A 72,089-nucleotide genomic window follows, 5' to 3' on the forward strand; every position below is an offset into this window, starting at 1 on the left:
TGAAGCCTACTTAATCACTTTTTATAGCTACTGTTTACATACAGGCCTCCTGGGCCATTTACAGCGTTCCTCACTGAGTTCCCTGAATTCTTATCGGACCTTGTAGTCATTTAATAAAGTCACAAAAAAGTCCACAGACCCACTCCAAAAGCCTTCGGAGCAGTCATTGACTCAGTGGGTTTTGTCCAACATGCCTTCGGACCTACTCACTGCCACAGTCATACTCTGGACCTAGTTTGTCCCGTGGAATAAATGTTGTGGACCTTATCGTTTTTCCTCATAATCCTGGACTATCAGGCAACCACTATATTACGCTTGCAATCGCAACAAATAATCTGCTCAGACCCCAATCAAGGATCATCAAAAGTCATGCAATAAATACTCGGACAACCCAAAGATTCCTAGATGCCCTTCCAGACTCCCTCCGCCTACCCAAGGATGTCAGAGTACAACAATCAGTTAACCACCTAACTGAGGAACTCAATATAACCTTGCGCAATACCCTAGATGCAGTCGCACCCCTATAAACAAAAAACTTCTCATAAGAACCTAGTTCCCTGGTCTACAGAAAATACCCGAGCTCTGAAGCAAGCTTCCAGAAAATTGGAATGGAAATGGCGCTACACCAAACTGGAAGTCTTCCGACTAGCTTGGAAAGACAGTACTGTGCAGTATCGAAGAGCCCTCACTGCCGCTCGACCATCGTATTTTTCCAACTTAATTGAGGAAAATAAGAACAATCCCAAATGTAATTTTGATACTGTCGCAAAGCTAACTAAAAAGCAGCATTCCCCAAGAGAGGATGGCTTTCACATCAGCAGTGATAAATTCATGAACTTCTTTGAGGAAAAGATCATGATCATTAAAGCAAATTACAGACTCCTCTTTAAATCTGCCTATTCCTCCAAAGTTCAGTTGTCCTGCGTCTGCACAACTCTGCCATGACTTAGGATCAAGGAAGACACTCAGGTTTTTTAATACTATACATCTTGACACATTGACGAAAATAGTCATGTTCTCTAAACCTTCAAGCTGCATACTGGACCCTAATCTATCTAAATTACTGAAAGAGCTGCTTCCTGTGCTTGGCCCTCCTATGTTGAATATAATAAACGGTTCTCTATCCACCGGATGTGTAACAAACTCACTAAAAGTGGCAGTAATAAAGCCTCTTTTGAAAAAGCCAAAACTTGACCCAGAACATAAAAAAACTATCGGCCTATAAAGAATCTCCCATTCCTCTCAATTAAAAAAAAAGCTGTTGCGTAGCAACTCACTGCCTTCCTGAAGACAAACAATGTATACGAAACGGTTCAGTCTGGTTTTAGACCCCATCATAGCACTGAGACGGCATTTCTGATAAATGACCTTTTAATGGCGTCAGACCGAGGCTCTGAATCTGTCCTCGTGCTCCAAGACCTTAGTGCTGCTTTTGATACCATCGATCACCACATTCGTTTGGAGAGATTGGAAACCCAAATTGGTCTACACGGACAAATTCTGCCCTGATTTATATATTTTCTGTCGGAAAGACATCAGTTTGTCTCTGTGGATGGTTTGTCCTCTGACAAATCAACTGTACATTTTGGTGTTCACCAAGGCTCCATTTTAGGACCACTATTGTTTTCACTATATATTGATGATGTCATTCGGTAACATAATGTTAACTTTCACTCCTATGTGGATGACACACAGCTGTACATTTCGATGGAACATGGTGAAGCCCCAAAATTGCTCTCCCTGGAAGCCTGTGTTTCAGACATAAGGAAGTGGATGGCTGAACTTAATATAATAATAAATATATGCCATTTAGCAGACGCTTTTATCCAAAGCGACTTACAGTCTTGTTCTAGTTCCCAAGAAACAAAGAGATCTTCTGTTGAATCTGACAATTAATCTTGACCTCGGAATTACTCTGGACCCCGATCTCTCTTTTGAAGAACATATCAAGACCATTTCAAGGACAGCTTTTTTCCATCTACATAACATTGCAAAAATCAGAAACTGTCCAAAAATGGACGCAGAAAAATTAATCCATGCTTTTGTCACTTCTAGGTTAAACTACTGCAATGCTCTACTTTCTGGCTACCCGGATAAAGCACTAAATAAACTTCCGTTCGTGCTAAACACAGCTGCTAGAATCTTGACTAGAACCAAAAAATGTGATCATATTACTCCAGTGCTAGCCTCTACACTGGCTTCCTGTTAAGGAAAGGGCCTCCAGTATTTATGCTGCAGTAGTTTATGTGTCAGGGGGCTAGGGTCAGTCTTATATCTGGAGTATTTCTCCTGTCTTATCCGGTGTCCTGTGTGAATTTAAGTATGCTCTCTAATTCTCACTCTCTCGGATGACCTGAGCACAAGGACCATGCCTCAGCACTCCCTGGCCTGATGACTCCTTGCTGTCCCCAGTCCACCTGGCCGTGCTGCTGCTCCAGCTTATGTCAACTGTTCTGCCTGCGGCTATATAACCCTGACCTGTTCACCGGACGTGCTACCCGTCCCAGACCTGCTGTTTTCAACTCTAGACACAGCAGGAGCAGTAGAGATACTCTGAATGAAAAGCCAATGAAAAGCTATGAAAAGCCAACTAACATTTACTCCTAAAGGTGCTGACCTGTTGTACCTTTGACAACCACTGTGATTATTATTATTTAACCCTGCTGGTAATCTATGAACATTTTAACATCTTGGCCATGTTCTGTTAGAATCTCCATTCGGCACAGCCAGAAAAGGACTGGCCACCCCTCACAGCCTGGTTCCTCTCGAGGTTTCTTCCTAGGTTCTGGCCTTTCTATGCCGTTTTTCCAAGCCACTGTGCTTCTACACCTGCATTTCTTGCTGTTTGGGGTTTTAGGCTGGGTTTCTGTACAGCACTGTGTGACATCAGCTGATGTAAGAAGGGCTTTATAAATCAATTGTATTGATTGATTCTCAGGGAATTTAACAGGAAAACAAGGAGAGGAGAGGAAAATAGAGAGAATTTGACAGACAAGGAGAGGAGACCTTGCCTCCTACCTGGGATAGCGCACCTCCTCTGTCACCTCCTTGGCTCCTATGGGTTATAGAGCAGGTTGGGGAGAAATGACCACTTTCCCCACAATAGAAGCAGAGGCCCAGATTCCTCCTCCTCCTATGCTCTACCTCTGGCAAACGTGCCGAGCCCACCTACGTCGGCTCTGACCACGGAGCAGGAAAACAGTGACCAGAGCCAACTCGTTCCAACCGGTGGAAGCTGAGATGGTCTGGAACTCCAGGGAGAACTCCAAGGCGGTCCTAGCTCCCTGGCGTAGTCAGAGTAGACGCTCACCCTCCTCTCGTCCCTCCACAGGATGATCAAACAGAGTGGAAGAGGGTGAAGCACTTGTAGGCCTCGACCTCGGGTCCACCCATCTCCCAGACTGCGGCACCCCAATCCAGAGCCCATCCAGTCAGTGCCGAGATGACGGTGGCAACCATGTCTCTAGGAACCCCTTGTACCTTGCTGGCGCGCGGTCGAAGCGCTCCAGGAGGGAATACCAGACCCACTCCGATAGAACGCAGCTGGTCCCAGAATGGTTTTGGAGACTGGAGGGACTGCACATTCCGCTCCAATGCACAGGATGGTTGCCAGCACACTGTCCATTGTGACCCAGATTCTGGAGAGACAGTCCTCACGGTGCTGTACTGTCCCTACAATGGTCGCAAGCTCGACCTTCCCTGCTGTCGATTATTCTGTCACACTGTTATAAAGGACAGGCACAGGAATACGTCACCTGGGTTTCTAATACACCCAAAACAAACACGTATACAAAAACACTGGGCTGTACCCAAATAAAAGAGCGATGGTAAACCTGGTAGATCGACATGGGAGAAGACCGTAATACACAAAGCACATGCTGCGCCACTGCATCGGTACTTACACGACCAATGGACATGGGAACAGTAATTCGACAGCCCAATGGGGAAATGAAGGGCACATTTATACAAACACAATCAGTGAGGAATTGGAACCAGGTGTGCGTAATGACACAGTTCAGTGCAGCCTAGAAGGCCGGTGACGTCGACTTCTGGAACTGGTGAACAGAATGAGCAGCAGTATTGGGGATCTGTGACAAATACACTGAAAAGATCACATTTTTCAATTATATGAAAACTTGGTGGTAAAACAAAAAGGTCCTGGGAATGGCTAGACAGACACCAAGGTAAAGGACAACAAGGACAGGGAAGGGAGCTCAAGTTCAAAAGGTGAGAGAGACTACAGAAGGCCAGGGCATGGAACAAGGTGAGAAACTGGTGTAAGATAGGCAATAGAAGACTGCCTGAAGAAAATAATATTGAAGGATAAAAGATTAAGCTAAGAATTCTGATGGACAGAAATCTAGTAGGGGAAGATTTATGCTTGTGTCACAATGTTAAGCACTTTTTTTGTATTTTAGTTGCTTAATTTGATCCACATCATTATAGTCCTATAGATTTTCCAATTTGAACTTAATTATTACTTCTATGTGGTATAGGAAGTGTAGTAAGCTCAGTGTAGTTCCACACTGAGGAAGAGGTGAATAGATACGTTTTACTCTGCCCAAACAGCTCACGAAGTGAGAAATTTTGATATGGAGGTCGGTAGCTAGGTTTCCATCCAATTGGCAACAGATTTTCATGTGAATCTAATAAAATCTGCATAAAGAAAATATGCACATTTTCCCACAAGTGGTTTGTTTCCACCAAACTGACTTGTTGCTGATAAAAATGTGTGTGTGGTGATGTAGTACACACAAAATGTACATTTTCGCTTAAATAAAACCTAAATATTTTATGCACATTTACTAAATGAAAACCTGTTATGCATGTATATAATTGTCTTTAAAAAAAGTATTTGAACACAAAAGTCATGCATCTGTTACTTTCTGAAGGAGCACTAAATGGTATCATTTTATACATATATTTATAAGATAGTCGAAGGGACCGCTCTAACGATGGAAATACAAGTCCTCAAAGATGGAAAGCAGGCGAGAGGAGGCGAGATCTGCTGTGACAATTCTAGCCAATGAGAGGACACATACACCATTTAACAGCAGGCCACAGAGAAAGATGGGACTCAACCGTGGCAGGTAGCCTAGTGGTTAGAGTGTTAGACGAGTAACCGAAAGGTTGCAAAATCAAATCCCTGAGCTAACAAGGTAAAATCCACAGTTCTTATGCAAGTAAAGAAATAAGGAAAGAAAAAAATCACTACAGCTGTGATGGAAGTTTCAGTGCATTTTTGTAAATGCCGACAGATCATTTGTTTGTTCGACATGGTGGGATTTTTCTTCGGTTGAATGGCGGTGGAAACTCAAAATGCTCAATTATTGATATAAAAACCATAGTATCGAAGTAAAATGTGAGTCACGCGATGATATGGTGTGTGGCCCTCCCACTACAACTCGGGAAACTATGCAGTTTAGTAGGCTAAAGATTGCATTACTTATGATGAACATTACAGAATGGTGAAAGTGCACGGTGATCTAGATGCTCCCTTCCAAGAAATATCAAGGGTCTGATTCTGGTGACATGATGATGCTTGACTGCCATTTGACAAATACAAATATTCTCCGTCTTATTCATAATATTCTCATTATGTAGACAGGCGCTGTCTCTGCCAGCTGTTGGCTAGAGCACACGTGCCAAGACGAGTAGGCACATTTGCTATTTAACGCAACAGTTTTCGTGACAAAACTATCGGTAGAGTTAAAAATGTGATGGAAACACATTGAACTTTAGATTTTTATTCGGTATATGAATTTAAGGAGGTCAAATGTAGTTTGTCATGAGATTTCATTGTTACAATAAATGACAATAGGCCTCCAGGTGTCCGACAGAGACAAAACTAGTTATTTTAGAATCTGACGAAAGTAGGGGTTGCAACAATGAAACAGGTGGGCAATCTCATGCAACAGGGTTGAAGTGGGATAGCCAGGCTGGGAAGTCCCGACAAAATATAGCTCACTGCAAGCACGTTAATGTAAGGCTGGTTGAAGTTGCCTCCCCTCCCGTACATAATGTGCACATGCAAGCATCTTATCATCCGTGAAGGAAGGGTCTGTATCCATTACCTACCACTTTCACCTGCGCGCGTCAATCATGCCGTTTTCCTGACACAACACTTCACCCTGGTTGGCTGTTCTGTTTGAGGGAGGTGACGCAAACGGCCATATTGACATCCCATTGGAAAAGACAGTGTGAGGCATTGGAGTGACGCAGCTTGGAATTCCCACATTTTCCGATGTTCACGACAGGAAAGCTGTCTAATAGAATACCAGGACGTATTCGAGCTAAAACGGTGAAATTGAATTGAAGTCCGCAGGGTAAGAACATGTCTAATATTACCTTTGGAACATGTATTTTGTGTGGTCAACGCTATTGGAAGCGGAAGAGAGAGAGAGAGAGAGAGAAACGTTAACTGTGGGAGGGATTGCATTCTGCCTTTGTTTACCATGGTAAACTGATCAAAATATGCTGCATGTGTCTACAAACATTTATTTCCTTTGAGTTTGGTGTCATGACTTCTACTCTTTCACCGCTCGCTGGAGCAAACGGGGACAATTCACACAGCTGAAATGTAAGCCTCTGGCTAAAAAGAGAACACGTCGTCCTGGTTTTGTCGAAGACTAATCCAAAACTCAGGTTTTGTTTAGCTAACCAAGCTAACAACTAGCCTCCATCCTAAATTCCAACTGGATCTGACTTTTTGCTCATCTGAACGGCGCAGATACGGTAGATGCCATTTAGGCTAGAGCGTAGGGCCCTAATCAAGCAAGAATGAGATTAGTTTATTAGAAGCCCCATTAGCTACTGCACATGCAGCGGCTACTCTACCTGGGGTCCGCATAAAAAGTAGAAATATTTATGTTAACCTTTTAAAATAGGTAAATCGGTTAACACATTATTATTTACAATGACAGCCTAGGAACAGTGGATTAACTGCTTGTTCAGGGGCAGAATAACAAATTTTTACCTTGTCAGCTCAGGGATTCGATCTAGCAACCTTTTGGTTACTGGCCCAACATATGTATGTAAAATTAAGAGACCACTGCAAAACTCAGTTTTACCAATTGTTAGGTATGTGTTTGGGTAGCATGAGCATTTTGGCTTTATTCTATAAACTACTGACAACACCCCCCCCCCCCCCCCAAATATTGTAATTTAGAGCATTTATTTGCAGAAAATGACAACTGGTCAAAATAACAGAAGATGCCATTTTGCCAGACCTCGAATAAAGCTTTTTTTAAAAACGGTTTCAAGGGTCTTGATCTGGTCTTGATCCAAATTTCACAGTGGGTGTGAGACACTGGCTTGTAGGCCTCTCCAGGTCTCGCACCCACTGTGAAATTCTGTGGAGGATCGGAGATGATCTGGGGGTGCTTCAGCAAGGCTGGAATCTTTGCCGGACGCATGATTCAAGCCATCTACAAGGTTGTCCTGGAAGAACTTGCTTCCTTTCGGCTCTGGCAATGTTCCCCAACTCTGAGGATTGGTTTTTCCAGCAGGACAATGCTCCATGCCACACAGCCAGGGCAATCAAAGTGTAGATGGAGGATCACCAGATCAAGACCCTGTCATTGCCAGCCCAAACTCCAGACCTGAAATCATTGAAAACCTCTGGAATGTGATCAAGAGAATGATGGATGGTCACAAGCTATCAAACAAAGCTGAGCTGCTTGAACTTTTGCACCAGCAATGGCATAAAGTCACCCAACATCAATGTGAAAGACTGGTGGAGAGCATGCCAAGACTCATGAAAGCTGTGATTTTGAAAATCAGGGTTATTCCACCAAATATTGATTTCTGAACTCTTCCTAAATTAAAACATTTATCATTTTAAAATGAATATGAACTTATTTCCTTTGCATTATTCGAGGTCTGTCAACACTGCATCTTTATTTTGACCAATTGTCATTTTCTGCAAAAAAATGTCAGTTTGTAGAATAAAACAAAGCGCATACCTATAGATAGTAAAAGAGTAACTGGTGTGTGTGTAAAAATACTGTTTACACTTCATATGTACATTTAAATACAATGCAGTTTAAATTGGACCATTAGAAATAGGAGAGGCGCTGTGATACAATGTTTTTAAAGCTAAACTTGCTTTTAGCCTGAGTAACCTCGTGCCAGACCATTCTGATGACATGGCTCTACACATAACTAAGCGATGCATTAAATCTGTTTTTGGCGTGGGTACTGTAAAGAAACCCATGGTGGCGTGTCTGAAGTATATGCAAATAGATTATACAAGTGAGAATACAAAAAAAGATCCGTCTGTTTTTAAAATGGCCACTCCCTCTATCGCGATTCGCTAACTGTTTGCCAATGTTATCAATGTCTCAGGCTACATTTTTGCTATTTCTTACTTTTTGTAGGGCCTATAAGCTTTTGTGTATGCTATACAATTATTGCAACTGGAGTTTAAGGTAGGCTATGCAGTCTATTTCTCAGATGGTTTTCTTAATGTTAAATTCTTCACTGTAGCCCAAACAATTGACAATTTGGTGTAATTCAATTTCTGATGGTGGTTTGAAAAATAATAAAAAAACGTTTTCAATACCGTGGTAATATACTGTCGTGATATTTCTTGATTATTTAAGCCTATATGACTAGTTTGTTCAATTGCATAATGGGAACACAGTGCAAGTAGGCCACAGTTCTAGTGGCCTATATGTAGAAACTGCAGATTTTAAATACTACGTAATGAGTTATTATTGGGTGATTCATAATGACATTTGTTACATGAGTCAGTGAATCTCTTTCCTCTGCAGAATAAGTTGTAGTTGCTGTGCTGAGCATCAAGGGGGCAATGTCTGACAGCAGCAGCACAGGCAGCAGCCGCAGTGGATCCTCAACCAACAGTTGGACCATGCTGTCCCCAGAGGTATGATGTACACCAGGGTTTCCCAACTGGTGGCCCGCGGGCCAAATTGTTTTATTTGCCCCCCCAAAATACAAATATAATACTTTTTTGTTTCATAGTAGGACATAAGACTGCAATAACACCAGGAAATCAGCGCCAAGTGATTTTAATTTAGGAAATCTGTTCCCAAGTATTCCCACGCATAAGTGATTGTATACAAATAAGCAAGGTTTGAAATTGTTTAATACAAACATTATACTGTATCTGTTTGGCCTTCTTGCAGTCAATTTGCAGTCTACAAATTATTTGTAATTGTGTTCCGGCCCCCCGACCATCCACTCTAGTTGTACCCTGATATACACCCCCTACCAACCTATGGTGTGCCAGCCAGACCTGGGTTTCAAATACTTAAATCTATTAAATACTTTACCTGTTTGAGCTTGCCTTATTTAATAAATCAATAGTAAAGTCCCCAAACTGCAAACCTCACCTGACATTCCATGCCAGGTCTAGCTAAAATCTCTAGCCCTATGACCACTTAAACCTGCACAAAAGGCCTGAAAACTAGAACATTTCTTTACACTGAGAGAGAGGTGTTGCAGCATTTCTCCAATAAACCCTTTTTCCATAGCATTCGAGCCAATTAGGAAAGAATATCAACGGAACTTGTAAGGACTTCAGAAGCCAGTTTTGGTGAATAATTTGAAATAAATCCCTTTTCTGCATGTGCATAACTACAGTGCATTTGGAAAGTATTCAGACCCCCTTCACTTTCACATTTTGTTACTTTACAGCCTTATTCTAAAATTGACTTAAATCTGGGTTGTCTCCTCAACCCCATTATGACAAAGTAAAAACAGGTTTAGAACTTTTTACAAATATATATATTAAAAATAACACTGAAATATCCCAAGTATTCAGATCCTTTACTCAGTACTTTGTTGAAGCACCTTCAGCAGCGATTACAGCCCCGAGTCTACTTGGGTATGACACTACAAGCCTGGCACACCTGTATTTGGGGGAGTTTCTCCCATTCTTCTCTGCAGATCCTATCAAGCTCTGTCAGGTTGGATGGGAAGGGTTGCTGCACAGCTATTTTCAGGTCTCTCCAGAGAATTTCAATCGGGCTCAGGTTGGGCCACTCCAGGAAGTGAGTGTCTCTAAGACTCTCCTACGTTGTCTTGGCTGTGTGCTTAGGGTAGTTGTCCTGTTGGAAGGTGAACCTTTGCCCCCAGCCTGTCCTGAGCAGTTTTTCATCAAGGATCTCTCTGTACTTTGCTCTGTTCATCTTTCCCTCTACTGACTGGTGTCCCTGTTGCTGAAAAACATCCTCACAGCATGATACTGCCACCACGCTTCACTGTAGGGATGGTGCCAAGTTTCTTCCAGATGTGATGCTTGGCATTCAGGCCAAAGAGTTACATATTGGTTTCATCAGACCAGAGAATCTCTTGTTTCTCATGGGCTGAGTCTTTAGGTGCCTTTTGGCAAACTCCAAGCGGGCTGTCGTGTGGCTTTTTACTGAGGAGTGGCTTCCGTCTGGCCACTCTACCATAAAGGCCTGATTGGTAGAATGCTACAAATGTTTGGCCTTCTGGAAGGTTCTCCACAGAGGAGCTCTGGAGCGCTTTGAGTGACCATTGGGTTTTGTCACCTCCCTAATGAAAATAACATTAACGCTAAATTGTCGCCCATATTGAAAATCTTAGCTAGGCAAGCAAATATTAACGTAACTAAGATTGTAGACAAATTATCGACTTGTCAGTCATTATCTTTGCCGTCTTTGGCGCCTGTTCTATTTAATTTCTATTGTCAACAGAAAGGACGCCAAAGACGGTGACGCTAAATAATCAACTGTCAGTCATTGGGGCACATTTACACCTTAACACTGAGGATAATAATCATAGTAACAGCATGACCTTGAGTGTGATGTTGCTTTTATACAACAGTTCTACAAGCGGCATTTATTAGTTGACAGTAATAAGCACCAAAAGATTTTTTGGCTCCGCCAACAAGTTCCACAACTGGACTGGAGCCAAGCACCAAACATTTTCCTGCACACTAGCTTGCTACTTTCTGTAGGTCTACATGTTACCGTCCTCTGATGATCCTTCATAATTTAACTCAAATGTTTTTTGTGGGAATATGTTCATCTTTGCGGTGCGAAGTTTGTTACAATCTAAGATAACGATCGTTAATGTAATTAATGGTTATTAGAACACCTGTAAAGTGGAGTGATACATGTATAGTTAAAAGTCTGCTGTATACTCTACTCCAATCAAATTACTTGGTCGTATTATAAATACTGGTGAACATTCAGTTATTTACGCTCTTTTCATCAAAATCAGTGGGACCGTTTTACTTGCTTTTAGTAACGTTCAAGATGCTTTGGCGGTGCGTTATCTGCTCCGTTTTTATTACTTTTTCATTGAAACCGAGCCATATCAATATATTGCACAGTCTCAGCCCTGATTTCCAGTTGCGCTGTGGCATTGACGGATGCACTGAGGAATATAGTGTACAATTCCTTCTATCATGTAAAGAGAAGACACCTTCAACACCTACTTGAAGGCACCGGACCAGGTGAACAGCCATCGGCAGAAAGCCCACTACCACCGGAACAAGTAGGTAGCTAGTTAAAAAATAATAATAATTTAAATCCAGGAGGGAAAAAATCCTATGAACTATTTGATAATTTCAGCTATAATTGCTAAAGCTGGATTAATGTGAAAAGAATCAATGATAAATGGGTGCAAAACACTTAAAGCTCTTGGTGAAACTAAATACAATTTCAAATAATAATCTCTTTGATATGTGGTACACAGGACAACATTCATCCCGATCAGCTTCTAGCTAACTCCAAACACCTGACTTGAATGAAGGGCAAAGGGGCATTGACCAACATTGAGCTGTCAGTGCAACAAGTAAGTTACATTCATAGTCTTTACAATCACTTCTGTCACCAACATTATATTTGTCATGAACTAGTAATGTCCAGCCTGCACATGCCAGGGTTGAACATTCAATGTCAACTCTATTTTTTGGATCTGACAGCACATGCCACTGCTTTTGTGATAAATGCCAGAGCCAAACATTGTCTCACAGGTAAGATGTTTTTTCTGAACAGAGCACAGTATTTGGTTAGTTGCATTATGCAGAACAATCACCACCTTCCGGAGACACCTGAAACCCCACCTCTTTAAGGAATACCTAGGATAGGATAAAGTAATCCTTCTCACCCCCCCCCCCCCCTTAAAATATTTAGATGCACTATTGTAAAGTGGTTGTTCCACTGGATGTCATAAGGTGAATGCACCAATTTGTAAGTCGCTCTGGATAAGAGCGTCTGCTAAATGACTTAAATGTAATGTAAATGTAATTTTGTAGTGGTTCAGTGATGGTTAAGTTTATTCTTAGTGCTAGGTTGTCCACCTTACAATTGTTGATCCCTTATGTTAATGTCATAAGCAAAATCTGTATACATGGTGTTCCAACCTCCATGATTGATCTTTCTCTCTCACTCAGAAAGGCGTGAATGACATTGTTGCTGGGGTACAGCAGTATCAATCATCACTATTGGACAACTTCAGGAAGCAGGTGGAGGGAGTGCTAAAGTAGAGGTCGACCGATTTAATTGGGGCCGATTTCAAGTTTTCATAACAATCGGTATTTGAGCGCCGATTTTAAACATTTTTTATATATATATACACACACACCTTATTTAATTAAGCAAGTCAGTTAACACATTCTTATTTTCAATGACTGCCTAGGAACGGTGGGTTAACTGCCACGTTCAGGGGCAGAACAACGGATTTTCACCTTGTCAGCTCGGGGGATCCAATCTTGCAACCTTACAGTTAACTAGTCCAACGCAATAACGACCTGCCTCTCTCGTTGCACTCCACAAGGAGACTGCCTGTTACGCGAATGCAGTAAGCCAAGGTAAGTTGCTAGCTAGCATTAAACTTATCTTATAAAAATATTAAAAAAAAAAAAATCACTAGTTAACTACACATGGTTGATATTACTAGATATTATCTAGCGTGTCCTGCTTTGCATGTAATCTGACTGAGCATACAAGTATCTGACAGAGCGGTGCTAGGCAGAAGCAGGCACATAAACATTCATTCAAACGGCACTCTCGTGCGTTTTGCCAGCAGCACTTTGTTGTGCGTCAAGCATTGCGCTGTTTATGACTTCAAGCCTATCAATTCCCGAGATGAGGCTGGTGTAACCGAAGTGAACTGGCTGGCTAGTTAGCGCGCGCTAATAGTGTTTCAAACTTCACTCGCTCTAAGCCTTCTAGTAGTTATTCCCCTTGCTCTGCATCGGTAACGCTGATCCGATGGTGGCTGTTGTCGTTGTTGCTGGTTCGAGCCCAGGGAGCGAGGACAAGGACGGAAGCTATAATGTTACACTGGCAATACTAAAGTGCCTATAAGAACATCTAATAGTCAAAGGTTAATGAAATACAAATGGTATAGAGGGAAATAGTCCTATAACTACAACCTAAAGTCTTACCTGGGAATATTGGAGACTCATGTTAAAAGGAACCACCAGCTTTCATATGTTCTCATGTTCTGAGCAAGGAACTGAAACGTTAGCTTTCTTACATTGCACTTTTACTTTCTTCTCCTATCACTTTGTTTTTGCATTATTTAAACCAAATTGAACACGTTTAATTATTTACTTGAGGCTAAATTGATTTTGATGTATTATATTATGTTTTACAAAATTAGACCACGGCAGACTTCAAACCTGGCCAGAGAAAATGTTGAAGGGCTCTGTTTAAAGTCTTTGTGATCCCCAAATGTCCAGACCACGACCTGGTCATGGGCGAGTGACAGCACCAGCTGTCGGAAACAACCACTTGACACACTTCACTCCAGTCACTGTTATGAGCTTCCCATTTACACCTCAAAACTCCTGCTTCCATGAAGTAGGCGGTCTCCCTAGTTTTAGCTTCCTCAGTGGAAATTACTGAAGCAAAACCCTTGAAGACTTGAAGACCCTTCTGACATTCAATCAACTTCTTGGGGGTGACAGATGATGTCATGTAATTGGTGCACAAATTTCACTTTCCCTTGCCATAGTTTTTACGGGGGTAAAAACCATCAGCATTGCAGAAGGAATACTCAGTGCAGTGTCTTTACCTCAACATTCTCAAAAATGGAACTAGACAAATCCACCACATCTCCCAGCTTGTGAGATTGTGCCCTTGTTAACACACAAGCAGGAAAAACATAGGGAAATGCTTGAACCAATTTATCGTCTACTACCTAACACAGGAGTGACGTTACCACCAGCGATATCGTTCCCTAGTAGCAATGTGGGAACGCAACACCCTGCTACACTTAGCTCCCTGTGGAGTGAAAGTAGTATGGGATTGCAGGTGCGGGTAAGGATGGCAAAGAACTTTACTGTTACTAGGGAATGTATTTCCTTCACACGGTAATTTGGGAAAAGGGGCTGGATGGAACCAAAGAAAGTAAATGTTAGTCCTCTACCTTACCTTCCTAGCCACTACTTACCTAACCTTAACGCCACCTGGCGCGCTAACCAAAATACAGGGGGTGGTCTGCCCAGGTCTTACCTAGTGTGCATAGACAGAGTACACACTACGGGTATATGTATGCCCGCAGGCTTCTTGCCTAAGAACCCCCAAGGTGCCTTCCCCTTCCCCCCTGGGAACAATTTTCAATAATCACAAACACAGTCCTTTTGGCATACACATACCTCAGTAGGACCGGCTACAAAATCCTTTACAGATCAACAACGAAACAAAGGACATACAAAGAAGCGCTCTCCTTCCTAACAAAGGAACACAGGCTTTTATCCAGCTGCAGAAGGAGTTTGTAATTTCCAACAGCTGGATCCCCTACCGAAAGGGTGGGATTAGACCTCCACTCTGCAATGGGGCCAATCAATCAGCTGCTTGGGGGAATTTCCTGAAATACATACATGCATACATACTGGGGAACATAAAATATACACACATCCACAACTGATAATTGAGCTAATGGAGATTGTAGAGATAGTATTTGCACCTGTTCTTTCCATTGCGACTGTGTCTAGGTTGAAGTTACTCATTGAAAATCATTTGAAGCATTGGAAGGAGCTTTTTCCAGACTGCAATGTTACACCTAAACAGCATTATATGATACATTTGCCACCAAAGATAGTCATTGGGTCCAATGGTAAGACGTGTATGCGGTTCGGGTCTAAACATTGTTTCTTTAAACAATGCAACTCCAAGCTCAATTTAAAAAATATTTTCAAGTCTTTGATCAATCAGAACCAAATATATGAAGCTGCCAAAATGTTGACAGTTCAATGCAACCAATTTTTTTTCAAATGAAAGAGAGGTGGGACCTGTATCAAAGGTTGAAGATCTTTGGTTGAAGATCTATTCATCTGGAACATTGAGGGACTTCCTAGATTTCAATGGAGTAAACCATGCTGTATCTGTCAAATGGCTTGTAATAAATACATAACTCAGAAGTCCATGATCTCTGCTAAAGTTCTGAATTCCACATTTTGGACTGGTCAAAAACATATTTCTTGTTGATTCTAGGCTTTATTGTTTGGAATATCAACCATTTCAAATTATATGCTTTGATAGAAACATCATGGCTTGTCAAGTTGAGGTCCCACACCTTGCACAGGCCACTGAGTTAGCGGATGCTGAAAAGCTGGTTGAGTTTACCTCATATTACACAATTAACAACAAGCGCCAAACTTTTTCAAATACCATCTTGGGGATGTAATAGAATTGTACAACAGTTCAAATGACTCAGTGTGTTCCCCAGATATGAAAAGTGTACTGTCTTTGTTCTGTACTGTATTTTGCCTACATGATTGCTGTGTGTAAGCTTGACAATAAAACAGTGAATTCTACTTGGTCATTATCTGTTCTTAATATGTGAAGAGATGAAAAGGATAAGATGCTTGAAATTCTGACTTTGACAAAGCAGTTTTGTACTTGTCAGTGTTGATCAAACAGCTTTATAATTCTGGTAATTCTAGTTTCAAGCATTTTAAGTTACTCAGAACCAGTAATACAATCTCAGTAACAAGTTATATCTTATTAAAATAATGAAGGACAAAAAAGCTTGAAACAAGTGAAATGCTCTAACATAACTGCCTGGTAAGAAGATGTATCTTGTCAGACAAAATCAAGCATATATTGTCTTGATTTAAGATATTTGATCTTACTTAGGTTTACATTTTTGCGGTGTATACAAACTGTTATAAATGGCTTGTTTGCCGACCCTACAGACCCCGATAGGCCAATATGTAAGCTGAATGATTTAGCAGCTTGCTTAGTTCAAATTGACAGATTCATTTATTCAACATGAATAGCAAGGCGGTTTTGAGGTAAGTGCGTGTCGCACAGTAACCTGCTCGTATAGGCTACTGAGGATGGTGTAATTGTAATCAAATATAAATAATATGGCTAGGAACTGAATTTGCTTGTCAACACCAGCCAGTGTTTTATCATTAAAAAAAAACTGTAACCTAATTTGACTGTTACGTTAATCTAATTGTTTTCTAACAACTGATCGGCAAATGCGATAGAGCTTTGATGACTTCCAATTTAATTAACTAAACATGGCCATCAATAATTGCAATAATTTGCGGTGTATACAAACTGTTATAAATGTTATAAGCTTTGATGACTTCCAATTTAATTAACTAAACATGGCCATCAATAATTGCATAATAAAGAAGGGCTACAACAACAATAAACTGAAGTTATAGACTATTTAAATCTGTTTGCCATGTCCAAGTAGGCTACACATGAGGCACACATTGATTTGAGATGGCTCGGGTAATGGCTTCATTTGTACATTTATTGGATCAAATGATAGGCTCAAATAGCCAACAATGGCATATAAATTAATAGGCTACAGATGCAAATGTACAGTGGGGCAAAAAAGTATTTAGTCAGCCACCAATTGTGCAAGTTCTCCCACTTAAAAAGATGAGAGAGGCCTGTAATTTTCATCATAGGTACACTTCAACTGTGACAGACAAAATGAGAAAAAAATCCAGAAAATCACATTGTAGGATTATTAATGAATTTATTTGCAAATTATGGTGAAAAATAAGTATTTGGTCAATAACAAAAGTTTATCTCAATACTTTGTTATATACCCTTTGTTGGCAATGACAGAGGTCTAATTTTTTCTGTAAGTCTTCACACACTGTTGCTGGTATTTTGGCCCATTCCTCCATGCAGATCTCCTCTATAGCAGTGATGTTTTGGGGCTGTTGCTGGGCAACACGGACTTTCAACTCCCTCCAAAGATGTTCTATGGGGTTGAGATCTGGAGACTGGCAAGGCCACTCCAGGACCTTGAAATGCTTCTTGCGAAGCCACTCCTTCGTTGCCTGGGCGGTGTGTTTGGGATCATTGTCATGCTGAAAGACCCAGCCACATTTCATCTTCAATGCCCTTGCTGATGGAAGGAGGTTTTCACTCAAAATCTCACGATACATGGCCCCATTCATTCTTTCCTTTACACGGATCAGTCGTCCTGATCCCTTTTCAGAAAAACAGCCCCAAAGCATGATGTTTCCACCCCCATGCTTCACAGTAGGTATGGTGTTCTTTGGATGCAACTCAGCATTCTTTGTCCTCCAAACACGACGAGTTGAGTTTTTACCAAAAACTTATATTTTGGTTAGATCTGACCATATGACATTCTCCCAATCTCCTTCTGGATCATTCAAATGCTCTCTAGCAAACTTCAGACGGGCCTGGACAAGTACTGGCTTAAGCAGGGGGACACGTCTGGCACTGCAGGATTTGAGTCACTGGCGGCGTAGTGTGTTACTGATGGTAGGCTTTGTTACTTTGGTCCCAGCTCTCTGCAGGTCATTCACTAGCCCCCCCCCCCCGTGTGGTTCTGGGATTTTTGCAGTTTGACCCCACAGGGTGAGATCTTGCGTGGAGCCCCAGATCGAGGGAGGTTATCAGTGGTCTTGTATGTCTTCCATTTCCTAATAATTGCTCCCACAGTTGATTTCTTCAAACCAAGCTGCTTACCTATTGCAGATTCAGTCTTCCCAGCCTGGTGCAGGTCTACAATTTTGTTTCTGGTGTCCTTCGACAGCTCTTTGGTCTTGGCCATAGTGGAGTTTGGAGTGTGACTGTTTGAGGTTGTGGACAGGTGTCTTTTATACTGATAACAAGTTCAAACAGGTGCCATTAATACAGGTAACGAGTGGAGGACAGAGGAGCCTCTTAAAGAAGAAGTTACAGGTCTGTGAGAGCCAGAAATCTTGCTTGTTTGTAGGTGACCAAATACTTATTTTCCACCATAATTTGCAAATAAATTCATAAAAAAATCCTACAATGTGATTTTCTGGATGTTTCTTTCTCATTTTGTCTGTCATAGTTGAAGTGTACCTATGATGAAAATTAGCTCGAAAATTGCCTCTCTCATCTTTTTAAGTGGGAGAACTTGCACAATTGGTGGCTGACTAAATACTTTTTTGCCCCACTGTATAATTCTCCACATTTTAATGTCAGTTTTATTGAGGAATTTTTCCTCCCATAACAGAAGCACGCAAGGGAGGTTCATAACTTCCATTTCAAATTTCCAGCCCTCGAGACCCTAGAACTGAATATGGGTTAAACACTTTGCTTGTAACGGTTTATAAGCAAAGTTGACATTGGAATGGAATTTAAACCACCTCCGAGCAAATATATCTAATGCGCCTATAGTTGTTTTCCAGTGCTTTTTCACTGTTATTTCTTGATGCGCATCAGTTCTAGCTTGTTAATGTTTTATGGAAAAGGGATTGGTAAAAAAGAGGTCTCCATAAGGATAATCTAAATGTCCTACAACTGGTAAAAATTGCACGCGTTCTGCTCTGTCTTCACTCACTCGACTAGTGCACTCGGCTGCCTGCTGCCGCGCTCTCAACACACTCTCAGACACCCCTCCAGCCCTCCCCATCAGGCCCACACAGACACCGCAACAGCCTGCTTCACTGCCTGATAGTCAACAGCATCAGGTCACAGTGAAATAAAATAAAAAAAATAAGAGAAATGTCATAGCGGCTGCAGTGCAACTTAGAAGTAGCCCAAAAACCCGCAACCAATACAATTTCACCTACGACATTGTTTTTCAAAGTAGCCCAATTTGTGGAAAACCATGAACTCTGCTCCAGGCATACTCAAGCAAATGCTCAGTATTTGAAATTGAGGTCTGGTGCTGACACCTTGCCAAATGTTATGATGAAAGAATAGGCTGATCACCCCATCACAGCATTTGATTATAGATTGGTATTCAATGCTGTGAGTTTTAAATTACATTTCCACATTCTGTGGCAGTGTGAATGAATGAATGGTGAGGTGAATAGACAAAGGTTGAGTTGACCGTGAGAACCCTATGCCCTTAGGAAGCTGCTGAGAGCGTGGGTCCAGTGGATGATGGGACTGAGAGTCTTTGTGATGTCCCTAGTCTGTCAGAGGAAGTCACAGGTACCTGATCTCAATCTTACAATGATACGGTTTCCCTATGCTTTCTGTGGTGTATTCTGTTGTCCAAATGTATAAATGTTGCATAATGAACTTGTGTGGATGTTGTTCATGTTATGTTATTAATGTTTTGTTGGATGCTGTTCCAGGGGCCACTGTGGAGTCTAAGCCAAGTGACCCGGAGACTCCAATACAAACAGTTCTGTCAGAGGAGGGCCAACAGGTCTGTACTGTGAGTCCCTGATGAACACAATGCTTTCTGAGGGTATCGTTCTCACAGCATAATCTTTCATAATACAACGTTCAAAATGGTGTCTTATGCTATATGGCATATGATGTCTATGGTTATAACTCATTATTACCAATTACTATAAAGGTTTGTGCTTTTATTCTCTTCTGATTCCCAGGTTTGCCAGGAAACAACTCCTGATATCTGCGAGGGCCCTGTCCCCTCCATCCCTACCCTGTTAAGCCCATCCCCGTCTAGCCATGCGCCCCTTGACCCTGACCTGGCGAGTCAACCTGAACCCCCCATTATCCATGATATGTTAACCAGCTCCCCCACTGACAATGAGCAACTCGCTGCCATGCCCTTTGTCACTCATGTCGACATGGTTGTACCACTGAATGTTCCCTTCACAGAACCACCCCCCTCAGAGGTTGAGCCTGAGTTAAGCCCTGTCCCTGAGAGCTCCACCCTTGATACCCACACTGTTCCAGGCCCTGTATTTGAGAGTCTTGCCCTAGAAACTAGTGCCGAATCTGACATAAGCATTCACACAGACTCTCTCACCCCAACGGGCTCCCAATCTGACACTGTCACTGATATTGGCCCCCTCCCAGAGAGCTCTGAGGAGCCTCTAAGCCCTGCCCCAGAACCCCATGCTGTTCCAGAAAGCCCAGACCCTGATGGTCCTCCTCCAGAGACCATTGGTTCAGAGGAGGCAGCAGAAGATCCAGCAGTGGAAAAGGAGGAGTCTGAATTGCCTGAAAAAGTGACTGATATACCAGAGGAAGACGGTATGGATTTGTACACTAGGTTGGAAATCAGTAAACATTTTCTGAGATATGGCATACAATTAACCCTAGAACAACATGGTTTCTCATCTTACAAGTACCTGATAAAGAATGTTGTCTGGTGTCTCCTTTAGTCTACGCATCAGATTCACCTACTGGGTTGTAAATCAAACTAAATAAATATCATTGTACAAAATAATAATTTGATTGACTGTAGTTGTTTTAAGAATATTTAGTTTATATTGAATATTTGTATATTTTTAAGTACCAAACATGCACCTACAAATGTGTTCTTTATTATTCTACAAAGGTCTACTGCAACACATTTTATTTGTACATTTGATGAGTAATAGAATACAATCCAGTTAAAATGTTGCCATAAACACCAATGGTTGATAAATAATGCAAAACAGAAATGTGAAAGAAAATCAACATCAGAATCAGATGAAGACCTCACATTGTCGTCGCCATAGTTGATTTCAGGATCAGTATCCGGTCCTCCATCCGACTCCGGCTCATCCAAATTCAAAAAACACATGGGTGTTAACACACCCCGAATCATTGAACAGTTACGAAAACAACGTTTGCGCTAGAATTACACACAAGATATATCTACATTCAGAGCATTCTACCATCTAACACTTTTGTATAAAATGTTCAATAGCTTTAGTGCATGATTTTATTTCATTTAGCTTATCATCGATCTTTCTGTTATTCTTGTCTGTTGCTCTGCTAGAATCTCCCAGTAGCTTTGACTTTGGAAGAGCTGACACGAGTTCTGAGGAAGGAGTTGCTCTGAGGAGGAGATATGTGGCACCAGAAATGACATCGGAAGATGAAGAGGTGGAGTTCAAAATGGCAGAGAGGAAAGAGAAGGGCTTCTCTATGAACACATGCATTGTGTGTGCCCTTGTCCTGCTCTGTTTAGGGTCCCTCTTCCTCTCTGGTGAGTTCAACCTAAACCAGATTTTGCTAGTGTAACCTTTTTCCATTTCTTTTCTTATGGAATGGACATTTTTTAATACACACACACACAGACTGAACAATGTGTCAATTTCATTCTTATGATAAAATGTATGACTTAATGCATTCAGAAGTATTCAGACCCCTTGACTTTTTCCACATTTTGTTACAGCCTTATTCTAAAACTGATTCAAGATTTTTTTTTCTTATCAGTCTACACATCAATACCCTATAATGACAAAGTGAAAACAGGTTTTTAGAAATGTTTGCAAATGTATTAAATATAAAAAACAGATACCTTATTTACACAAGTATTCAGACCCTTTGCTATGAGACTTGTAATCGAGCTCAGGTGCATGTTTCCATTGATCATCCTTGAGATGTTTCTACAACTTGATTGGTGTCCATCTGTGGTCAATTCAATTGATTGGACATAATTTGGAAAGGCACACCTGTCTATGTAAGGACCCACAGTTGACAGTGCAAGTCAGCAAAAACCAAGCCATGAGGTCGAAGGAATTGTCCGTAGAGCTCCGAGACGACAGGATTGTGTCGAGTCATAGATCTGGGGAAGGGTACCAAAAGCTTTCTTCAGCATTGAAGGTCCCCAAGAACACAGTGGCCCACATCATTCTTAAATGGAAGAAGTTTGAAACCACCAAGACTCTTCCTAGAGCTGGCCGCCCGGCCAAACTGAGCAATTGAGGGAGAACGGCCTTGGTCAGGGATGTGACCAAGAACCCGAAGGTCACTCTGAAAGCGCTCCAGAGTTCCTCTATGGAGATGGAAGAACCTTTCAAATAGTCAGAGATTGTGCCAATGACCAAATAACTTCCCAACAATGTTATGCTCTGGTAGAGTAGTTAAAAATGGGCTTTGCCTTTTGGATGATCAAATATATGCAGGTGTGTTGATATACGTTACATAAGTTTGGAAAAGTGGTTTGATGTACTGTTTTCTTTTTTGACAGATGACTCGGATGAGCTGAGTGGGAAAGAACAAAACCAGGTCTGTTGCTCTATCCTACCTTCTCGGTCATCGTCACTTTCAACGATGTTGTATTGGGATGGAAGTTAAAGGAACTGGACAAACTTAGAGATAAGAATGTGTAATGGAATGATATAAAAAGGGGCATGCCCCGGGATGCTGCCTAGACATCAACAATGTCTACACTGTATTTCTGATCAATTTGTTATTTTAATGGACAAAAAATTTGCTTTTCATTTAAAAACAAGGACATTTCTAAGTGACCCTAAACTTTTGAACGGTAGTGTATATAATGCTGTGTTGATTGTCTGTGGTTTGTATTCTGCTGGACAGGACTGGCTAAACGATCCTCAGGAGATGAAGGAGCTTTTGGATAAACTGGCACAAGAAAATCTGCAAATCTCCCAGTTAGAAACACAACTCCAGGTCAGCCCATGAACCATATCATTTTTTTCGGAATGGCTGTGAAACCCGACTTTTTCAGGATCTCCAGTCCGCTGGACTAGAAGATCCGGAGCTTCCGACATCTCTGCGCATGTGTATATTCTCTACTTTACGGGCAGAGAACAGGCTACTCGGGCGAATGGTACTCGTTTTAATAAAGTTGGATCAAAGCTGAATTAATGTCTGCAAGATCACGTTCTGATGACAGTATTCCACATAACAGAATAAATCATTACTATTATATTTGTTTCTGTTTTGTAGAATACTGTAATCATTATGTGATCTTGCAGACATTGATTCAGTATTTAACAAGCACCATTCACCTGAGCAGCCTGTTCTCTGAGCGTAGAGAATATACACATGCGCAAAACATGATCCACACATCAAATCAAATTTTATTGGTCACATACACATGGTTAGCAGATGTTAATGCGAATGTAGAGAAATGCTTGTCACACACAGAAGCTTAGGGAAGCTCTGGATCTTTGGACTAAAAGATCCTACCTTACTAAGAATAAAGCAATGTTTTCCCCTCTCTGTTACAGGCCCATAAAGAGGAACTTGACAAATTACAATTCAATCTATTTCAATCCCACTTCATAATGCAACATTTTTCAAAAGTATAAGCTCTGTATCTAGTAATCATCTGCAGATGTCATTGCAACAGGGAGTTCTGTTTCGTCCTGCAGCGCAGAGGACCTGAGGTGTAACACAACTGTAAATGTGTTAATAATTTGAAAACTGAGATGAGACCAGTTGAGAGCTGACACATGACCATTCAAGATCAGGAATGCAATACAGGCCGCAATGCCTTCAGTCTTTTTATATTGGGAATCAACTCTTTAGTCAAGTGCCTCGGCGCCTGTCGGGCCTATACAAAGACTTCGAGGCTCTATGGCTAAGATGTGCTGTACCAACAGGTTGTTTCTCTGATCTGGATGACTAGGTCAGGAGAAAAATAAGAAATGGCAGTGTTAGCTTTTATGATTGCTAATTCACACTCGCCAAAGGGCAAATCCTGTCTCACCCTTGAATACTGTGACCATTATGTGATCTTGCAGACATTGATTCAGTTTTGATCTAACTTTATGAAACAAGCACCATTCGCCTGAGTAGCCTGTTCTCTGCGCATAAAGTAGAGAATATACACATGCGCCGGAGCTTCGTAAAGCTCAGGATCTTTGGACTAAAACATCCTGAAAAAGTCTGATCCACAGTCTAATTATTTTACATTTAAATCCTTTTAGAATCTTTATTATTATGTCCTACCTTCCTAGAAATAAAGCAACATTTTCCCCTCTCTGTTACAGGCCCATAAAGAGGAACTTGACTCCGTCCTAAATGCAGGATCCGCAAAGGGTAAAGAAAACGGAAAAGGAGATCTGGAGCAAGAAAATGATATGAAAGAAGAGCTGTCATCCTTGCCTGGCCTGAAGGAGGAGCTGGAGTCGCTGAGGGCCAGAGTGACCGAACTGTCCCAAATCACAGAAGGTACAGTATTTTCATTTCACTGTGAACACATTGTTATTCATTAGTCTTTCTTCCATTGATAATATCCATCATTTGTTTGATAATCTATAAATATGTCAGTATTTTTCGAGTAAGGCAGTTCATTCAGGAAGTAAATGGACATTCCAGTGACTTCTAAATAAATTCAAAACTAGAAGCAATTTATTTCAAAAGTTTAAAATGTTTTATTCAAATCAATTCCTAAATTGACTGCCTTCAATTTGAATTTACCCCAACCCTGATCAAAGTGAACTGTATGGTTCAGGGGAGGTTTAATTACTGTTGTGAATCTATTCTTTAACATGCATGTAACATAATTCTCTGGTATGGTAGCTGAATGCTGTAACTGTAACTAATTCACTTTTGTACATTGTGCTGTTCTGTACATTTGCCCTTTATTTTAGCGCCCCCAAAAACGTAATACTTCCAGGTCAACTGTAATATGAATACCATTGTAAAGCACAATTTATCCCCTTTCCGGGTGGGGAAGCGAAAGCTACTGCATCATAGTGAAAGGGGGAGATATGTCGGTTGGGGAACCGGCTTTTTTCACAAGATTAGTCCAACTTATCACCTCTAAAATGTAAATAAAACACTATATAAAGAGTTTATATAATGTCTCATTACATACATAGGGCGGCGCTAAATTTATCTTCACAATTAAACTGGGTGTAATGGTTTTTGAGTCATGAAGATTCGCAGTGTTTACGCGAAAAATTAACAATTGATTGAATTAACTATTGATGAATTCACAAGTAAATAACTTTACACTCACCATTGATCATTTCTTGTTTTTAATCTGCGAGAGAAGCGCTACACCTGGTGGAGAGAGGCTGTATGACACAGAATGAGTTGCATTATGCTGCTGTACGTTACGTCGTGACACATCACACTTTAATGTACAGCATCAGAGGGGTCAGTTAGTATTGGTCCATTACCATGTCAATCAATGCTGAATCCAAACTTAGTTCTCACCCTGGATTTTGATGCCAACATTCGCTACAGTCCCATTAGTTTTCATTGCAGTCTTTTTTGAATGCCGCGATTGCCCTCATATGTACGGAACGGAGTTAGCTACCGGTAACTCACTGATTTTTGTTCTGATATGTCTACCTCAGCCAACAAGGAAACACCCCCACCTCCCTCAAGCTCAACTCCACCCCCTACTGGTCAACCTGGGATTAGCAACCAGAGTAGCACCACAGCAGGGCCCGAAAAGAGGAGGGTTCCGAGAGAGGGGGCCAGGGTGAAGGAAGAGCTTCAGAGGCAGAAGGGGCTGTTGGAGGAAAGCAGGAAGAGACTGGAGGGGATGAAGAAGGATGGTGGGTATAAGAAGGATGGTGGGTACCAGAAGACGGTGAGGGAGAGCCTGGCTGAGATCCAGAAGAGGCTCAGTGAGCAGGTGGAGAAGATGGGGAACAGGATTGAGGGCAAGAAGAAGCCAAGGGAGAGCGGGAACAAGAGGGACGGGAGGAAAGCAAAGGACAACAGCAAAGACCACTGGAAAAAGGAGAAGAAGGAGTGGAAGGGAGAGAAAGACTGGAAACACTGCAAAGACAAGAATGCGTGCGGATGGAAAGAGAAAGACAAGAGGAAGGACAGGGACTGGAAGGCAAACAAACAAAACTCTCATAAAGAGGCCTGGAGGAAATCCCAGGATGAGTGGGAGAGAAAGAAGAATGAGCGCAGGATGGACAGGGATAAAAGAAAGCAGGAGAGGCCCTGGCAGTCCAGGAAAGACTACAAGAAAGAGTCCAATCATCACCATCAACAAGACTCCAACCATCAGCAGCAACATCACCACCACCACCAGACCCACCAGTATGACCACACCAGCTTCTGGAAGCACCAGGAGGAGAAACTTGGACGCAACGTTCGCCCCCTGGCGGGCTGTAGCGGTGTTGAGGACTGCGCTAGCCAGGAAGGGCTCTTTCCTGTGGAACTGTCTGAATTCGAGGAGTTATTAGACGGCTACCTGAGCAAGCTGGAGAGGGCTACACCGGACAGCAAAGCCGAGATTCAGAAGTTGGTCGGCATGTTTTTTCAAGACGGTGTGTTCGTCCATGACAAAGTTCTCTTCAGTGACTTCGCTGAAGATGTGGCGGACATTTTAGAGGACATGGCAGACATCTTGGAGGTTGATGGGCAGGATGATGAAGCCCTGGAGGAGGCGATGGAGGAGTTTGAGCGAGAAGCTTTGTGGAAGTTTGCAGCCACTGCATAGATAGAAATAAACCAGACAAATATAACACCAAGATACAGCAATGGTATTACATGGTGGTTAACAGCAGGTGTTGTTGCCTTTGAAGGGATTCCTGCATGAGAAGGAGTGATCTTGCATCTCATAAACATGTCCCTAGCTCTGCATCTAATTAGCTGAAGTCATTCTTGTCTGTTGGGAATCAGTTGTTACCTACCTGTGTCATGACTTCAATGTCAAGGCCTACATATTGACAGTTGTGTGGAGTTGATTTACCTATAGTGTTTGGCACTTATAAAATTGAATGTCACAATTCATGATCAAAACATAATCAGATACACAGCAATGTGAACTCTTTGCTCCCACAACTGAAACCTGATCAGTCTCTTCGCCGTTGTTATGGTTAGAATCAGATCTAGTTGAACCGGTTTTGTCGGCTCTGTTAGCTTCTGTTGTAATCAGCTCTGCAAACATACAGTGCTGTGTAGGCGCTTGGCCCTTAGTGCTCGGTTTCTGCTTTTCACTAATTGTCTTACCCGTTTGAGTATAACTGTCAGTGAAAGGAGAACATTCTGGAACAATTTAAAGTTTTAATGTCACATGCACAAGTACAGTGAAATGCCTTTCTTGCAAACTCAATACCCCACAATGCAATAATCAATAACAATGTATTATTAGAAAAAAAACTATAATAGGATATATGAAGTTCACAATTAAGCAAGCATACTATATACAGGAAATATTTTAAAGTCAGATCCAATACCATATTTTACATGTGCAAGTATACTGGAGGAATGGAGGTAAACCAGTATAGTGGTAAGGGGACTAGACATCAGGATATAAGAAACAGATTAGCATCAGCTTGTTGGGTGTGTGGGTGTGCGGGTGTGTAGAGTCAGTAGAAATGTATTTGTGAGTGAGCAAATCATGGAGTGAGTGTTTGCGTGTGTGTGTAGGGCCCTGTGAATGTGCATAGAGACAGTGCAAATATTGAAATAAAAGGTCAATATAGATACGAGGTAAACTCAGATACTACGTGTAGCTATTTATTAGTCATATTGCTTGGGGATAGAAGCTGTTCAATGAGCCCACTGATGTCAGACTTAATGCACCGGTACTATCTGAACAGACAGGACTGCGGCCCAGCGCTACTGCCTCAATCTTTTTGACACAAGCAGTAGTTCTTAATTCTTATTAACGCTGAGACCATGATTGTGCTGTCCTAATGTAGCATGAATCGATTCTAATATATTTCAGTGTACTATGTGGTGCTGAGTTAGCCATGCATGGACTTATACAGTAGATGGAGTGAAAAACCATATTGGCAATTTGACATATCTGAACTATTGTTTTTGACACGTTTTGATCATTTGGATTTTCAATGAGCACTGTTATCGGTTGCATTTTCCTCTTTAAAGTGATTTTGGTTACTGTGATGTAACCTGGAAAATACCCAATAACACGATTGTTAGATGTGTCTATATAAGAAAGTGGTGTTTAACTGGTGTTTTATCAAGCAATGCCATTTACATAGAGTTTATGCCAGATTTGAAAGTCAAATTAAGTACATGGTTAGGATATTAGTACATATTACAAGTCATGGGTTGGTACTTTACAAGAGAGTTGAATCTGTACACATTTCAGGAGGACTGTTTCCCTTGTTTTTATGTTCATCTGTTGTAACAATCACTATCAATTACATTAGGTGTGAAGTGTTTTGTTATCCTGATATTTAATTCAGGTTTTCATAGCTTATTTGTGTTTTAAAGAAACATAAAACTTATCCCTAATTTTGCTTGTCCTGGCCTCAACACATTTATGGTTTTAACATAAAACCAACTCTAGCTGTTCAAATGTCATGTGTCTGTCCCAGACAGTATATATTGTGAAAGAAATTGCTTGAAAGTCTCTACCATTTTCTTTAGTGAAGATTTTGTTTCTGCCAGCAATTTGCCTTTTATAAATCCATTTTCACACTTGGTTTCAGTGTTTGACAGGCAACTAAATTGGTTTGATTCTGTAAGCTTAAGAATTCATGCTATTTTTAAACTTGATTGGCTATGGTCTGGTTATTTTATGGTATTTTATGAAGAGAGAAAATGTAGGTTACTAAAATGTAGGTTACTCCATTTGGGAATTGAATTAAATATAGTATGTCATCTTTGTTTTTGATTGAATTTAAATCCTGTAAATGTTAATTAATTGTTAAAGCTTTTTGACCAAAGAAGTCTAGCTGATGTGGATAAAAACTTTAATAAACAAACAAAAAGAGATTATAAACAAACTGCATAAGCTGAGGAAATTAAGTTTAACTCCCCAAATGCACACAATAAAATGTTCAGAGTATATTTTTTTTAAATGTAAAAACTTTTTTTTTTGGTATTCATTCAAGTGGAAGATATATATTGTTTTATCAACATTTTATTGTACAATGGCCATATAATTTAGGAGTCAGGACCCTCTTCTGTAGCCTGTCAACTATGTGTCTGTCTATCCCTGTTCTCTCCTCTCTGCACAGACCATACAAACGCTCCACACCGCGTGGCCGCGGCCACCCTAATCTGGTGGTCCCAGCGCGCACGACCCACGTGGAGTTCCAGATCTCCGGTAGCCTCTGGAACTGCCGATCTGCGGCCAACAAGGCAGAGTTCATCTCAGCCTATGCCTCCCTCCAGTCCCTCGACTTCTTGGCACTGACGGAAACATGGATCACCACAGACAACACTGCTACTCCTACTGCTCTCTCTTCGTCCGCCCACGTGTTCTCGCACACCCCGAGAGCTTCTGGTCAGCGGGGTGGTGGCACCGGGATCCTCATCTCTCCCAAGTGGTCATTCTCTCTTTCTCCCCTTACCCATCTGTCTATCGCCTCCTTTGAATTCCATGCTGTCACAGTTACCAGCCCTTTCAAGCTTAACATCCTTATCATTTATCGCCCTCCAGGTTCCCTCGGAGAGTTCATCAATGAGCTTGATGCCTTGATAAGCTCCTTTCCTGAGGACGGCTCACCTCTCACAGTTCTGGGCGACTTTAACCTCCCCACGTCTACCTTTGACTCATTCCTCTCTGCCTCCTTCTTTCCACTCCTCTCCTCTTTTGACCTCACCCTCTCACCTTCCCCCCCTACTCACAAGGCAGGCAATACGCTCGACCTCATCTTTACTAGATGCTGTTCTTCCACTAACCTCACTGCAACTCCCCTCCAAATCTCCGACCACTACCTTGTATCCTTTTCCCTCTCGCTCTCATCCAACACCTCCCACACTGCCCCTACTTGGATGGTATCGCGCCGTCCCAACCTTCGCTCTCTCTCCCCCACTACTCTCTCCTCTTCCATCCTATCATCTCTTCCCTCTGCTCAAACCTTCTCCAACCTATCTCCTGACTCTGCCTCCTCAACCCTCCTCTCCTCCCTCTCTGCATCCTTTGACTCTCTATGTCCCCTATCCTCCAGGCCGGCTCGGTCCTCCCCTCCCGCTCCGTGGCTCGATGACTCATTGCGAGCTCACAGAACAGGGCTCCGGGCAGCCGAGCGGAAATGGAGGAAAACTCGCCTCCCTGCGGACCTGGCATCCTTTCACTCCCTCCTCTCTACATTTTCCTCCTCTGTCTCTGCTGCTAAAGCCACTTTCTACCACTCTAAATTCCAAGCATCTGCCTCTAACCCTAGGAAGCTCTTTGCCACCTTCTCCTCCCTCCTGAATCCCCCCCCTCCTCCCTCTCTGCAGATGACTTCGTCAACCATTTTGAAAAGAAGGTCGACGACATCCGATCCTCGTTTGCTAAGTCAAACGACACCGCTGGTTCTGCTCACACTGCCCTACCCTGTGCTCTGACCTCTTTCTCCCTCTCTCTCCAGATGAAATCTCGCGTCTTGTGACGGCCGGCCGCCCAACAACCTGCCCGCTTGACCCTATCCCCTCCTCTTTTCTCCAGACCATTTCCGGAGACCTTCTCCCTTACCTCACCTCGCTCATCAACTCATCCCTGACTGCTGGCTACGTCCCTTCCGTCTTCAAGAGAGCGAGAGTTGCACCCCTTCTGAAAAAACCTACACTCGATCCCTCCGATGTCAACAATTACAGACCAGTATCCCTTCTTTCTTTTCTCTCCAAAACTCTTGAACGTGCCGTCCTTGGCCAGCTCTCCCGCTATCTCTCTCTGAATGACCTTCTTGATCCAAATCAGTCAGGTTTCAAGACTAGTCATTCAACTGAGACTGCTCTCCTCTGTATCACAGAGGCGCTCCGCACTGCTAAAGCTAACTCTCTCCTCTGCTCTCATCCTTCTAGATCTATCGGCTGCCTTCGATACTGTGAACCATCAGATCCTCCTCTCCACCCTCTCCGAGTTGGGCATCTCCGGCGCGGCCCACGCTTGGATTGCGTCCTACTTGCCAGGTCGCTCCTACCAGGTGGCGTGGCGAGAATCTGTCTCCTCACCACGCGCTCTCACCACTGGTGTCCCCCAGGGCTCTGTTCTAGGCCCTCTCCTATTCTCACTATACACCAAGTCACTTGGCTCTGTCATAACCTCACATGGTCTCTCCTATCATTGCTATGCAGACGACACACAATTAATCTTCTCCTTTCCCCCTTCTGATGACCAGGTGGCGAATCGCATCTCTGCATGTCTGGCAGACATATCAGTGTGGATGACGGATCACCACCTCAAGCTGAACCTCGGCAAGACGGAGCTGCTCTTCCTCCCGGGGAAGGACTGCCCGTTCCATGATCTCGCCATCACGGTTGACAACTCCATTGTGTCCTCCTCCCAGAGCGCTAAGAACCTTGGCGTGGTCCTGGACAACACCCTGTTGTTCTCAACCAACATCAAGGCGGTGGCCCGTTCCTGTAGGTTCATGCTCTACAACATCCGCAGAGTACGACCCTGCCTCACACAGGAAGCGGCGCAGGTCCTAATCCAGGCACTTGTCATCTCCCGTCTGGATTACTGCAACTCGCTGTTGGCTGGGCTCCCTGCCTGTGCCATTAAACCCCTTCAACTCATCCAGAACGCCGCAGCCCGTCTGGTGTTCAACCTTCCCAAGTTCTCTCACGTCACCCCGCTCCTCCGTTCTCTCCACTGGCTTCCAGTTGAAGCTCACATCCGCTACAAGACCATGGTGCTTGCCTACGGAGCTGTGAGGGGAACGGCACCTCAGTACCTCCAGGCTCTGATCAGGCCCTACACCCAAACAAGGGCACTGCGTTCATCCACCTCTGGCCTGCTCGCCTCCCTACCACTGAGGAAGTACAGCTCCCGCTCAGCCCAGTCAAAACTGTTCGCTGCTCTGGCCCCCCAATGGTGGAACAAACTCCCTCACGACGCCAGGACAGCGGAGTCAATCACCACCTTCCGGAGACACCTGAAACCCCACCTCTTTAAGGAATACCTAGGATAGGATAAGTAATCCCTCTCACCCCCCTTTAAGATTTAGATGCACTATTGTAAAGTGACTATTCCACTGGATGTCATAAGGTGAATGCACCAATTTGTAAGTCGCTCTGGATAAGAGCGTCTGCTAAATGACTTAAATGTAAATGTAAATATCCCAGTTTAGCATTTAATTGATACATGTAAAGAAAGTCCTGAATCCTGTGAAAATTTTGAGTTAAGCTGAATGAGTCGTCTCCGCAGCCATTTCTCCTTTATAGTGGGTTTGTGTTGGACTTTCAATTAAAAAAAATCTGAATCTTGAGTGATAATATGTGGTCATTTTTGTACGAATTATATATTTTCCTCTGTCTAAAGCCTTGTTCACACTGGTAGTTTGAAGTGACTCAAATTAATTTGGGGGGAGTATTAAAATCTGTAAATTTTCTTGCAGTCTGAACAGCCAAAAAGCATATGGAATCTGATATTTCAAGCCACATTTCAAAACCACCTTTGTAGGTGATTTGAATTCAGATATAAATCTCATTCCTGGCCAAGCGACTTGTCTGAACGGTCAAATCTGATTTATTTGCCGTCAAGTGGTTTTTGGACTCATTTGTCATTTCTTGTTGCTTGCTAGCTACTCTGTTGAGTTTGACAAGAACATGGAGGTTGTAGCTAACTAGCTTGTTAATTGTTTACAAACAAGCTAAACAGCTACCTAGCTATAGCTGACTGCTGTGACTTGCCAAAAATGACTCCCTTTGAAAGTTTGTGTTCTTACACTATGATTTTGAACATTCAAAGCAACTGGGAAACGTATAAGGCAGGCATTGTTGTCACCTTAGCTTGCTACATAACTTCTGAGGAATAGGAAGCACGAGCACCACCAATCAACCTGCACCACTGCACATACACCTGTCGTTATGGCTACGCTATGACAACAAGCGTAGCCATGTCAGCAAATGACTGCTGTCTGAACACATCTGATTTGGTCACTTGTAATTTGCTGTTTGAACAATCAGTATTAAGGCCTGTAGTGTGAACCAGGCTTAAGTGTGTGTCACTTAGGTTACTGGCAGAGGGGGAAGTGGGGAATTAATATTTTGTTGAGTCCATATTACTAGACAAAAGTATTTATGACACAGACTAATCCCCTGTAAAGTAATAATAAAACCTTGTAAGAACCTCTAAGAAGCATGCACACAAAGACATGTCCACACATGTCCACACGCAGCACACATCAGCACTGTGACTGCTTCTGAAATGGCACCCTGCAACTCCTTTTATAGTCCACTACTTTTGACCTTTTGGCTATATGGGTAGTCAGCAGTGTAAAGCACTTATGTAAAAATATTTTGAAGGACTGCTTAAGTAGTTTTTTTTTCTTGGGGGGGGGGTTCTTTACTATTTATATTATTGATAACTTTTACTTCACTACATTCATGTTCCCTTACCCAAAAGTACTCATTACATTTTGAATTCTTAAGCCGGCCAGGAATACAATATATATATATTTTTTTAAACTTTTACTCAGGTAGTATTTTACTGGGTGACTTTTACTTGAGTCATTTTCTATTAAGGTATCTTTTTATTTTTACTCAAGTATGACAATTTGGTACTTTTTCCACCATTGTGGGTAGTAGTGGCCTATACAGGGAATAGGGTGCCGTTGGGGAGGTAACCTATGCGTGACTTGAAGCAGTGAGTCTGTACCAGTCCTGATTAGATTAACTGATTAGTAAAGCTGTCAGTAATGATGGATGGTTCTTGTCCAACACTTTGAAGCTGTCATACCTAACATTCTCCATCTCCCAAACAACTGGTCAAGCAGAAGCTTTACTACTGGGCCTCCTCACTAGGCCTAGATACATAGTGAACAGGCCTCCCATTTTAAAACCTGAGGAAACACCACTGCACACCTTTTCTCAGAGATGCATACACACACACACGTTCACTCTCTCTTGTGTTCTCTCTCCGATATGCATACATTTGTGTGCAGACTTACACTCCTGGATCACTATCATTTGATGATACAGCATTTTCTTCAAACCATTTTGTCATCAATGTAGGGTTTGAGAGATGTTATGTACGAATGCATCTATGCTGATTCAGTTTTGATTCAGGTTCCTGATTAAAATGAGCTGACAGAGATGTTATCCTAAGTCCACAACACTGCAAGGAAACCAACTGAAATAAATTGTCCTGTCAGCAATATTGCAGAAATTATTTGCTGACTTTTGATCAATTGTTTATAACATCAAAACTACAGAATAGTATTGAATTGGACTGTAGTAAACTCCCATCGTATCAATATATTTGTTTATGTCCAGCGGTATGTCAAATGTGTATGTGCATTTGGGTCTGGGGGTGATTGTGTGCCTTCCAGAAGGTGTGATGGAAAATTAGAAAGCTAGATAAGAATGTCCTGATGGAAACTTGTTGGTTTTCCGCTGACGTCTGCATCATCAAGGGGGGATGGAGACAATAAAAGAGGGGAAGAAAGGTTGGAAAGACAAGACAAGGTTCTCCATACCTGCTGCAACCAGACCATACCTCATCAGGTGAGACAACATATGACTGGTTTTCCTTTAATGCTTTTCTTTCTGTCTTTTCTCAATCTGATTTCACATGATTTTCTGTTTTTTCATCATTTAGTTGCTGGCTTTATTGTAAAGTCTGCTTCAACAATGTGTAAAAGCTTGTAATAACATTTATTGACAATTCATAAGCAGACTGGTTTCTTTCTCTTGTCATGTATTCGCAGTCAACTCCTTCATACAGACTCACTACAATGGAATCTGCCATCAATGTACTTGTCTCCCAGTTCAAGACCTTTGCTGGAAAGGATGGATCCTCAAACACCTTGAGCAAAGGGGAGTTCAGCAGCCTGGTGGCCTTTCAACTACCTACTTTTGTCAAGGTAAATCTGACTGAGTCCCAAATGGCACCCTATTTTATATGTAAGTGCACTTCTTTAGACCGGAACCTTATGGGCCCTGGCCAAAAGTAGTGCACTACACAGGGAATAGGGTACCATTTGGGACACAGACTTAGTCCTCTTCAGCACCCACTTCATACTTGGCCTCCATTTTGCAATAAATTATCTAGAGCCATGAGTGAGTGGCTGAATGACGTGATATCAAGCATCATATACCTTAGTGATAGCAGGCCAAATCCTTTTCTGTACTACTTCTATTGCTCTCTGGGAAAAAGAGTGCCATTTGGGATGTAAGTCACTGGTATTTGCTCTGTCATGCTCACCAGGTGTTATGGCATAAACCTCCTTCCATTTTATTCTGCAAAACAACACTTTGCAACCAAAGTTTGTGGAACTCAGACTCTGTGCCATTTGTTCTATAGTACTGTACTATTATTTACCATTAGATGGCAGAGTAGCCTTAACCATGCAGCTCATTGTTAACCCAGTCTGGGCCTGAATGGGATCACTGTCCCCTTTCTTGTCTCTGATTGTCTGCAGAACGCCAGCGATCCAGCCGTAATCGAGCAGCTCATGGGCTCGTTGGACGAAAACAATGATGGGGAGCTGACATTTTTGGAGTTTTGGCAGCTGATTGGAAAACTTGCCAACAAGCAAGGGGGCTTTTAGCCAATAAAAAGACTTCATGGGAATCTGTTGGACTAGCATTGTGCATTAGGCTACAGTCCAATGAAATTATCCTGAATGTAGCTGTGTGGTAAACTTTTGATCTGAATTGACATGCACAATTCTTTAGTTGATCATTTTCTAAAGCAGGTGACTTTGAATAAAAGGATCCATTGTCTTAACTCGCCTTCTGTCTCCTATGGTTCACTGGCCTCAGTATATGACATATATTACTTAGGTGGAAGCCTAGAGGGGGGAAAATGGGCCTGTGTTAGAAATGCCGGGCTCAATCTCTGGTCCCAGTCTGGCTCTGTCCACCCCCCTCTTGTGCATTCTCTCAGTGTGGCTGTATAACAACCTTGATTTAATAGTATAATTGGATCATAACCCTACACTGCTCCCACCACTACACCAGGTACAGCAAAACTATTCCATACGGGTTTATAATGCCTATACACTGCCTTTCCAAGTGTTACACAGTGATGTAAATGCAGTCTGCATCCCTGCTGCTATTTACAATCTTTGTGTCTCCATTACCAATATACGTTTTTCCTAGGTCAACAACAATACATTGGATAAAGGAGAGCTGCTTGGTGTCTGTACAAATACTACCCGTCACTGTACTCTATTGTTTAATGAAGTTGTTTGTTTAGTGAAAGGTCAAAAATAGTGCACTATATGGAGAATAGGGTGCCATTTGGGACACATTCACTGCTATTTTCTCTGGCATGCTCACCTGCTGTGTTATAGCATACACTTCCCTCCATTTTATTCTGCTAAGCGATGCTTCACAAGTTAGGCATTTCCATTGCAATTTTGATGGGAAACTGTAGACTTTGTATCCTCATTAAACACAGCAAGGTGCCAGTGTGGGTGTGACTGATGACAAATGAGTGTGTCTACTCTGACAAACAATGACACACTGATACAGCATGAAACACTCCCTCAGGGCGTGTGTGTCGACATGCATTTTAGTGTTGTGGTCCTGGAGTGGTCTGGATATGCTCCTGAGGCAGTTGCCACTCCCATGAGCCTGGGTGTATGAGGGGGGTAAAGATCACTACTGTCCAAACATACAGTAGGCTAACAGCTAGACTGTAAAATGCAGCTGGAAGTCGATGTTGGATACAAAAGGGTTAAAAGCAACTCAACACTCAAACCTCAATGTCTCCTCCTATGAATTCGAATTATTGGCGTGGAACAATACAAATCACACATAATCTAAACTAGCACCACATACCAAAGATAATAGACTAAATAGGAATTAGGTTCCAAGGTTGTGATACACATTTCTGCCCCTCATAAAAAAAAGTGTCTTATCTTTTCCACATTCCCCCTTTATTTTGTCGCACTCTCCCAGGTACACGCCCTTTGCCTTGTCAGGAAAAAAAGTTGAAGAAAAAACTAAATCACGGAAGAGATTATGCAGCGCTAGTTTGGCAAGTTTCTTTTGCGGTCTCAAAGCAGCGGAGATAGACGGAAAAGAAGGAAAACAAACACAAAGTTGGGCACATTTGATCTGTTCGCTTGTCCTGTAGGAAGTATATGGTGAGTTATACATTTTGTCCATATTTTATTGAAAAGGTTTTGTACTGTAAACTTGCTTAAATCAAAACGCGTGTGCCACGTTTTAGATTCACCCTCGCAGGAACTTTCTACACGCTCTCATCGAGGGACAGTGCCAACGACGCTTTTAGAGACTCCAAGAAAGACTCGTTATTTTTTACGTTGCAAGTAGCGGATAACGTTTGAATTCAAAGGGGGGGAAACGATTTAACTACGTTAGTGCATTATTTATCATAAACGCATAGCTATTCTTGATCAGTCATAGCGTGTGCACACTCAAACAAAACATACCTGAGATAAGTGTGCCTCTTTTGTAAAACGGGTCGATCAGCTGTTATCTAGCCTACCGTGGGCCATATGAGCCTGTCTTGTTTGTACAACTGGCATAAAATGTATGGACTATCCGAAATAACATATAACCTATGGGTAAACCTACACTGTAAAGGGGTTAACGTGATTTTGACAGTAATTTACAGGCAGCTCGGTGGCAAGTACAATTCTGTTTGTCATATTACAGTACACCCACTAAAGTAAATATAATATCAAAGAAAACACTGCAATGACACGAAGTTTAAGAAAAAAAAGAGTAAACGCTCCCATAAATCGGAATGAACTAATTAATGGATGACTGAATGAAATTCATTGACGGGAAGGGTTTGTATTTGACTGTAATTACAAGAGATTGGTGCAAGCAGATTGGCTGCTAGGTAAGGTGTTTACAAACATTACAGCATATTAATGAATATTTTGTGTTTTTAGCACTTGCACTTTCTAGAGGCCTTAGTTTAGGCTTGCGGAACTGGCAGCGACTAAAGGGCAAAACAGATCAAAGGGACATGGCAAATTGCTTAACCGTTTAAGGTGTAAGACTTGCTGCCACTTGAATCTGTCGCCTATACATTTTTAATTGATGGGGCATTATAACCACATATGAGTTAAATTGGTACAGCATTCCCACTCACTGCTGCAACAAATATAGCGTCTTACAAGACAGAATGCCTCAAAATATGTTAATGAGATAGAAACAACAATACCATGCACCCACTAATGGTCAAAAGGTTTTTTTTGTACTCCAAAAATATGGTACGGTACTGTATTCTGTGGGGCGGAATTGCAGTACCATAAGAAATACGGCAATTATTTCCCCACCCAGAACATTTTCCCATAATGCACCATAATTCACAGTATGCTGCATTAAAATGTTTCAGAGTATTATACTGTTGATAATACAAAATAAATCTATCATTTACAGTTATCCGTTACATTGTATGTGTAAGGGTGATCATTCGCATTGCGCCTTGCTCCCGAGTGGAGCAGTTGTCTAAGGCATTGCATCTCAGTGCTAGAGGAGTCCCATAGGGCGGCGCACAATTGGCCCAGCGTCGTACGGGTTAGGGTTTGTCCAGAGTAGGCCGTCATTGTAAATAACAATTTGTTCTTAACTGACTTGCCTAGTTAAATATAGGTTAAATAAATAAAATAAATTATTTTCATAGTCTACATACTACAACCTATTTCCTAAAAGATCTACAATGATGATAAATGTCCAAAAGTAAAACCTGTGTAAACAACCAGAGCTCAAGACACTCTTCAACTGGCTCAGAATTCTCATTCTTAGCTTTGTGCACCATTGATGTTCAGCAGTATTTTAGTAGACCTATGTGATAAGTTAGAGAGGCACTGCAAGCCTGTTCGGTGCAGTATATAGCCACAACCTAACTTGTTCCTCTCTTAATATTTCATGCCACACGAGCGGTAGTATTGCCATTATTCAGAACACATACTGTATCACATTCACCCATTTGGAAACACAACACTCAATCTCCTTTGGGCTCTGGAGTGAAACGGGAAACCTCTGTCTATATTTAATTATTTGCTGAGTAGTTTGTTTGCCTTTTGCTCCAAATAATAGGGATTAGTTGGTGTGTGTCGGAACTGAGGCGGGGTCAGAGCTGTCCTTGTGACGTTGGCTAAATAATAGAAGCCCTGTGTTCATTAATCAGATTTAGGGAGGGGTGCGGCTCGACACATGCTGTCTGGCGACCGTTTGGAGATGAGGTCGACTGTCACTGACCCTGACCGTGAGAAGGCATAGCCAGGTTGCAGCCAGGCCACCAAGTAAATAATACATGTAAGGATAGGACAGAAATGGAAATTCAAGAATTGTGACTACCAATGCTGTACCAATTTAACTCATACGTGGATATATCAATTTATACAGTGCCTTCAGAAAGTATTCACACCGCTTGAATTTCTTCACATTTTGTTGTGTTCCAGTCTGGATTTAAAATGGATTAAATTGTGGAATTATCTTAGAACCTTTTTTTATTCATTCAAAATTAAAAGCTGAAATGTCTTGATTCAATAAGTATTCAACCCTTTTGTTATGGGAAGCCTAATCAAGTTTTTTAAAATTAACAAGTCACCAAAGTTGCAAGGACTCACTCTTGTGTGCAATAAGTGTTTAACATGATTTTTGAATGACTACCTCATCTCTGTACCCCACACACACTGTAAGGTCCCTCAATCAAGCAGTGAATTTTAAACACATATTCAGCTCATTTCATCTTTCAATCACCGACGTGGGTATATGCTCCTAAACCCCAATGAGGAGATGAGTGGCAGGACTTGCTGCCAGCATCCCGGACTCGCCTCTTCACTGTTGACATTGAGACGGGTGTTTTGTGGGTACTATTTAATGAAGCTGCCAGTTGAGGACTTGTGAGGCGTCTGTTTCTCAAACTAGACACTCAAATGTTCTTGTCCTCTTGCTCAGTTGTGCCCCGGGACCTCCCACTCTTTCTATTCTGGCTAGAGACAGTTTGTGCTGTTCTGTGAAGGGAGTAGTACACAGCGTTGTATGAGATCTTCAGTTTCTTGGCAATGTCTCGCATGGAATAGCCTTCATTTCTCTGAACAAGAACATTTCTCAGAATAAAGTTCTTTGTTTCTGGCCATTTTGAGCCTGTAATCGAACCCACAAATGTTGATGCTCCAGATACTCATCTAGCCAAAAGGCCAGTTTTATTGCTTCTTTAATAAGCACAACATTTTTCAGCTGCGCTAACATAATTGCAAAAGGGTTTTCTAATGATCAATTACCCATTTAAAATGATACATTTGGATTAGCTAACACAACATGCCATTGGAACACAGGAGTGATGGTGGCCTCTGTACGCCAATGTAGATATTCCATTAAAAATCAGCCGTTTTCAGCTACAATAGTCATTTACAACATTAACAATGTCTACACTGTATTTCTGATCACTTTGATGTTATTTTAATGGACAAAAAATGTGCTTCTCTAAGTTTCTAATTGACCTCAAACTTTTGAACGGTAGTGTATGTGTGGTCAGCATGTTAGTAACACAACAAAATGGTTGAGCATTTTGCAACGTCCTTTTGGTCTGTTTTGGACCTGTTAGTTGCTGTAGTTTGGAAGCCTTTGTTAAAGCCTCTAGAAGTGCAAGTATTATAAAACACCAAATATACAATAATATACTGTATTTGTTAACAAGTTTACCCAGGAGCTAACCTGCTTGCATTAATCCCTTGTATTTACAGTAAAATACTGTGAAATACAAACCCCTCAATGAATTGTATTAATGAATTCATATTTGTATTGATTCCGATTATGGTAGCATATACTTTTTTACACTATAATGAATTTGACATATTGTACTCTGTATCATTACACTGGACTTGCTCTGATACTGTATTTGTATTTCAGTAGGTGTACTGTAATATGAAATACAAAATTTTACTTGCCACCGAGCTGCCTGTAAGCTACTGTCAAATTCACAGTAATCCCTTTACAGTGTATGCTTTTTCTTGGCGGACGTGTGTGTGTAGTTTGTGTGCTACATTTAAATACTAAAGTTGACAATCGAGTGAGATTGGTTCATTAAACGAGCAAACATCTCTCTCCACTGCTTTGGGGCAAACTAGTGTGGCCTGTACATTCTTATCCTGTTTAAGTGATCTCCTCTGACAGAAAGGAATGGGAATTCCTGTATGGATCTGTCACTCACTGGCATGCATTGTATTTTGTGCTCCGTGTGAGGGCCATCTTACACATACAGCTGTCTATTGTGATTAATAGGACACATCACGCATATCTCATTCAATCAGTCCAACGCTTACGGGCTATATTACATACATACCGGATTACTCACATATAAAGGCGCATACAGCACACACTAACACGCATGCATGTGTAAAATGTCTGTCCCTAAAAAAAAAAAAAAAAATTTTTTTTGTCACATGAGAGTGCATAAGGGTGTGAGGAGGCAACAGAGATAAAGCAAGACCGATAAAGAAAGAGAGAGAGACATATAAAGAATGAGAGAGAGAGATTGCAGGTAATCCCTGCGGTAATCTGAAACCTTGGACCAATAGTGGCTTCAGTAGATCAGATGACCAATCAAATCCCACTGTGGTGTCCTATCTTTATCTCCTTAAAATAGATTGTTATGGAAATAATTTTGTAAAATGTGCATTGCCTGTGTCACTCAATATCTCGTACCATCTCTGTTTTCTCTCTCTCTCATTCCTTCTTACCTGCTTCCTCTCTACAAAACCATTACCCCTCTATCTCGGGGCAGAGAGAGACAGCAGTCATGGAGTCAGCCATTCAGACGGTAGTGGGTGTCTTCCTGAAATCAGCCAAAGGGAAGGAGAGTTTGGGAGGGAATGACTTCCAGAAGCTGGTGAAGAGCCAGCTCCACAACATCATGATGGTCAGTTAGACAGCAGCCTGCACACTCACCATGGTTATAAACCTGCTATTAACACTACACCTTTTTGAACTCTTTGATTGAGCTACAGGGCATTTGGAAAGTGTTCAGACCCCTTCCCTTTTTCCAAATGTTGTTACATTACAGCATTATTCTAAAATGTATTAAATATTTTTCCCCTCATCAATCGACACACAATATCCCATAATGACAAACTGAAAACATTTTTTGTTGTTTTTTTTGCAAATGTATTAAAATTAAAAAACAGAAATAACTTATTTACATACGTATTCAACCCTTTGCTATGAGACTCGAATTTGAGCTCAGGTGCATCCTGTTTCCATTGAACATCCTTGAGATGTTTCTACAACTTGATTGGAGTCCACCTGTTGTAAATTCAATTGATTGGACATGATTTAGAGAGGCACATACCTGTCTATATAAAGTCCCACAGTTGACGGTGTATGTTAGAGCAAAAACCAAGTCATGAGGTTGAAGGAATTGTCCGTAGAACCTTGAGACAGGATTGTGTCGAGGCACAGATCTGGGGAAGGGTGCACAAACATATCTGCAGCATAGAAGGTCCTCAAGAACACAGTTAGCTTTCATTATTCTTAAGTAGAAGAAGTTTGAAACCACCAAGACTCTACCTAGAGCTGGCCAAATGGCCAGACTGAGCAATCAGGGGAGAAGGGCCTTGGTCAGGGAGGTGACCAAGAACCTAATGGTCATTCTGATAGAGCTCCAAAGTTCCTCTGTGGAGATGGGAGAACCTTCCAGAAGGACAACATTCTCTGCAGCACTTCATGGTAGAGTGGCAAGACAGAAGCCACTCGTCAGTAAAAGGCACATGACAGCCTGCTTGGAGTTTGCCAAAAGTCACCTAAAGGACTCTCAGACCATGAGAAACAAGATTCTCTGGTCTGATGACACCAAGATTGAACTATTCAGCCTGAATGCCAAGCGTCACGTCTGGAGGAAACCTGGCAGCATTCCTACGGTGAAGCATGGTGGTAAGCAGCATCATGCTGTGGGGATGTTTTTGTTGGGATGTTTTTCAGTGGCAGGGACTGGAGGACTAGTCAGAATTGAGGGAAAGATGAACGGAGCAAAGTACAGAGAGCTCCTTGATGAAAACCTGCTCCAGAGTGCTTAGGATCCCAGACTGGGGCGAAGGTTCACCTTCCAACAGGACAACGACCCTAAGCGCACAGACAAGACAACGCAGGAGTTGCTTCGAGACAAGTCTCTGAATATCCTTGAGTGGCCCGGACTTGAACCCAATCGAACATCTCTGGAAAGACCTAAAAATAGCTGTGCAGCAACGCTCCCCATCCAACCTGACAGAGCTTGAGAGGATCTGCAGAGAAGAATGGGAGAAACTCCCTAAATACAGGGGTGCCAAGCTTGTACTGTCAAACCTAAGGTTCAAGGCTGTAATCGCTGCCAAAGGTGCTACAACAAAGTACTGAGTAAAGGGATTGAATATTTATGTAAATGTAATATTTCAGATTCTTTTTTTGATACATTTTACAAATAAATCTAAAACCTGTTTTTGCTTTGTCATTATGGGGTATTGTGTGTAGATTGATGAGTAAAAACAAAACAATTTAATCAATTTTAGAATAAGGCTGTAATGTAACAAAATGTGGAAAAAGTCAAGGGGGAATTATATTATTTTATACTAATTCAATTACTCAGAGAAAGATATTTTGTTTAATATTTTTGTATAAGTAATACAAACAAATCTAAAAAATGTAGGGGTCCAAATAATTGACACCCCGAAAGATTCTTAAAAATGAAGCAGTCAAAAGTTGAGTATTTGGTCCCATATTCCTAGCATACAAGGACTACATCAAGTTTGTGACTTGTTGGATGCATTTGCAGTTAGTTTTTGTTGTGTTTCAGATGATTTGTGTCCAAATTTATTATAAGTAATGTATTGTGTCATTTTGGAGTCACGTTTATTATAAATAAGAACAGAATACATTTCTAAACACTTCTGCATTAATGTGGATGCTTCCATGATTACGGATAATCCTGAATGAATGATAATGATACGTGAGAAAGTTACAGAGGGTCAAAGATCATACCCCAAAGAAATGCTAACCTCTCACCATTAATAAATAAGAGGGAAGGTTAGCATGGTTAGGGGTGACAATTTTGACCCCTACCTTTTTTGAGAGAAAAAAGTATTAATTGTTAACAAAATCTCTTTCTCTGAGCAATTTAATTAGTATAAAATAATATAATTTCCCAATTTTTTTAAGCGTTCAATTATAGCTCATTATTTGAATTCGTTATTTTATATATTATTGCTCATATTTATCAAGGGTGTCAATACATTTGGACGCCACTGTACATATACAGGTTGGAGCAGGGAGCTGTCATACTGGGCGCCCTGTAGCAGTTGTGGGAGGTTAAGTACCCTGCTCAAGAGCACAACAGCAGGCAACAGTGTCTAGGATTTAATACCAGTAACCCCTCGGTTGCCAGCTCACTTCCCACCAGATTTGTCCCGTCAGACCTGGGATACAATCTGGCAACCCTCCGGTTGCTGGCTTATTTCTCTAACCGCTATGCTGTCTGCTGCACTAGTAAGATATCTATGATATGTATGAAATAGGAGACACTACAGACTAACATATAAAATAGGGTGTGTTGCACCAACATGGATTCACTCTTAAACTTGGTTAAATCAAGGTCTATCTATTAATCCAGGTGCACAAACAGTACTGCATTTTGTGATGTAAGGGGTCAGTTACTACAGAGGTCACCTCTGCTGGCGTCACCCTTGAGTCACGTCTGCCCGTCTCTGTATCTACTCTGTACCCAGGACACTGACAGCTCCGAGGCGGTGAAGAAAATGCAACAGGGCCTGGACGCTAACCAGGACGGTAAAGTCAACTTCGAGGAGTACATGAAGCTGGTGGGCTACCTAGCAACCTCCCTGAGCGTGCAATGCACCGCTGCCGTGGACACGCCAGCTGAGAGTGCGGCCGCCACAACAGAGACCAAGAATGCACCAGCAGCAACAGAGGTAAAGGAAGAGAAGGCAGAAGCCGAGGCACAGCCAGAGGAGGCACAGGCTGAGCCAGAGACAGCCACAACTGTAGAGGCACCAGCAGAGGCAGTCGTAGAGGCAGAAAAGGTGGAAGAGGTGAAAAAGGTGGAGGAGCCAGCACCAGCAGCAACCGAGGAGGAGAAGACAAAGGAGGCCTCATAGGAGTTTACCACCGGTCCAGTCCGGACATTACAATACACACCAACACCAAACTGATAGACACCTCACTACCCTAATACAAACTACAGTACACTATGCAACCCACCCTTCAAACAGGAGTGCTAATACCATAATAATAATAATACCATGCAGTACAGTATATGTTGCAACACCACAGCAGCACATACATGTTCATACACATACATAAACCCAGTATTTGGTACTAAAATAAACTACACTACAATTATTTACATTGCAGCAGTACATGCCATAATGTTGATATACTTCCCCCTATATAGCACACTATACTTTATTATATGTATATATAATTCATTCTGCCATTCATTGATGTGAAATTTTGACACCCTCTGAAATTAACACATTTACACACCTGTAGAGCTGATTAATCTTGATATACACTGACACACATGCAATACTAAATGTTTTTATATTTGCATTCCTTCTTTCTCCCTTTGCTCATCTACAATGATGCAATGCAACACTATACTACAGTACATTCCACAATGTACAGTCAAGTCAGGCCATCTCAAGTTGTTCTTGACATTTGCTACACATCAAATTCTCCAGTGTTAAATTAACACTGACAGTGTTAAATCAAGTCCAAGTACCAGATTGGATTATTTTAGAAAAATGTATGTTAGTTATATTTGAGAAGAATAAGATTAATGAATGTACATGCAAATACATAGATATTGAAACAATTCTAAAAAATATGCCTGCAGTAGAGCATGCTGGGAAATATGATAATGATGGGTGTGGTTTTGGTTTAACACTGGTTATTAACACCAACACTGGGATTCTTTTACACCAATGAGTGTTAATTTAACAATTACAAAGAGAATTTAACACAACTTAACATTAGAAATGTTACATTGACCAATTTGCTTTGCAAGATTGTCTAAGTGCTCTCTCTCTCTTTTCTTCCCTTGCAACTCTGTCATTGATATTAAGCTCTGATATGGCATGACATGACAATAAACAAATTGTGTTGCTAGGGTTCTTAGTTCAGACTAGTCTCTCTCTGTCTTTGTTTCGTCAATCTCATTTCCTGGAAAATCCAGGCAGGGCAGCATATGGAGTTTATGGACTCCTCTCCACTACTAGCTAGCCAATAGCCATGGAGGATCAGGTGTGGTGTGTCCTAATATTGGCCTTCTAGTAAATAATTGAGGGCCCAGGATGGAATCAACACCAGAACCCTTGCAGCCCCAAGGGAGCCCAAAATAGCCCTTAAGCAGCAGGCCGCTGACCCGGGGGGGCCACTAGGGGCCCTTGATATAGGTCGCGAGCCGTTTCTCCATGCAACCCAATCCACCAGAACCAAGAGGAAAGGAAAACGAAACAGACACCCAAACTTGAAGAAAAGTGGCTCTTCTAGCCTGAAACATTACACATGATGTGAAAAGTCACAACAGAAACTTGACCCTTGAATAGGTAATGTGTTGGTATTGTTTCTACACTATTAGAATATAAGTTCCTATCTAGAACCAAAAAGCGTTCTTCCGCTGTCCCCACATGAGAACCCTTTGAAGAACTATTTTTTGGTTACATGTAGAACCCTTTCCACAGAGAGCCAAAATGGTTTTGATCTGGAACCAAAAATGATTATCCTATGGGGACAGTTGAAGAACCCTTTTGACACCCTTTTTTCAAGTGTATTTTTTGTTTGTTTTCCTCCTAGTTCCGTTACCATCAGGTTTGCTGGGTTACCTGGTCACACCCCTGTTCTCTGTTGAGAGACCCTGTTTGACCTGAAATTACATCCCAGTGCTTAAAACCATTGACTTAACCATAGTGGGCACACCCTTGGACAAAACCAACACAATAGTTACTTGATTACTGATAGCTATCTGTGACTCATCTGAATTTCCTGAGTTGCAATGAATTTGCCAGACTTCAAATACTATTTTAAATATTTTAAATGCTGGGAGTGTTTGCTTTAGCCCTCCTGGAGTGCCAGGTGGGCGGGGTTTGACGTTTTTGGACTATTCTATTGGTCCATTACACCAGGCAAACTTGGCAATTTATTTCAAATAGTATTTTACCCTAGGTCTGTAAACTGATTTAATCCTTAAACCAGTAGTGTTACAGAGAGTATATTATACTCTTTTTAGCAAGTATAGTACAAGTCAAAAGTTTGGACACACCTACTCATTCAAGGGTTTTTCTACATTGTAGAATAATGGTGAAGACATCAAAATTATGAAATAACACATGGATTCATGTAGTAAACAAAAAAGTGTTTAACAAATCAAAATATATTTCATATTTGACATTCTTCAAAGTAGCCACCCTTTACCTTGACAGCTTTGCACACTCTTGGCATTCTCTCAACCAGCTTCATGAGGTAGTGACCTGGAATACATTTAAATTAACAGGTGTGCCTTGTTAAAAGTTAATTTGTGGAATTGATGTCCTTCTTAATGCGTTTGAGACAATCTGTTTTGTTGTGACAAGTTTCTTCAAGTGCAGTCGCAAAACCATCAAGCGCTATGATGAAACTGGCTCTCATGAGGACTGCCACAGGAAAGGAAGACCCAGAGTTACCTCTGCTGCAGAGGATAAGTTCATTAGAGTTACCAGCCTCAGAATTTGCAGCCCAAATAAATGCTTCACAGAGTTCAAGTAACAGACACATCTCAACATCAACTATTCAGATGTCGAATTGCTGCAAAGAAACCACTACTAAAGGACACCAATAATAACAAGAGACTTGCTTGGGCCAAGAAACTTGAGCAATGGACAATAGACCGGTGGAAATCTGTCCTTTGGTCTAATGAGTCCAAATTTTATATATTTGGTTTCAACCGATGTGTCTTTGTGAGACGCAGAGTAGGTGAACAAATTATTTCCACATGTGTGGTTCCCCCCATGAAGCATGGAGGAGGAGGTGTGATGGTGTGGGGGTGCTTTGTTGGTGACACTGTCAGTGATTTATTTAGAATTCAAGTCACACTTAACCAGCATGGCTACCACAGCATTCTGCAGCAATACGCTATCCCATCTGGTTTGCGCTTAGTGGGACTATCATTTGTTTTTTAACAGGATAATGACCAAACACACCTCCAGACTGTGTAAGGGCTATTTGACCAGGAAGGAGAGTGATGGAGTACTGCATCAGATGACCTGGCCTCCACAAATCATCTGACCTCAACCCAATTGAGACCTTTTGGGATGAGTTGGACAGAGTATATGAGCATATGTGGGAACTCTTTCAAGGGAACTCTTTCAAGACTGTTGGAAAAGCATTCCAGGTACTTTGAAGAATCTTCAATCAAATATATTTAGATTTGTTTAACACTTTTTTGGTGTTTTAACACTTTCATTCATATTGTAATTAATTATAGGTCATATTTAACAGAAATCTGGAAACCCTGTACAGTTACTTTAATGGAATGCAGGGGTTGTACTGTACAGCCCAACACTCAGGTTATTTACACCCTAGTAAATATTTGTCGGATAGATACAGACAATTCATTAATTGTAGTTTAATGTTTTTTTAAATGGTTCCTTCATTAATAATGCAATCAAGGGAAAAATCTCATGTTGCATCACGCATGAAACCACTTTGCACCAACGACCGAGATATGGAGATATACAGTATAAATGCTTTCTAATTTTGACAGGTTAAGCTTCAAACCCTTCAGTGAAATACAGAGGATGTCCAATCTACTAATAAGAATGACATGTAAATCAAAATGTCGCACCTTGACACTTGTAAAAAGTCTTCCCTTCAATTATCCAAGCATTTTACTACACTCTTGCTCTTCTCTTGCTATGCTGCATTGCTTGCATGATTCATTTCAACTAAGGAAAGCAAATGCTCATCTGGCATTCTTTACACATCCGAAGCATGCTTTTTTTCTTCAACTTAACCTAGTTAAAGAGCATATTTTGTACTGTAATATAATTTTCTGAGGAAACCAGTGTATTTTACAGTAATACACAACAGTAATGCACAACGACATTACTTTCCTATCTCGACTATGTGAAAAACCATGCCACTCACTAGCAGTTAGCAACATGCTAACATCTCCTGCTAATGCTACAGAATGTACATAGGCCTCATCCACTAGCACAGTGTACTGTATGCATAAGCTAGCTGTGTACCCTCCTGCAGTTCCCCACAGTCTAAACATCGACACGATGCACACCTGTGTTAGAATTGTGTCAAGGATGATGAAACTATGACACTCTGTACCTAAATGCAGGTAGGCTGACACTATAGCTTGATAGACAATGTGACCTATCACACTGTGCCCTACCCCAGTGTATTTTAAGAACTCTGCTATGTACCAGGGTTGGATTCCATTCCAACTCAGCCAATTCAGTAGATTAATTGAAAAATCCTCACAATTTTGTGAATTGGCTTATTAACATCAAATTGACCCCAAATCTGATTTGTACAGGATACACAGATGCACATTTTATTTTCCGTTTCCAAGTCTCTTTTCCAGTGGTATACTGTACTAAATAGACATACGTAGTGTTTACAGGTAGACCACCCACCACATGACATGCTGTTGCACACAAGCTCTATCACAGAGCCACTGCCATGCTCACCAAAAGCCATAATAAATTAACCACTATGCCAATCTTACACTTTCACAACCAATGCTGTATCATTTTCGCTAAACTATGCTAATAGTATTTACAGTATGTTAACCACTGTGTAACGGCCCATAATAAAATACTTTGACGCAAGCCTGTTGTCTGATCTGTCCTGATGCTACTGTTGCGTGCTGAGGTCAAGCACTCTGTCTGTATGTGTGAGCACCTGAGAAGAAAGGGAGGGAAGGGAGGGGGGAGAGGAAAGAGTGAGAGAGAAATAGAAGCAGCTATGGTGGTACGTAGGTGGGTAGGTGGGAGAAGGGAAGAAGAAGGACGAGGGGACAGGTGATATTTAAGCCGCTGTCCACTCTCTCCTCATCTTTCCTTGGCTCTCTCTCTCTCATCTCTCTCCCTCCCTCTTCACCAAAGACAAAGGAGGCCCTCCATCAGCACTAAGGTAAGATTGACAGTTTAGAGGAAAGTTGTGCCCTTCTCCTTATTTCTTCTCTGTAACTGTTTTCTGGGATCAGCTTTACCCATGTTTTTATATATGTGCCTTATTGCGAATAGTGAAACACTTTTTCACAGTGAGATACCCAGGCGAGCACCTTGGTATCCAGAGCAATAAAACTTATGGGCCGATAATTTGAGCCCATCACCTCAAACTACAATTGGTTTGCCTGTTGTAAAGGAGGTTTAAAACGTTTAAGTTGGACAGACCAAAACCTGTGAAGAAAATATTTTTTTCTATATAATGCTCAGAAAGTCAGTTAACTTGTTCCATCAATGCTAATATATGAAATATCTTAATTTTAAGACAATCTATGTAATATAATACAAAAATCCCCATCGAAATCCATCAGTTTTTTTTGCATGGGCTGCGTCTCAATCTATCACATCCGTCTTTGTCAGCCTTCTTCACCTGTGGTGTTTAGACCATCAGACTTCCCAAAAATCGGTCTTCTCACGAAAACGTCTGTAGAGTCTAAAACGGTTTGGCCTACAAACTAATACCACTCTATGGAAAGTTAAGATTCTCACAAACACGATGGTGTTCTCCGTTTTGCTCTACGAGTGTCATGGGACTGGTCTAAAAGTAACTCCATACTGGTTTAAAAAATGGATGGCAGTATGGAGGTAGTTTTGTGCCAACAACAAAAAGAAGTTAAATATGTTTCCAAAAAACAAAAGCTTACCTCCATCTCCTAGTTAATAGGACAGACACCTCAAAACCTTATTCCTTATGATATTTGTTTGACTGTTTTGCCATTTATGAACGTGTTATTCAATGTGTTTCTATGGGCTATACTACTATATACTACTAAAGGACAATATTTTCTATATTTTTCAAATCATTTGTAAAAAATGTTTTTATACCACCCAGAATTCAAAATCAAATAGCTAAATGATCCATGGTGTAACCATCTTAAAACAATTCCATATGTTATCTTAGGACAGAGGTCTCCAACAGGTCGATCGCAAGCTACCAGTATCTCGCAGGCCACCTATGAGTTGCTCGCCAAACAATTCTGAAAGTACATGCAATTTTCACGTTCCACCCAAACTGTCATAAACAACTCACACAAGTATCAGACACCGCAAGCTCCAGGCTACTATCTAATCAAAGCAACATTGACATTATCCCATCCCTGGTTAGCCACTATTGGCTTAATAAGCTACACCAAACACAATATCTGGCAATTAATTTCCACCAATATTGCCCCTGTCTGTCTGTGTGGTGCGCACGTTTGTCTATCAGTGTGTAGCCAGTTGATGTGATAACCATCTTGTGGGTTGACGTAAATACTTTCCCCAAAACCTTCTCTGTTAAATGTTAACTGCAAAGTCGGCGTACCTTACAGAAGTATATCAGGAGGAAGTATATAATTTGTATATATTATTTGCAAACTTTGCCATGAAATGAGCAGCAGCAGTACAGAACCATCACTAGACCAGCATATTAGATGGCACATTCCTCACTTGCTAGACACTCAATCACTTGCTAGACACTCAATCACTTGCTTGACACTCAATTAAAGGGCCAGATCGTTTTTTTTCTCTCGAGATCAAAACAAAAAATGGACTTCTGATGTGATTTAAACATTGACATGGACTCAATTTCATTGTTTCATTTATGAACAATTGTAATTTTAAGAGTGATCATCTTAAGTGATAATGCCCGAGAAGCTGATGTTTTGAGGGGTCATCTCGGGCCGGCAAACCATGCCAATATATCGTCCAAACACCAGCTTCAAGGGCATTATCACTTTTATACAACGAGTTACCAACATATTCAAATAATGATTGACATATTTTAATTAAAAACGTTATTTGGATGAATTTATTCATACTATGTCATCCTTCCACAAGATTTAGTCCCGACCCAAATCTGGGGTTGCTACCCAAGCTGGCTGGTCGTTTGTTCTATTGGTTCTGTTGGCAGAGACGTGACCCAGTCGTTAGTTCTAAATGTTCTATTGCTATACTGGCTGGCAACGTTCTTATCCCTTGCTTGCTAGCTAGCCAACTACGGCTAACTTACAGTCACGTCAAACGTAAAAAAGAATAACAGTAGCTGCATTTGCATTTGTTTAAGCTGTTTTCCAGTGAATTTTATTTGGATGCATCTGTACACAATGAGCTAATGAGGCGCGATTTCGCCTAGCATAGAAAATGTGCTCACTGGTCAGAAGTGACACTGTTGTTCAGAGGAGCTAACCAACAACACAGCTAACACAATCACTTCAAACTGAATCTGGAAAGACTGCAAACTAGCTGCACCTCATTTAATTGGATCTTTTTTCAATTGACATTTCTTTGTATATATATCCATAAAAATGATACCAGCTGATTCATGATTTAGACTGGCTGAGAAAAGCTGCCTGCCTGTCTGTCTGTCTCAACCCAACCCCCGACCCCCACACGTTCATTACTAGGGGACAGCTGGAGATCGAATTTGAATATTGCAACAATGTTGCAAATGTCGGAGAGACAGAAGGCAAGGTTTATACAAATCTACGCTTTTAGAATAAACTAGATGTTATTCTAAAAGAAATGTGAGATGATGTCTAGAAACATTTTATAGTGGAGATCAAGGTTATAAATTGCCTGGCTGGGCTGATGAGACAGTGGATTGCACAGTCAGATGGAACATATAGACATTTTAACATCATAGATTTAGCCGTAACTTGTAGAATAGACACCTACTGGAATGCCCTTTAAACCAATCAGCATTCGGGATTAGACCCATCCATTGTGTAACGTCTGTCAATGAGACAGATGAGCCCTATGACAGAAACATTTTATAACCAGACTTTTAAAAATCTATTCTGCAGTTATTTGATTAAATTGAATTCCTTAGTAGATTATTTAGTCCATCTCACATTAAAATGATATTGAGCAGTTCTGTATTATTGATCACACAGTCAACATCTGCAAAGGAATATTTTTCAGAGTTTGGAATGACTAGAGACAGATTGTTGTGCGTGTGTGTGTGCCTCGGGTTACCAGATCACCTGGCCTGAGTTCCTGATTGCCAGGTGGTTTATCTGCATTTTGACAGTTTTGTGTTTCACTTGTGGTTTCCTTCTGCCACATGATTGATATGATTGTGAAACCCTGAAACCTCCATCTGAAGTTACCACAGTGACATTATCTTTACTTAACAAGCTGCTTACAAGTCTGTCAACTGAGAGAGATTAAATTACCTATCTGTGTCTGTGTGTGCACAGTCTCTCCAACGAAACCAACTCAAGAAGGTTCCAAGATACCGGACACAATGTGTGTAAGACTGTTGCTTTTAAAAAGCTGTCTCTTCATCTATCATCCATCACATCTTTCACGTCAAACCAAGTAAGGTTACAAAACACTGTCCAGTGGCCACAGTATGTCGAGAAGGAATAGCTCATTTGTAGCCTGCAATTTAACCTCCCAATATAGTAGCCTAGGCTTAGAATTAGGTCATCTCTTTCTCTAGTTTGCTGACCTTCTTCCATCCAGCGTGTATATTTCACTCTGTCTTGGTGGAGGCTTCACACCCATGTCCGTCATGTGACCGCACATGCGGTTTGGATGGAGCGTGCATCCTGTCATAGTTTCTGACCTTTGCCCTTCCCTCCAGTATGTCCAAAGAACCGTCTTCCAACCTGGAGAACGCAATGCAGATGCTGATCAAAACCTTCCACAAGTACTCGGGGAAGGAGGGGGACAAGTACACTCTGAGCCGTGGAGAGCTGAGAGAGCTGTTAACAGAGGAGCTGGGGAGTTACCTAGGGGTAAGAGGAGTGTACAAGCCGAGAGAGAGAGACACACACAGACACACAAACATACACAAACACTCACTCACAGGCAAAGAAAATACATGTACTGACAAGAATACACCCAATTCTTCAACCCCTCTCCCTCCCTCTCCCCATGTCCCTCTTCCTCTCCCTCTTCTCATCCAGAATGCACGGGATGGAGAAGGAGTTGAGAAGGTGATGAATGACCTGGACGCCAACAGTGACGGTGAGGTGGACTTCACAGAGTTCATCATCCTCATGGGAGCCCTGACGGTGGCCTGCAACGACTTCTTCATGGAATATAAGCCAGAGAAACTCGTCCACACGCCCTTCAAAACAAAGGAGGCAACGATAGAGGAGATTAAAGAGTGAAGGAAAGATGGGAGGAGGGACTGGGAGGAGGGAAGGGAGAGGTGGAGGTGGAGGTGAAGGGTGCAATGAACTATAGAGCAATAGTGAAAGGGTATAATTTATGGCAGCGTAGCCTAGTGGTTAGAGTGTTGGACTAGTAACCGGAAGGTTGTGAGTTCAAACCCCTGAGCTGACAAGGTACAAATCTGTCGTTCTGCCCCTGAACAGGCAGTTAACCCACTGTTCCCAGGCCGTCATTGAAAATAAGAATGTGTTCTTAACTGACTTGCCTGGTTAAGTAAAATTAAAATGAAAAAATCTTAATTTATAAACAGTGCAACTGCAATGTGTGAAAAGAGGCTGAGGGAACGTCACTGTGTTAAAGGAAGTAAAGTTTCGCTGATGGACACTTAGACAGGAAAAGCAGTGTTTCCCTCTGCAACTATCCAAATACTTTTCATACCACAGTTAGGTCACAGGTACGGAGCCAGTTACTCTGTGTCCTCTAATCCATGAATGGCACTGTACACCGCAGGGGTCAGCAACAGACTCCCCGGCGGGCCAAAATCAGCATGCGAGTGATTTTATTGGGCCCCCCCAAAGTTTTTAGTGGATTTTTATTTTATTTATTTTTTGGTAATAAAAGAAGACTGTAAAATCACCAGGAATTTAGGGAAAAAATGTGTTTAACTTAGAAAATCTGTTCCCAAGTATTCCCACGAATTAAAACATGTGATATGATCAATGTAATCAGTGACTGTTATTTTCAAATAATTATTTTTTGGGGGCCTAATTTGCAGTGTACAAATTATCCTAATTATGTTACGGCCCACAGATCAGGCAAAAATCAGCAGCGGCTGAATCTGATTGCCTTCCCCTGGTATACACAGTAGCATGTGTGTGTTCAGTTGTGTTCCCTATACAGCCTCAAATTCCAATTCAACTGTGCTTTGGTTATATATTCAGGATAGATTTAATTGAAAATGTTCATATTTTCAGTGGATGTCATTGTAACACACTACCACCAATGGAGTGAGATTGGTGATACTCTGAGTCTCATGAATATAAAGATTACATACCATAGATGTAGATATTATATGTATAGATATAACCTATTCAATCAATATTTCTGATACTTATTATGTATTCAGTGTTAAACATTTTAATATCATTAACCTTTTTCTTTGCACATATTTTGTAATTACCCATGTGTTATTCTAAATATTAAACATAACATTTAACCAGCTATCAATCAACATTGCCTGCTCTTTTCTGTGTCAAAACTGTGAACCTTCCTAGCCCGATAGTGATACACACCAACTAAGTTTGAAATGGTTGATGGATTTGGGTTAACTACAAATCAGATGTAAGCCTTCAATAAACCAGGGCTGTAGAGTGTAAATAGACATCATAGAATACAAGAAAGCAAGAAGTTAAGTGTGTAAGATGATCCACAGAATGGAGAGAGTGGGTCAGCACTGCAGTATATACACAGTAAGGGAGATTGGTTGTCACAATTCTACCTGCAACTAGCAGTTGTGCTGCTCCTGGCTCATCCTCAGGTGAGGTCCCCTCTTCATTAGCTGTTTCCGCGCTGCTTACTACACCTTCAGAATACTATCGTGTTGATCATGCACGAACTGAGCCAGGTTGGCTTAAGGCGGTTACAAACCCCACTCTGTGCGTGCATGCACTTGAGTGGAGACATTTTTGGGGGAACAGCAAACACTTTTTTCGTTGCATTCCCCAGAGAGGAAGTCTGCCTTGTGTAGTGTATATCCACTAGAGGGCTTGGGCAAGTAAGACAGATAGTGAGACAAAGTAAGAGTAGCTCTAAGTAAGAGTAGCTTACTTAGCAAAAGGGGCCAAGACACTTTTTTTTAACTCTAGCTAGTGATGACATTTGAACTTCTGATCCGGTGTTCTGTCTGTTTACAAATGCTAACCAGCTACATGTCAGCCTAGTCTGGTGTCATACACTTTACGACACAACTTTTTATCCACAGAAGTAGAAGTAAACATGCCACTTTTTGAATTGCAATTGCTGCAAAATGAGCAGAAATCTGTAGAGATTTTGTGGATCGTTGGAATTCTCAGTTTTGTGCAGGAACTGCCGATGGAAAACATTTTTGGATCTGAGCCCTGGCAAACTCGGGCAGCAAGTACTAAAACTACAAGGGCTTTTTCGCAATGGTCCTGATGGCAGTCTGCGATGCAAGGTACAGCTTCAGCATCTACCTCCCTCCCGATATGGTCTTGAGGGAGATGAGGGAATCTTCTCTCGAAGCAAGTTCGGCTCCTAACTCATTTCAGGCCAGCTGCCGCTACCACGGCCAGAGGGCTTGCCGGAGACCCAATCACCATGCCCATATGTCTTTGTCGTAGTCATTCCCTCTGAGGGGAAACCGGATGTGACTATATCCAGGTAAGATACTCTAAATACATTTGAAGTTGGAAGTTTACATGCACCGCAGCCAAATACATTTAAACTCAGTTTTTCACAATTCCTAACATTTATGTATGTAAAAATTCCCTGTTTTAGGTCAGTTAGGATCACCACTTTATTTTAAGAATGTGAAATGTCAGAATAATAATAGAGAGTATGATATATTTCAGCTTTTATATATTTCATCACATTCCCAGTGGGTCAGACATTTACATACACTCAATTAGTATTTGGGAGCATTGCCTTTAAAATGTTTCACTTGGGTCAAACATTTTTGGGTAGCATTCCATAAGCGTCCCACGATAAATTGGGTGAATTATGGCCCATTCCTCCTGACAGAGCTGGTGTAACTGAGTCAGGTTTGTAAGGTCTCCTTGCTCGCACATGCTTTTTCAGTTCTGACCACACATTTTCTACTGGGTTGAGGTCAGGGCTTTGTGATGGCCACTCCAATACCTTGACTTTGTTGTCCTTAAGCCACTTTGCCAACTTTGGAAGTATGCTTGGGGTCATTGTCCATTTGGAAGACCCATTTGCGACCAAGCTTCACTTCCTGACTGATGTCTTGAGATGTTGCTTCAATATATCCACATAATCTTCCTGCCTCATGATGCCATCTATTTTGTGAAGTGCACCAGTCCCTCCTGCAGCAAAGCACACCCACAACATGATGCTGCCATGGTTGGGAAGGTGTTCTTTGGCTTGCAAGCATCCCCCTTTTCCCTCCAAACTTAAAGATGGTCATTATGGCCAAACAGTTCTATTTTTGTTTCATCAGACCAGAGAAAATTTCTCCAAAAAGTACAATCTTTGTCCCCATGTGCAGTTACAAACAGTAGTTTGGCTTTTTTATGCCGGTTTTGGAGCAGTGGCTTCCTCCTTGCTGAGCAGCCTTTCAGGTTATGTCGATATAAGACTCGTTTTACTGTGGATATAGATACTTTTGTACCTGTTTCCTCCAGTTCTGGGATTGATTTGCACAATTCGCACCAAAGTATGTTAATCTCTAGGAGACAGAACACATCTCGTTCCTGAGCGGTATGACGGCTGCATGGTCCCATGGTGTTTACACTTGCGTACTATTGTTTGTACAGATGAACGTGGTATCGTCAGGCGTTTGGAAATTGCTCCTGAACCAGACTTGTGGAGGTCTACAATTTGTTTTCTGAGGTTTGGGCTGTTTTCTTTGGATTTCCCATGATGTCAATCAAAGAGGCAGAGTTTGAAATAGGCTCCTTGAAATACATCCACAGGTACTCAAATGATGTCAATTATCCTATCAGAAGCTTCTGACATCATTTTCTGGAATTTTCCAAGCTGTTTAAAGACACAGTCAACTGTATGTAAACTTCTGACCCACTGGAATTGTGATACAGTGAATTATAAGTGAAGTAATCTGTCTGTAAACAATTGTTGGATAAAATATTTGTGTCATGCACAAAGTAGACGTCCTAACCGACTTGCCAAAACTATAGTTTGTTAATTAACAAGAAATTTGTGTAGTGGTTGAAAAATGAGTTTTAATGACTCCAACCTAACCGTATGTAAACTTCCGACTTCAACTGTATGTTCTCTTCTTCTGGTCGATGTCTGTTCACATATCGTGTTGTGAGCTACACACTTGGTTTTCCTGTTTGGATTTTGCTGTTTTTCTTATTCACACTTTACAAATTCCAATAAAGACTACCATAATAACAATCACTTCATCCTAGTTTTTCATATTTTATTCAGGCTAGACCCTCAATACATTTACCTAACCTTGTGTCATGTGCAGGAGCCTTTCAATGAGGACCTTCCTGCTATGGGACATGGGTGAGAATGGCTGTCCAGCTGTAGACGATAACGCTAGACCCTCGAGACATCAATTTTATCAACATAACACAAGGTTGTACATTGGTGAGTTTCCAGCTGATAATAAGGACCTGCCTTGCTTTAGTCACTTGGTACTCCTAATTCAGGCCTCGGAATGGCAGTTGTAACTTTGTCCACCCGGCTGTAGAGGTTAATGCTGCTGAAGCTTTGGGGCACTCCAAGCCATCTTCTAAGATAGCCACTGATATTCCTTTCCATAGTCTGTATCGTTGTCATTGGGGTTTTGTACACCATTAGGGGCCAGAGTAGCTAAGGCAGAACTCCATGTTGGTAGCACAAGGCTTTGTATTCGGGAGACTAATTGGAGTATTCAAGGTGACAGACAGTGACACTTCAATTCTGCCTTGCACACTCTTGCCTGCATCTAGCTGATCTAGAGTGTAATCATTAGTCCAAACAGTTGCAAACAAGAGTTTATACTGGACAAATTCAGTGACGTTTATCACAGTTGTGTTAAAAAAAAAAGATTCTACAGAATCTGCAGAATGAATACACCCCTGTTCACTCGCACACAAAGTTCACTTTCATAGCAGCTCCATACAAACAGCATCATCAATTTGCTTGTTGTACAATTCCTTCTCGCATCTATGCGTGCTCTTCCTCTCACCTTTTCCCTTTGCTTGTGGACTTCAGTGCATAACACAACAGCTCCGACAGCCGTTGGAGCCCAGCCAACAGCGAGTTGCAGTAATCCAGACGGGAGATGACAAGTGCCTGGATTAGGACCTGCTCCGCTTCCTGTGTGAGGCAGGGTCGTACTCTGCGGATGTTGTAGAGCATGAACCTACAGGAACGGGCCACCGCCTTGATGTTAGTTGAGAACGACAGGGTGTTGTCCAGGATCACGCCAAGGTTCTTAGCGCTCTGGGAGGAGGACACAATGGAGTTGTCAACCGTGATGGCGAGATCATGGAACGGGCAGTCCTTCCCCGGGAGGACGAGCAGCTCCGTCTTGCCGAGGTTCAGCTTGAGGTGGTGATCCGTCATCCACACTGATATGTCTGCCAGACATGCAGAGATGCGATTCGCCACCTGGTCATCAGAAGGGGGAAAGGAGAAGATTAATTGTGTGTCGTCTGCATAGCAATGATAGGAGAGACCATGTGAGGTTATGACAGAGCCAAGTGACTTGGTGTATAGCGAGAATAGGAGAGGGCCTAGAACAGAGCCCTGGGGGACACCAGTGGTGAGAGCGCGTGGTGAGGAGACAGATTCTCGCCACGCCACCTGGTAGGAGCGACCTGTCAGGTAGGACGCAATCCAAGCGTGGGCCGCGCCGGAGATGCCCAACTCGGAGAGGGTGGAGAGGAGGATCTGATGGTTCACAGTATCGAAGGCAGCCGATAGATCTAGAAGGATGAGAGCAGAGGAGAGAGAGTTAGCTTTAGCAGTGCGGAGCGCCTCCGTGATACAGAGGAGAGCAGTCTCAGTTGAATGACTAGTCTTGAAACCTGACTGATTTGGATCAAGAAGGTCATTCAGAGAGAGATAGCGGGAGAGCTGGCCAAGGACGGCACGTTCAAGAGTTTTGGAGAGAAAAGAAAGAAGGGATACTGGTCTGTAGTTGTTGACATCGGAGGGATCGAGTGTAGGTTTTTTCAGAAGGGGTGCAACTCTCGCTCTCTTGAAGACGGAAGGGACGTAGCCAGCGGTCAGGGATGAGTTGATGAGGTGAGGTAAGGGAGAAGGTCTCCGGAAATGGTCTGGAGAAGAGAGGAGGGGATAGGGTCAAGCGGGCAGGTTGTTGGGCGGCCGGCCGTCACAAGACGCGAGATTTCATCTGGAGAGAGAGGGGAGAAAGAGGTCAGAGCACAGGGTAGGGCAGTGTGAGCAGAACCAGCGGTGTCGTTTGACTTAGCAAACGAGGATCGGATGTCGTCGACCTTCTTTCAAAATGATTGACGAAGTCATCTGCAGAGAGGGATGGGGGGGGAGGGGGAGGAGGATTCAGGAGGGCGGAGAAGGTGGCAAAGAGCTTCCTAGGGTTAGAGGCAGATGCTTGGAATTTAGAGTGGTAGAAAGTGGCTTTAGCAGCAGAGACAGAGGAGGAAAATGTAGAGAGGAGGGAGTGAAAGGATGCTAGGTCCGCAGGGAGGCGAGTTTTCCTCCATTTCCGCTCGGCTGCCCGGAGCCCTGTTCTGTGAGCTCGCAATGAGTCATCGAGCCACGGAGCGGGAGGGGAGGACCGAGCCGGCCTGGAGGATAGGGGACATAGAGAGTCAAAGGATGCAGAGAGGGAGGAGAGGAGGGTTGAGGAGGCAGAATCAGGAGATAGGTTGGAGAAGGTTTGAGCAGAGGGAAGAGATGATAGGATGGAAGAGGAGAGAGTAGCGGGGGAGAGAGAGCGAAGGTTGGGACGGCGCGATACCATCCGAGTAGGGGCAGTGTGGGAGGTGTTGGATGAGAGCGAGAGGGAAAAGGATACAAGGTAGTGGTCGGAGACTTGGAGGGGAGTTGCAATGAGGTTAGTGAAAGAACAGCATCTAGTAAAGATGAGGTCGAGCGTATTGCCTGCCTTGTGAGTAGGGGGGGAAGGTGAGAGGGTGAGGTCAAAGGAGGAGAGGAGTGGAAAGAAGGAGGCAGAGAGGAATGAGTCAAAGGTAGACGTGGGGAGGTTAAAGTCACCCAGAACTGTGAGAGGTGAGCCGTCCTCAGGAAAGGAGCTTATCAAGGCATCAAGCTCATTGATGAACTCTCCGAGGGAACCTGGAGGGCGATAAATGATAAGGATGTTAAGCTTGAAAGGGCTGGTAACTGTGACAGCATGGAATTCAAAGGAGGCGATAGACAGATGGGTAAGGGGAGAAAGAGAGAATGACCACTTGGGAGAGATGAGGATCCCGGTGCCACCACCCCGCTGACCAGAAGCTCTCGGGGTGTGCGAGAACACGTGGGCAGACGAAGAGAGAGCAGTAGGAGTAGCAGTGTTGTCTGTGGTGATCCATGTTTCCGTCAGTGCCAAGAAGTCGAGGGACTGGAGGGAGGCATAGGCTGAGATGAACTCTGCCTTGTTGGCCGCAGATCGGCAGTTCCAGAGGCTACCGGAGACCTGGAACTCCACGTGGGTCGTGCGCGCTGGGACCACCAGATTAGGGTGGCCGCGGCCACGCGGTGTGGAGCGTTTGTATGGTCTGTGCAGAGAGTAGAGAACAGGGATAGACAGACACATAGTTGACAGGCTACAGATGAGGCTACGCTAATGCAAAGGAGATTGGAATGACAAGTGGACTACACGTCTCGAAATTTCAGAAAGTTAAGCTTACGTAGCAAGAATCTTATTGACTAAAATGATTAAAATGATACAGTACTGCTGAAGTAGGCTAGCTGGCAGTGGGTGTGTTGTTGACACTACACTAATCAAGTCGTTCCGTTGAGTGTAATAGTTTTGACAGTGCTGCTATTCGGGGGCTAGCTGGCTAGCTAGCAGTGTTGTTTACGTTACGTTGCATTAAAAGAACGACAATAGCTGGCTAGCTAACGTAGAAAGTCGCTCTAGACTACACAATTATCATTGATACAAAGACGGCTATGTAGCTAGCTATGTAGCTAGCTACGATCAAACAAATCAAACCGTTGTACTGTAATGAAATGAAATTAAAATGTGATACTACCTGTGAATGCGACCGGGTTGTTGAGTCTATTTGGTAGACGTTGGCTAGCTGTTGGCTAGCTGTTGGCTAGCTGTTGGCTAGCTAGCAGAGTCTCCTATGTTAAGGACGACAAATAGCTGGCTAGCTAACCTCGGTAAATTAAGATAATCACTCTAAGACTACACACTCTAAACTACACAATTATCTTGGATACGAAGACAGCAAAGACAGCTATGTAGCTAGCTAACACTACACTAATCAAGTCGTTCAGTTGAGTGTAATAGTTCTACAGTGCAGCTAATCGGTGGACGTTAGCTAGCTGGCTAGCTGGCTAGCTGCTGGGCAGAGCAGTGAAGACTACGTTAGGATGGCGAAATACGATAATTACGCAATTATCTTTGATACAAAGACGGCTATGTAGCTAGCTAAGAAGAAATTGCTAAGATTAGACAAATCAAACCGTTGTGCTATAATGAAATGTAATGAAATGTAATTAAAAAGTTATACTACCTGCGGAGCGAAGTGCCGATGCGACCGCTCGCTCCAATCCGGAAGTTGCAGTATTATCTTATGCATTCTAAATTACCACCCATTTGGAAAACGAAAATGCAATAAATATTTACTCTGAGCTGCGCTTCGGTAGGTTGGTGGTAGATGGAAGGCTGTGTTGCCCAACCGAGTCCTTTGTCCCTTGAAGAATATCTCTGCTGGCAAATTGAATACATTGTAGTAACGTCGTTGTGTGGTAGACAGGATACTCTGTCTGTTCCTTCCTAACCCTTGTTTGCAGCGGCTGTTGCTAACTCAACGGCTAGGAGGTATCACTTCTGTAGTGAATAAATCAAATCAAATCAAATGTATTTATATAGCCCTTCGTACATCAGCTGATATCTCAAAGTGCTGTACAGAAACCCAGCCTAAAACCCCAAACAGCAAGCAATGCAGGTGTAGAAGCAGGTGTAGAGTTCAAAGTTCATGTTGTCTTCGTTCTGTAGTTATTATCTGAACCATTCTGACATCGGACCGTCGGCCTCACGTCCTCGGAACAGGAGGTTACATTGTTGTCAAGGCTTTATATAGGAAGGGAGAGGAGGGCGTGTTTGAAAAGTTGTATAGCCCATGTCCCTTCACAGGGGCGGCCACTGATTGAGCAGAGCCCTATCTTATGAAAACCCAAATCTCACATTTTAGAAGCTAAAATCACATTTCATCCCATCATGAATAATTTCATATTCAAACATTTAAATTGAACAACAATTCTATGTGAATCCAATAACTCTGATGTGTAGACTTTCCACTGTAGAGTTTGTCATCTTATCATTGATGAGAATGTCTCAGATGACAACCGAACTGACATCATATTCATTAAGTACCACCACATATGTTCAGTTGGTCGGATTACCAGAATATAGTTCATTTCCATCAGTAGGGTAGAGAGAGGAAAAAGGGGGGAAGAGGTATTTATGACTGTCATAAACCTAACCCCCAGGCCAACGTCATCAAATCAAATCAAATCAAATGTATTTGTCACATACACATGGTTAGCAGATGTTAATGCGAGTGTAGCGAAATGCTTGTGCTTCTAGTTCCGACAATGCAGTAATAACCAACGAGTAATCTAACTAACAATTCCAAAACTACTACCTTATACACACAAGTGTATGTACATAAAGATATATGAATGAGTGATGGTACAGAGCGGCATAGGCAAGATGCAGTAGATGGTATCGAGTACAGTATATACATATGAGATGAGTATGTAAACAAAGTGGCATAGTTTAAAGTGGCTAGTGATACATGTATTACATAAAGATGCAGTAGATGATATAGAGTACAGTATATCCTGTTAGTCCTATAGGGGCAGTATTTCATTTTTGGATAAAAACACGTGCCCGGTTTAAGCGCAATATTTTGTCACGAAAAGATGCTCGACTATGCTTGGAATTGATAGTTTTGGAAAGAAGACACTCTGACGTTTCCAGAACTGCAAAGATTTTCACTGTGAGTGCCATAGAACTAAAGCTACAGGCAAAACCAAGATGTTTGAGCGACCAGGAAATGAACAGGATTTTTGAGGGTACGTTTTCCATGATCGCCTTATATGGCTGTGAATGCGACAGGAATGAACGGACACTTTCTAGCGTTTCCCCAAGGTGTCTGCAGCATTGTGACGTATTTGTAGGCATATCATTGGAAGATTGACCATAAGAGACTACATTTATCAGGGGTCCCGCACGGTGTCTGTGTGGAAATTGGTGCGCAAAAGTCACCTACCAGTATTTTTCCATCCGAATCAGAGAAGAATGCAGGCTTCTAGGACTGGCATTTCAATGAAGAGATATATGACAAAACACCTTGAGGATTGATTCAAACAACGTTTTCCATGTTTCAGTCGATATTATGGAGTTAATTTGGAAAAAAGTTCGACGTGTAGGTGACTGAATTTTCGGTTAGTTTCGGTAGCCAAATGCATAGTAACAAAACGGAACGTTGTGTCCTACACAAGATTCTTTCAGGAAAAACTGGACATCTGCTATGTAACTGAGAGTCTCCTCATTGAAACATCTGAAGTTCTTCAAAGGTAAATTATTTTATTTGATCCCTTTGCTGGTTTTTGTGAATATGTTGCGTGCTAAATGCTAACGCTAAATGCTAAGCTAGCTATCACCACTCTTATACAAATTATTGATTTTCTCTGGTTCTAAAGCATATTTTGAAAATCTGAGACGACAGGATTGTTAAGAAAAGTATAAGCTTGAGAGCAGGCATATTTATTTCATTTCATTTGCAATTTTTAGAAATCGCTAATGTTGTGTTATGGTAATGAGCTTGAGGCTGTAGTCACGATCCCGCATGCGGGATGGGGCGGACTAACTAATATACTGTACTGGGGCGGCAGGGTAGCCTAGTGGTTAGAGCGTTGGACTAGTAACCGAAAGGTTGCAAGTTCAAATCCCCGAGCTGACAAGGTCGTTCTGCCCCTGAACAGGCAGTTAACCCACTGTTCCTAGGCCGTCATTGAAAATAAGAATTTGTTCTTAACTGACTTGCCTAGTAAAATAAAGATAAAATAAAAATATGAGATTAATAATGTAGTGTGTGTAAACATTATATTAAGTAGCATTGTTTAAAGTGGCTGGTGATATATTTTACCTCAATTCCCATTATTAAAGTACCTGGAGTTGAGTCAGTGTGTTGGCAGCAGCCACTCAATGTTAGTGGTGGCTGTTTAACAGTCTGATGGCCTTGAGATAGAAGCTGTTTTTCAGTCTCTCGGTCCCAGCTTTGATGCACCTGTACTGACCTCGCCTTCTGGATGATAGCGGGGTGAACAGGCAGTGGCTCGGGTGGTTGTTGTCCTTGATGATCTTTATGGCCTTCCTGTGACATCGGGTGGTGTAGGTGTCCTGGAGGGCAGGTAGTTTGCCCCCCGGTGATGCGTTGTGCAGACCTCACTACCCTCTGGAGAGCCTTACGGTTGTGGGCGGAGCAGTTGCCGTGCCAAGCGGTGATGCAGCCCGACAGGATGCTCTCGATTGTGCATCTGTAGAAGTTTGTGAGTGCTTTTGGTGACAAGCCAAATTTCTTCAGCCTCCTGATGTTGAAGAGGCGCTGCTGCGCCTTCTTCACGATGCTGTCTGTGTGGTGGACCAATTCAGTTTGTCTGTGATGTGTACGCCGAGGAACTCAAAACTTACTACGTTCTCCATTACTGTCCCATTGATGTGGATAGGGGGGTGTTCCCTCTGCTGTTTCCTGAAGTCCACAATCATCGCCTTAGTTTTGTTGAAGTTGAGTGTGAGGTATTTTCCTGACACCACACTCCGAGGGCCCTCACCTCCTCCCTGTAGGCTGTCTCGTCATTGTTGGTAATCAAGCCTACCACTGTTGTGTCGTCTGCAAACTTGATGATTGAGTTGGAGGCGTGAGTGGCCACGCAGTCGTGGGTGAACAGGGAGTACAGGAGTTGGCTCAGAACGCACCCTTGTGGGGCCCCAGTGTTGAAGATCAGCGAGGTGGAGATGTTATGCTGTAAGAGCTCTGATAGGTTAGGGGACGTCCTCCAGAAGTCGTCATAATTACTGTGTAATTACTGTGTAAGGCTTTGGAAGGGGGTGAGAGTCATCAGCCACCTAGGTTTCGTATTGAAGTACCAGAGGAGGAGGGAAAATACCTATCTTCCAGCTACACCATGGTGCTACACCAGAGAGCGTTGAGGGTACTGGAGACCTTCATTGCAAAACAATGTTTTAGTCAGTTATTTGGTGACGTGAATATATTTAGTATAGTTTAATCTAAAAATGATAACTTTTTTAATCCATTACTAAGCCCTCTATAAGCCGGGGGAGTTCTACTAAGCTGCATGGAATTGTTTAAAGAAGGTCATTCCAAGGACTATTTAGCTGTTTGATCTTGAATTGTACCCCTTGAGGAATATATTTAAAAAAAAAAACATTTTTGTTGTTGTTGTTGTTGTTGTCCTTACTGCTATTAGCCCATACAAACACATTGAATAACAGATTACATACAAGGAACAACAGATAGTCCCCCCCCCCAAAAAATCTAAAGGGCTTTTCTTCTGAAGTGTCTGTCCTATATCTGAGGGATATATGAAAGATCAGGAAACATTTTTATTTTTTATTTTTACAAAAAACTATGTATTTTTGGCACTAAACAGTCTCCATAATTTCATTCATGTTATCAACTGGTACCGGGGGACCGTCAGACGATTCTTGTGAGGCCTGTGGGCGTCCTAGAGCAAAACAACCAACATGTATGTGTTCGAGAGTCTCACCTTTCCTCAGAGGGGTCACATTAGTGTGTAGCCCAAACTGTTTGGACGTAACAGACAGAAGTTGGCTGATCGACTGTACCGACTTCAGACAAGTCCCAAGACGCATGTGGGGGTCATAGAGCAAAATGGAGAACACCGTCGTGTTCGTGAAAGTCTCATATTTAGTTTGTAGGCCAAACCGTTTGGACACTACAGGTGATTTTGTGAGAAGACATTTTCAGGATGTTTTATGGTCTGACAAACACCGCTTAAGCTCTGTCACCTTTCACCGCAGATACGGAAGTGCGACATCGGCGGATGCGGTGGATCGAGACAGATCTCTATCTTAAACTGACCAATTTTTATGGGATTTTTTTTTATTGTGCTAAATTGGACTCGGGGGGTTTTAATGGTTCACCATTTTTATGAGATTCACTGAGTAGGAAGGTCCATCCCTTCCTCTTCTGAGTTGCCTCCACTGGTCCACCTACCCTCTCTGCTCTTCCCTCGACCGGCTCTTGGAGGCTCCTAACACTGTGGTTTGAGTCCTGGTTTGGTTCCTCCTCTGTCTCATCAAGGTCTTGCCTTGTGCGTGTTGACTGTTGTTGGCTCACTGAACAGCCCATGTTGGTGCTGTGGATTTTCAGCCCTCTCTGGTTCTCAAGCACTTTTCCACAACTGCATGTTTTATATCCGAGTCCTCTCTCCTTGTCCTTTGTTTAGGCAAAGTCATCATCTGTGTCTGTGTCACACCAGCCTTCGCTTTGGCTGCCCCTACTGTCCAGCTCAGGAGTTCGGTGTCGCCGGCCTTCTAGCTGCTGCCGAACCTTCTGCTGGCAAACGCCCTTCACTCATCAACCCCAGACTTGTCTCGTCATCGTTACACACACCTGGTTCCAATACCCACTCCGTATATATACTCTCTCTGTCATTTGTTTTTGTCGGTCATTGTAAATGTTGCTTGTTTTCCTGAGAGGAATCTCTCCTACTATTTTCCTGAGTACTTTATTATTTTTCACTTTGGGTTTCGTCCCGCTTTTATAGTTATAGTGCTTTAATAAACTCAGAAGTTCTAAACCTGCGACTGCCTCACACCTCTCTACACTTGTGACAGTCTGACCAGTGAGCCGTTCTTCCTTCACCCCTCTCGGGTGCCTCATGGGGTATCTCTCAATAAATCATTCCATAGCAATGCTTTTTGGGTCATAGCCACAGGAAGTACGGGTGCTGAAAATACAATAATAATTATTATTCAAAACATTTTTTTAAACGCAGCACTCCAAACTACTTCTCATGACAGAGCTCCCTCATTATTGCATGCTTTGGCTAGCCAGGCCTCTACTCCCAATACTGTCTTTCCAGCTGTAACCAATCTTTCTTGGTTGCCAACCAGTCTGTCTGTTCCTGGTTGTCACTGAACTTTCAGTTGTGGAATTACCTGCAAACAGCAGTAGTGCTGCTCCTGGCTCATCCTCAGGTGAGGTCCCCTCTTCATTAGGTGTTCCGGCACTGTTCACTACACCTTCCAAAAAGTGCGCCGATCAGTTTTATCCAGCCCGATCTGAGCAAGGTTGGCTTGACCACCTCTCCTTCCTCTTCAGCCAAGCCATTGTGTTGACCTCTCTGCTTCCTGCCCAACTGTGTGACAGATCTTCTTCCTCTGTACTCTATTTACTTCAAGGATCATTAGTGCCCTCCACTGAGACTGGCCTGGGAAGCCTCTTGCCCCAACTTCCACTGGTAGACACTTGGTCTTCAATCCCTTGTTAGTACCTTCATCCAAAAGTGCCTGGTACTTTAACTTCTTTGGGACTGGGAGGCAGTATTGTGTAACTTGGATAAAAAGGTGCCCAGAGTAAAATGCCTGCTACTCACTCCTAAAAGCTCAAATATGCATATAATTAGTAGATTTTGATAGAAAACACTCTGAAGTTTCTAAAACTTGAATGATGTCTGGATTTACAACAAGTGTATCTTTAAAATGGTGTGAAATACTTGTATGTTTGAGGAATTTTAATTATGGGATTTCTGTTGTTTTGAATTTGGCGCCCTGCACTTTCACTGGCCGTTGTTTAGGTGGGACGCTTGCGTCCCGAATATCCCAGAGAGGTTAAAAGCTTCCTCTCGTAGGCTTCCTCAATTAGCTCCTCCCATGGAACCGTCAGCTTGAGTATGACATTACAGTAGAGCACGCTAGAGTACAGTATTATTTACTGTACTCTACTCTACGCTGCTGTACTGTGATGTCCAAACCTCTGAAACATAGACGTCTATGATTGGTACAGATATGGTCCAGTACAACCAAATTTGGTCATGAATTGGGGAATAGCTCATTAGAATAATAGCCCGTGTGAAAAATGATACCCAAATATGCAACGGAGAATTCTAAATTGTCCTACTTTGTGTACTAGGATACCTCACCATTAAGAGAATGACATTCATAATTATGCATTTCTGTATAGTACAGATCTGGGACCCATGATGCCAATCTGTTACCGTGGAATTTCCCACAAGATGGAAGGACTGTTGGAACATAACTAACGAAATTACAATTAACGGAAATTACACTTAATCCAGTATAAACTAATGTGTAAAATATATTGCACAAGAGACAAAATTATCTAATTCTACAGCACAATGGCAGAGTCATGTCTTAAGTGTAAAACTAACAATGACTCAATAATCCATACCTTCTGGGAATGCTATGAAGTTCAAAAGTTATGGGCACAGTTAGTAAGTTGGCTGTCAGAAGTATTGGAATGTAAATGTACTTTTCCTCTGTTTGTGTCACGGTCATGTTGAGAGACGGACCAAGGCGCAGCATGATTAAAGTTCCACATCTTTATTTTAGTGAAACTTTCAAACAAAACAACAAACGTCGACCGTGCAGTACTGAAGTGCTACATGCCCTCTCTCAAAAACAATATCCCACAGAGTAGGTGAGAACAGGGAACACTTAAGTATGATCCCCAATTAGAGACAACGATAATCAGCTGCCTCAAATTGGGAACCATACTCAATCCCAAAACATAGAAACCAAATGACTAGAACACCCACCTAGTTACGCTCTGACCTAAACATCATGGAGAACCAAAGGCTCTCCATGGTCAGGACGTGACAGTCTGCATATCTACAAACATGACATACGAGGGTGCAATGAGATACCCAATGGGTTTTGATGATACTTCTCATCAATAATCTTGAAAAAAATGCATAATTAACAAATCAGATGGTTCAACACCCTTCCTATCTTTCCATTGTCTTTCCAACACTTTGTAAGGGAACATGTTATAGACTGAAGAGAGCCTTGAATTGTACACAGTATGTATGCATGTTCCCTCACTCGATCTTGGTTCATGCAGGTGACTGACCTCAGACCAATTGGCAGAATGCCCAGAAGAAGTTTCTTGGGAAACTGAGCTCGTGATATAACAGCCTGCAGGAACCAACCCTATGAACCATGCCTATGTAGCTTTTTTTGTGAAGCAGTATATAAGAGGACTGAATGGACTGCCCTGGGGGAGCTTGTGGCACACTTGTACTTTGTACCCGTGTTTGTTGTAAACTCTCCAGTTAACTGACTATAAAGAGTGATTCATTTAATATTGACTTCAGGTGTCCCTGGTGTTGAATTTCTACAGGATCAGTGATTCTACCCTTGGAGCATCCCAGTGAAGGTCTGCAAGAGAACACCAGGGGTGCATTCAGTGTGAAGGAAATTCCCGTCTGACTAAAGTTGACGTTGTAACGGTTCTCTTTAGGTGAAGTAGAGTCAGACCAAAATGCGGCGTGGCTATTGCAATCCATGTTTAATAAAACACGAATCAAATACAAAAACAATAAATGTACCACGAAAACCGAAACAGCCTAATACTGGTGCAAAGAACACAGAGACAGTAACAAGGACAATCACCCACAAAACCCAACAGGCTACCCAAATATGGTTCCCAATCAGAGACAATGACGAACACCTGCCTCTGATTGAGAACCATATCAGGCCAAACATAGAACTAGACAAACTAGACATGTAACATAGAATGCCCACTCAGCTCACACCCTGACCAACCAAAACATAGAAACATACAAAGCAAACTATGGTCAGGGTGTGATAGTACACCACCCCCCCCCCAAGGTGCGGACTCCGGCCGCAAAACCTGAACCTATAGGGGAGGGTCTGGGTGGGCATCTGTCCGCGGTGGCGGCTCTGGTGCTGGACGTGGCCCCCACTTCACCGTAGTCTTAGTCCCCCACCTTGTCCGCTTCCGTGGCCTCCTAGCCACGGCGACCCTATTGAATGACCCCACTGGACAGAGGGGCGGCAGCTCGGGACAGAGGGGCGGCAGCTAGGGACAGAGGGGCTCTGGCGCCTCAGACTCCGGCGGCAGCGCCGGACAGGCGGGAGACTCCGGCGGCAGCGCCGGACAGGCGGGAGACTCCGGCGGCAGCGCCGGACAGGCGGGAGACTCCGGCGGCAGCGCCGGACAGGCGGGAGACTCCGGCGGCAGCGCCGGACAGGCGGGACCACCTGCAGGGAGGAGACAGAGAGACAGCCTGGTGCGTGGGGCTGCCACAGGAACCACCAGGCTGGGGAGACCTTCAGGAGGCTTGGTGTTAGGAGGAGCCTGAAGGACCGGGCTGTGCGGGAGCACTGTAGCTCTGGTGCGCAGCCTTGGCACCACTTCCCCAGGCTGGACAACTACTCTAGCCCGGACCCTCCAGATTGCAGGCACAGGTTGAACCGGGCTGTGGGTAAGCACGGTGTTCTCTTGCAGACCTTCACTGGGACACATACTTCCGGTTTGGAGCGAGTGGTCGCATTGGCGCTTCGCTCCCGCAGGTAGTATAACTTTTTACATTTCATTATATTTCATTATAGCACAACGGTTTGATTTGTCTAATCTTAGCAATTTCTTCTCAGCTAGCTACATAGCCGTCTTTGTATCAAAGATAATTGCGTAATTATCGTATTTCGCCGTCCTAACGTAGTCTTCACTAGCCAGCTAGCTAACGTCCACTGATTAGCTGCACTGGAGAAACTATTACACTCAACTGAACGACTTGATCAGTGTAGTGTTAGCTAGCTACATAGCTGTCTTTGCTGTCTTCGTATCTTCGTTATTAGATAATTGTGTTGTTTAGGTTTAGAGTGTGTAGTCTTAGAGTGATTATCTTAATTTACCGAGGTTAGCTAGCCAGCTATTTGTCGTCCTTAACGTAG

The 72,089-nt window shown here is 42.4% G+C and overlaps 4 protein-coding genes across 5 annotated transcripts; all 4 read left to right on the plus strand.

Annotated features, from left to right (window-relative positions):
* Positions 1-6,169: 6,169 nt before the first annotated feature.
* LOC124043685 (pre-B-cell leukemia transcription factor-interacting protein 1-like) lies at positions 6,170-28,824 on the plus strand. 2 transcript variants are annotated; one of them, XM_046362524.1, is made up of 10 exons: positions 6,170-6,326; positions 8,775-8,887; positions 19,280-19,361; positions 19,508-19,590; positions 19,766-20,378; positions 21,112-21,321; positions 22,309-22,346; positions 22,659-22,751; positions 24,080-24,260; positions 25,397-28,824. In XM_046362524.1, the coding sequence occupies exons 2-10, from the start codon at positions 8,813-8,815 to the stop codon at positions 26,500-26,502; spliced, it is 2,481 nt and encodes an 826-aa protein (XP_046218480.1). In that variant the 5' UTR covers positions 6,170-6,326; positions 8,775-8,812; the 3' UTR covers positions 26,503-28,824. The 2 variants fall into 2 exon arrangements, with proteins under 2 accessions (XP_046218480.1, XP_046218481.1); XM_046362525.1 differs by having other exon boundaries at positions 19,508-19,581.
* Positions 28,825-34,317: 5,493 nt separating this feature from the next.
* On the plus strand, positions 34,318-35,648 carry LOC124042837 (protein S100-A11-like). Its single transcript, XM_046360964.1, has 3 exons — positions 34,318-34,418; positions 34,622-34,777; positions 35,336-35,648. The coding sequence occupies exons 2-3, from the start codon at positions 34,649-34,651 to the stop codon at positions 35,462-35,464; spliced, it is 258 nt and encodes an 85-aa protein (XP_046216920.1). The 5' UTR covers positions 34,318-34,418; positions 34,622-34,648; the 3' UTR covers positions 35,465-35,648.
* Positions 35,649-36,821: 1,173 nt separating this feature from the next.
* Positions 36,822-46,015, plus strand: LOC124043686 (eukaryotic peptide chain release factor GTP-binding subunit-like). The gene is made up of 3 exons (XM_046362526.1): positions 36,822-37,009; positions 41,632-41,766; positions 44,600-46,015. Exons 1-3 carry the CDS (start codon positions 37,007-37,009, stop codon positions 44,987-44,989), a joined length of 528 nt encoding a protein of 175 aa, XP_046218482.1. The 5' UTR covers positions 36,822-37,006; the 3' UTR covers positions 44,990-46,015.
* A 7,685-nt stretch (positions 46,016-53,700) lies between these two features.
* LOC124044390 (protein S100-A1-like) lies at positions 53,701-54,210 on the plus strand. Its single transcript, XM_046364043.1, has 2 exons — positions 53,701-53,832; positions 54,004-54,210. Exons 1-2 carry the CDS (start codon positions 53,716-53,718, stop codon positions 54,208-54,210), a joined length of 324 nt encoding a protein of 107 aa, XP_046219999.1. The 5' UTR covers positions 53,701-53,715.
* The last annotated feature ends 17,879 nt before the right edge of the window (positions 54,211-72,089 follow it).

Source organism: Oncorhynchus gorbuscha, linkage group LG09 (genome assembly GCF_021184085.1).
Source record: "Oncorhynchus gorbuscha isolate QuinsamMale2020 ecotype Even-year linkage group LG09, OgorEven_v1.0, whole genome shotgun sequence".
NCBI classification, from domain to species: domain Eukaryota; kingdom Metazoa; phylum Chordata; class Actinopteri; order Salmoniformes; family Salmonidae; genus Oncorhynchus; species Oncorhynchus gorbuscha.

Coding starts and splice junctions, on each gene's coding strand:
- LOC124043685 (XM_046362524.1), top strand. CDS start 8,813: ATGTCTGACAGCAGCAGCACAGGCAGCAGCCGCAGTGGATCCTCAACC. Junction 19,362..19,507: donor TCTGTCAGAGGAAGTCACAG/GTACCTGATCTC, acceptor ATGCTGTTCCAG/GGGCCACTGTGGAGTCTAAG. Junction 21,322..22,308: donor AGGGTCCCTCTTCCTCTCTG/GTGAGTTCAACC, acceptor CTTTTTTGACAG/ATGACTCGGATGAGCTGAGT.
- LOC124042837 (XM_046360964.1), top strand. CDS start 34,649: ATGGAATCTGCCATCAATGTACTTGTCTCCCAGTTCAAGACCTTTGCT. Junction 34,778..35,335: donor AACTACCTACTTTTGTCAAG/GTAAATCTGACT, acceptor GATTGTCTGCAG/AACGCCAGCGATCCAGCCGT.
- LOC124043686 (XM_046362526.1), top strand. Junction 41,767..44,599: donor AGCTCCACAACATCATGATG/GTCAGTTAGACA, acceptor CTCTGTACCCAG/GACACTGACAGCTCCGAGGC.
- LOC124044390 (XM_046364043.1), top strand. CDS start 53,716: ATGCAGATGCTGATCAAAACCTTCCACAAGTACTCGGGGAAGGAGGGG. Junction 53,833..54,003: donor AGCTGGGGAGTTACCTAGGG/GTAAGAGGAGTG, acceptor CTTCTCATCCAG/AATGCACGGGATGGAGAAGG.